Source organism: Lissotriton helveticus, chromosome 8, assembly GCF_964261635.1.
Source record: "Lissotriton helveticus chromosome 8, aLisHel1.1, whole genome shotgun sequence".
Taxonomy (NCBI): Eukaryota; Metazoa; Chordata; class Amphibia; order Caudata; family Salamandridae; genus Lissotriton; species Lissotriton helveticus.
The window spans coordinates 543,373,497-543,445,585 of record NC_136069.1 but is presented as its reverse complement, the minus strand read 5'-3'; positions in this window follow the sequence as shown (position 1 = coordinate 543,445,585).

The following is a 72,089-nucleotide window of genomic DNA, read 5'->3' as shown; positions in this document are numbered from 1 at the left end:
ATAAATAAATAAATAAATAAAAACGCATCCTCCACAAAGGCCCTGGCGCACTTTTTTAAAGTTGTTACCAGTGGTCTCGTGACTTCATTTGAGAAAATCTTTGGAGTCATCCCTGCTTTCTTTCATTCTATTTTCTCCACTCTGCTTCGTGGATTGGCATTTTTACTTGCATTACCAGCAGACGCTCTTGTGCTTTTTTACATTTTTAAATATGGATGTCCCTCCTATGCAACCTCCCACCCTGCAGCTGCTGACACTGTTCCGCAATCGCATGCTAGAATATTATGGCACAATGCCGTTGGCGATATTAAGCACGGCATATGGATTATCTTTTCGATTCTCCTACTTCACCTGTGTCCAGCCTGTATTTCACTGCCTGACCTGTGATTTCGATTGGGCCATTGATTTGTGTCTCTGCGGACCGGTTTCTCCTGACGTCGACTTTAATCAGCTGATGACTCCTATCATTACTCACGAGTTGGTTTGTCCTGGCGAAAGGATTATGGCTGTGGCATTGACGCATGGACTAATTGGTCCCTGGAATTTACTGCCGGCAGCACAGTCTTTCTTGGAACAGAGCTTTCTTGAAAACCCACCGAGCTGTCCTCTGATGGTGATAGAGGATCCGGTGCTGGGAGAGCACGTATGTTCTTTTCCGCTTTTAAATTGGATGGCTGAACTGTTTTCGGATGAAGACGGTGACTTCCTATTGGAGGCTGTTGCAGCTTATTTTGCATACACAGTTATGTCATAGACCTTTTTCATGTTTGATATGCTGAGTACTAGCATTTCATTGACAATTCATTGACTTATTTGTCAAGTTTTTATTATTTACCTTGCCTATTGGCTTAAGACTCGATAAAGTACTTGGCTGTTTTATTTTTCTTTAGCATTAAATTTTCCTAGTTTTTAATGCTTTACCTTGCGGACCGTCCACATATAAACTTGCAATCTGCTCTCATGAGATGGCACTTCTATTATCTTATTCAGTTCGTTTCCGGATCATGGGGAGGTGTCATCTAGGTCCTGGATATCTTTACACCGTGTTAAGTTAGCATGGGCTCATTACCGGTTTAAACGCCATTTTTCCTTTTTTGCAACTTCTGCACACGACACTTAGTTGTTGCTTTAGCTTTCAACCTAGTAGTTCATCGTGGTTTACATGAGAATAATATGTTATTGCTCTACTATCTGCTTTGCTTGTTAAACTGTATCTGTACAGCGAGTGCTAAAATTTCAAGAACAACACGATACAGAATTGTTATGAGGTCTGATCTCCACGACTTCATACTCATAACATAAGTGCAACTTCTGCCAATTCTGGGCATGAGGCGGGTTTTATATTGCTTTGCCGAACACACATACACAACAGTTGATGCGGTTCACATGAAGAGAGAGCTGGTGTATGCTGATGTGATTCCTTCAAATCTAAGACACTAAAGTATGGGCACGCCCTAAACCAACACAAAGAGACCTTCTTAGCAAATAATATAATATGTGTATTAGGGAGGGTGAGATATAAGCAGCCGCGGGCCGTGGAGGGAGTTACGGTGAGGCAGGGAGGCGGGGAGGGGGAGAAGCAGGGTGGAGCCCTCTCTACCCTGCCCCTCCCCCTCCCCGCCTCCCTGCCCCACCGTAACTCCCTCCACGGCCCGCGGCTGCTTATAAGTGTTGCTAACTCTTATTCATTTACAGCATGTTAACATACTGTCACCATTCGCTTTTTATGTACTAGTAACTATGCTGGTAATTTTGCTACTGATAATATGTGTACTTGTATTCTCCACCCTGCTTCTCCCCCTCCCCGCCTCCCTGCCTCACCGTAACTCCCTCCACGGCCCGCGGCTGCTTATAAGTGTTGCTAACTCTTATTCATTTACAGCATGTTAACATACTATCACCATTCGCTTTTTATGTACTAGTAACTATGCTGGTAATTTTGCTACTGATAATATGTGTACTTGTATTATCTAAGATACTACGCCTGAGAAGACGGCATTAGTAAATAAACATTTCAAATACACATGTGTTCTTCTTAACTCCATGTTCTGGTTTCTAAGAAATATATAACGACCGACTGTTCATGAGTTCCACGTATCCTGAGGTACTATAAGTTCATATTCTGGATTGTCTAAACATTGAGAGTTTGTTATATCCAATGTGACACTGTACCTAGCTTGCTAAGGGGTTTTTGATTACTAACGTGAGTTTTGGGACACCCTAATTCGCCGAGGTTCCAATCCTCTGTCCACAGTTCTGTGTGAGAACAGAAACCCTGCGACAGGGGCACCCCCGACCCTTGCTGGAGCTTCATCACACTTGCGATACAACTCCAGCAATGCGCCACCTTTACGGCACAGATACATCACGCATCTGTGCTGTTTTTGCCCCATGATGCGCCGCATTGTAAATGCAGCACACCATAGGTGACCGAACAGCGGCACAGAATGACTAACACATCCCTGGTGATGCGCCAGTCATCATAAATCTATCCCTATGCTTCTTATCTTGTTAGAGATGAACCGCCATATGTATCATCAAAGTTTTTTGCATTTCCTAAATAGCGAACTTTAAGGAATAAATAGCGATTCTTTACCATTCCTAGTTTGCGATTAGCTATTTGCTAATTACAAATTACCCATTCATTTCCTTCATTTCCATAGGGCGGTTGGACTCACTTTTAGCTCGAACGGCTGAATGGATTTCCACGAAACTTGGCAAAATTGTAGGGACTGGTAGCCCGATGTGCCTTTGCTATGTCTCAAGATATATGCTCCAGTGGTTTTTACGAAAATTAACTTTGAAAAATATATATTGGGCTACGTTGGCCTATATATATGTTGGAGCCCAAATGTAGCCCAATGTAGCCCAATGTAGCCCAATGAAGCCCAATGTAGCCCAATGTAGCCCAAAGATGGCCGCCAGACACAAAAAAACAAATGTAGCCCAAATATCAGCCAGATGTAGCCCAACTATAGCCCAGTGACAGAATGACCAATCAGCTTCGCAAACCTCCGTTACGCGAAGCGGAGCGCTGTTACAGATATATATCTTTTTTTGAACGTTAATTTCTCAAAATCCACTGGAGCACATATATTGAGACCTAGCAAAGGCACATCGGGCTACCAGTCCCTAATATTTTGCCAAGTTTCGTGCAAATCCATTCAGCCGTTCGATTATTATTATTATTTTTTTTTTTTGCCCCGCGGGGCCCTTTTAAAACCTCCACATCAAACCTAGGGGGTCAGCGAGGATCTACTATGCCCCCTTATGGTTATTTCCCCCTTTGTTTTGGCCTCCTCTTGTCTCTCGATCCTACCGAGAGACAAGATGGCGGCCGCTACGGACTTTTTGGAATGTTGACAGACGCCAGAGAACCAATCAGCTTCGCTTCACAAAGCTCCGTTGCGCGAAAAGTACACGTCCTGGGACGCTGCCCGGTCCGCTGTTACAGATATATATCTTTTTTTAAACGTTAATTTCTCAAAATCCACTGGAGCACATATATTGAGACCTACAAAAGGCACATCGGGCTACCAGTCCCTACAATTTTGCCAAGTTTCGTGCAAATCCATTCAGCCGTTCGGGCTAAAAGTGAGGCCAACCGCCCTATGGAAAACTCAATGTTAAAAACACGTTTTGGGACCCCCCTTTTTTCTCAGCCCCCCCTTGACGAACCCCCCCCAAATTTTCAAGGGCTGCTCAGAAACAAAATGTGCCATTTTCCAGAAAATTTCAGCCAATTCCGTCCACAAACGCCAAAGTTATTAGACATAGAATTTTCAAAAATCCCATAGAGAAAAAATCCTAACTATATATACCTACTGGCGACCGCCAGTAGGTAATATATATATATGAAAGCTCCGAGTTACCCACAGGTTAAGGATGCACTCATCCAGCAGCCCTTGCTTCAAACGGGTAAAGATATCTCCGCACCCCAGTCTGCAGCTTCTCATCTCTCGATTAAAAGCCTGACTCGTTTCTGAGCCTACGCTCATCTTCAGAGGCTCGACTTGAGTTAGACGCTTTGACACTCCCACTATTTAAGCGCCCTCAGATGAGCGAACTCGTGTGAGCTGGAACGCAGAGCTGGAACGCAGTGCGTTCCAGCTCACACGAGTTCGCTCATCTGAGGGCGGTTAAATAGTGGGAGTGTCAAAGCGTCTAACTCAAGTCGAGCCTCTGAAGATGAGCGTAGGCTCAGAAACGCGTCAGGCTTTTAATCTAAACATGAGAAGCTGCAGACTGGGGTGCGGAGATGTCTTTACCCGTTTGAAGCAAGGGCTGCTGGATGAGTGCATCCTTAACCTGTGGGAAACTCTGAGCTTTCATTTGCACGCGGCAGCCCAGCCACGAAGGGTGCACCCCTCCCGTGGAAGATCCATGGGGGTCACGGGTCGGAAGTCGCCGAACCTGTTGTGAAGCAGCAGCCGAGGGATCTATGGACATCTGCATCCTGGGGCCCATCCAGGGCTATGAAATGGCAGAACACGCACCCATACAGGGAAGAGACACGAACTACAAGTCCCACAAGGCAGTGCGTTCCAACTCACACGAGTTCGCTCATCTGAGGGCGGTTAAATAGTGGGAGTGTCAAAGCGTCCAACTCAAGTCGAGCCTCTGAAGTCGAGCGTAGGCTCAGAAACGCGTCAGGCTTTTAATCTAAACATGAGAAGCTGCAGACTGGGGTGCGGAGATGTCTTTACCCGTTTGAAGCAAGGGCTGCTGGATGAGTGCATCCTTGACCTGTGGGTGACTCGGAGCTTTCATTTGCACGCGGCAGCCCAGCCGCGAAGGGTGCACCCCCCGCGGAAGATCCATGGGGGTCACGGGTCGGAAGTTGCCGAACCTGTTGTGAAGCAGCAGCCAAGGGATCTATGGACATCTGCATCCCGGGGCCAGTCCAGGGCTATGAAATGGCAGAACACGCACCCATACAGGGAAGAGACACGAACTACAGTTCCCACAAGGCAGTGCATTCCAACTCACACGAGTTCGCTCATCTGAGGGCGGTTAAATAGTGGGAGTGTCAAAGCGTCTAACTCAAGTCGAGCCTCTGAAGACGAGCGTAGGCTCAGAAACGCGTCAGGCTTTTATTCGAGACATGAGAAGCTGCAGACTGGGGTGCGGAGATGTCTTTACCCGTTTGATGCAAGGGCTGCTGGATGAGTGCATCCTTAACCTGTGGGTAACTCGGAGCTTTCATTTGCACGCGGCAGCCCAGCCGCGAAGGGTGCACCCCCTCGCGGAAGATCCATTGGGGTCACGGGTCGGAAGTCGCCGAACCTGTTGTGAAGCAGCAGCCAAGGGATCTATGGACATCTGCATCCCGGGGCCCATCCAGGGCTATGAAATGGCAGAACACGCACCCATACAGGGAAGAGACACAAACTACAAGTCCCACAAGGCAGTGCGTTCCAACTCACATGAGTTCGCTCATCTGAGGGCGCTTAAATAGTGGGAGTGTCAAAGCGTCTAACTCAAGTCGAGCCTCTGAAGATGAGAGTAGGCTCAGAAACGAGTCAGGCTTTTAATCGAGACATGAGAAGCTGCAGACTGGGGTGCGGAGATGTCTTTACCCGTTTGAAGCAAGGGCTGCTGGATGAGTGCATCCTTGGCCTGTGGGTGACTCGGAGCTTTCATATATGTATACAATGTAGGATTACAGTTTACATCCAATATCCAAAAGAAAGAAATCGAATTTCTCGACACGAAGGTCTACATTAACAACAACAAACTAGAGACCACAGTATTCAGGAAAAAAACATCCACGAACAGTGTGCTCTATGGAACAAGTTTCCATCCCACTTCACTAAAACGAAGCATTCCCTACGGGGAATTTCTCCGAATGAAACGGAACTGCTCGGAAGAAACCGAATTGGAACATAAATTCACAGAAACCAGAGACCGCTTCATTCAACGTGGATACAAACAGGCAGACATAACCAAGGGCGAGCAAAAAGCGAGAGCAAAAACAAGAGCTGAGACCTTGATACCGAAAGGTAAACCCAAAGAGACCAATGGGGAAGAAAAAACGCGACTAATTTTAACATATTCACGAGAAAGTTATAAGATTCGCCAAATTTTAATCAAATTCTGGAACGTACTGAAAAAGGACAATGAGATAGGATCGCTAATAGGTGACAGACCTCTAATCACCTATCGAAAAGCGCCCTCTCTACAAGACACCCTAGTAAAGAGCCACTTCAGAAAAGAAATCAAAACTTTGAGCTGGCTAGAAAAACGACAACTGGGTTTCAGTAAATGCACAACATGCAAAGCATGTACAATCGGCCAGAACATTAAAACCTTGAAAGACCCAAAAGGAAGAAGATTTGATATAAAGGACAAGATAACTTGTGAATCATCATTCGTGGTATACCAAATTGTCTGCTTCTGTGGAAAAAAATATATTGGTTCCACTATCTGCCCACTAAAAAAACGAATACTGGAACATACCAGAGCCATCCAGAACAATGATATGAGCTACGCAACGGCTAAACATCTGAAAACGCACCCTGGCAAAACATGGAAAAATATGAAATATTCAGGAATTGCCATGGTGGGTGAAAATGAAAGAGGAGGCGATCGAAGAACAAGACTGAGACGCCTGGAATCGAAACTGATTATCAGGTTCAAAACTAGACAGCCGTGGGATCTCAATATGGACGAAGAACTGAGCGTACATCTATAATAATTTTTTGGGGAAATCTTATAAGTACTGATTTAAAAATAATTCGTGTTGGATTGAACATTGATTCTGGATATAATCAATTTTTTGATTCTAATTCTTACTAGTTGGACATAAGCAAATTGAAATGACTGAATATAAATGTTTTCTTTATCTTTGCGCCAACCCAACTGTTGATCAAAGTGTATAATGGCATTATCGAATGGAGGCACTCAGCCTCATACACGCCATGAGCAAATGGAGGACTTGGGCAGTTAGCCAATATATTCCCACATGGACACTTAGTCCCTGACTCTCCCGTGGTCTCATATTGTCTAATATTATGTGACAACACTAATAAGACTATAACCATTAATAGTAATTTAATGTTCAAGAAATGCCATTACAATGCCGCGATCCGGTTGGGTAATAGCGCACTGCAAGTTATAAACAATGCAAAAAAACTACTGCACCCACAATGCATCCTAATTGCCAAGTGGAGTGAGTCAGTACAAATGGTAGAAATCAATGAGGGACACGTGTTTGTTAACCGTGATCAAGGACAGTGTATCTGTCTGAAACGCGTAGGTGGGGAACCTACATGAAATAAACAAACTAGTCATATAACTGAGGTGGTGTTTTGAAGAAAACTTTGCTGGAATCCTAGATTTGCGAGGGTGTCCCGAACCTCGCCGCCGGCACCAGCTTGTGGCCGCTCCTCTCATCTTGGGACGCTTGCTGAAATAATATATATATATATATATATATATATATATATATATAAACCATAGGTTTCAGGCCTTATATAGTTAGGAATTAGCATTTTAAAAACCTTGCAAATTCACTGAAAAAACCATAGGTTTCAGGCATTATATAGTTAGAAATTAGCTTTTAAAAATCCTTTGAAATTTACTCAAAAAACTATAAGTTTTAGGGGTGTTATAGTTAGCTGGACATTTCACTCATACAAAACCATTGAAATTGCTCCTATATAGTTAGTTGTACTAACTATATTTCGCGCACCCGCAATCCACTGCTGATGATGTCACATATTACACCATTCATGACATGGTCAGTGACATCACTGATGACATCTAAAGTGACATCAATGATGAGCCCTAATTTTTCCCCCTTTTTTTGCTCCTGTTGAGCAGTTTGGCATTCCCTAGTTTTGTTTTTGTTCTGAAAAAAATACCCCAAAAATTTAAAAACTTTCGAAAAAATAAAAATACAAAAATAAAAAATAAAAAAGAAGAAAAAAAAACAGTTCTTTTTAGAACTACCTCCAATTTTCCAAAAAGAGCTATATTCTTTACATATTCTAAAGGAGTGAGTGAAGTGGAGTACAGTGAGAGAGGAAAGGAATGTACAGGAATTTATATAGCGCAAATCACCGAGCGGTTTCTAAGCGCTTGCTTAGGGAACCCGTCCTGGTATTCCCCTGTGAGATAACCCTGGCAGGGTATCCGCAAGGTGAAAGCCAGGCATCCTGCCGCGAGGGGCCGTTGTGGAGATTAAGCAAGCTATTGCCCAGAGTCGCAGAGTGTGAACCCGTGAATCGAGTAGGCACCGGAGCGAGAATTGTCGAGTCCATGGACATTTTAGGATTCAAGACCCCGCCGAGCCGGGAATTGAACCCTGGTCCCTGGCTGACTTCTGCTTCCAGGTCTGCCTCCTCTAACCAGTGAGCCACACTTCTCCACTGAATGAGTGAGGGAGCAAAGGAAGGGACGAGAGGGGAAGGGAAGTATAGTAGGGGGACTGAAAAAAGGTGAGTGTGGGAGGTAAGTGAGGGGAAGGGGAGTGAACATGGGGAATGAGGATAAGTGAGGAAAGCGGAGCAAGGGAACGGGGTGAGGAAGGGTAAGAGAAGAGCAGTTAGGTTGAGGAAAGAGTGGTGATAAGAGGAGGTAGTGAAGCTAAGAGAGAGGGAGTGAGGGAAGGGGAATGAGGATATGACAGGACAGAGGTAGTGAGAGAAAGAGTGAGTGAAGTGGAGTAAGGTGAGTAAGGTAAGGGGAATGAGTGAGTGAGCGAAGGAAGGAAATAGAGGGGAAGAGGACTGAAGCATAGGTACTGAGAGAAGGTGAGTGGGGGATGAAAGTAAAGGGAAAAGGAGAGAAAGATGGGTAATGAGGGGTAGTGAGGGAACCAGACTAAGAGAACGGGTGTGAAAGAACGGCAGAGAGCATGAGTAAAGAGGAATGAAATAGGGTGGATAAAAGTGAGTGAGGGTAAGACAAAGGGAGTGAGAAAGTGAGGGGATAGAGGTACTGAAGGAAAGAGTGACAGAAAGGGACTGAGTGAGGGAGCAAAGAAAGATAAGTGAGGGAGTGTGGCTGAGTAAGAGGACAGAGGGAGTGAGAGAAGCATTTACTGAAGTGGAGTAAGGAGATAACAGAAGGGAAAAGAGTGAAGGAGCGAAGGAAGGGAAGAGAGAGGGTGGGAAGTAAAACAGGAGATCTGAAAGAAAGTGAGTGTGGGAGTGTGGCTGAGTTATCGGGAGTGAGTGTGACAGAAGAGGAGTGAGAGACTAAGAGGACGGAGAGAATTAGGCTAACAGAGAGAGAATGAGGGAAGGGGAGTGTAGAAGTAAGAGGACAGAGGAAGTAAGAGAAGGAGTTAGTGAAGTGGAGTAAGGAGAGTAATTGAAGGGAAAAGAGTGAAGGAGCGAAGAAAGGGAAGAGAGAGGAAGGAAAGTAAAGGAGAAGGTCTGAAAGAAGGTGAGTGTGGGAGGGGAGTGAGGAAAAGGGGAGTAAACATGGGGATTGAGAATAGGTAAGGGAAGCGCAGTAAGGGAACGACGGTGTGGGTGGGTGAGAGAAGAGTAGTGAGGTTAAGGAAAAGAGTGTTGAGAAAGTAAATTTTGGACGTCAAACTTACCTTATAAGTAATGTAAACTTAATTACATATTTCTATTAAATTTAATATCTGTGAAAGAGAAAAAAAAGTAAGTTATAATATTTATAATATATATTTCACAATACAAGAGACAAAGCAGGAGATTAAAAGTCATAAAAGGGTAGTAAGAGATAAAGTAGGAGTGAAGGACTCAGAAAGGAAAACAAAGGAATGGTGAAGTTCAGAGAGAGTTAAAAAGAAATAGAGGGAGAGCAAATTACTAAGGGGATAATGACATGGATACATTCAGTGACAGAGAAGAAGAGAAGGAGAGAGAAATGAAGTGAAGGTGAGTAAGATACTAAAGGAATGTGCATTAGGAAAACTAAAGAAAGAAAGGGGAGTAAAGAAAGGGGAGTGAGTGACAGGCAAGCAGGAGTGAGTGACGGTGGATTCATGACAATGAGGGATGGAAAGTGAGTGAGGGTGAATGTAGGGTCGTAAGACAGTGAGGGGACAATGGGAGTGAGGGTAACAGAGAGAGAGTGAGGGAAGACAAGTGATAATATGAGAGAACAGAGGGAGTGAGAGAAAGAATGAGTAAAGGGGAGTAAGGTGAGTGAGGGAAGGGGAATGACTGAGGGAGCAAAGGAAGGAAAGAAGGGAAAGAGAAGTGAAGCAAAGGTACTGGGAAAAGGTGAGTGCGTGAGGAGAGGAAGAGGAAGAGGAGTTAAGGATGATGAATGAGGATAACTGAGGGAACCGAAGTAAGGGAACAAGGGTGAGGGAGGGTGAGTGAAGGGCAGTGAGGTTGACGAAAGAGGGAAGATAGTGGAAGGATAAAGGCAAGTGAGCATGAGACAAGGGGAGTGAAGGAGTGAGGACATAGAGGTAGTGAAGGAAAGAGTGACAGAAAGGGACTGAGTGAGAGAGCAAAGAAAGGTAAGTGAGGGAGTGTGGGTGAGTTATTGGGAGTGAGCGTGATGGAAGAGGAGTGAGAGAGTGAGAGGATCGAGAGAGTGAGGCTAAGAGAGAGGGAGTGAGGGAAGGGGAGTGAGGATGTGAGAGGACAGAGGGAGTGAGAGAAGGAGTGAGTGAAGTGGAGTAAGGTGAGTGAGGGAAGGGGAATTATTGAGGGAGCAAAGAAAGGAAGGAAGGGGAGTGAAGTAGAGTGACTGACAGCTGGAAAGTGGTGGGTGGGAGAGAGGGAAGGGGCAGTGAAGGAATGGGGAATGAGGATAAGTGAGGGAAGTGGAATAAGGGAAAGGAGGTGAGGGAGAGTGAGAGAAGGCCAGTGAGGGTGAGTTAAGAGGAGTGATAGAGGGTGGAAAAAGGTGAGTGAGCATAAGACAAGGGGAGAATAATATATATTTGATAATACAAAATACAAAATAATTTGTACAACATGTTATATGGTTTATTTTTTCTGTTCAGAATATTTTGAATTTCACTTAAAACAGTGACTTCAATACTACTCATCATATGACAGCGGGCAAAAAAAAACACAATCAAAATGATTGTGTTTAAAAAACCCATACAACGTTTCAATAAATAATGTAAAATTTAGAAAAAACATATCTATACTCACTTTTGATCCACGTACTTTTCCACGAGGCCAAATAGTATATGGAAAGTCCTTTTCTTTGGAAATAACTCAATAGTATTCTTAATCTCCCATTTACCCGAGTTTCTGAAAGAAAAGCTCCAACATCTTTAACATTATGAAACAATAGTTTTATTTCCACCTCTGGCTTACTTATAATTAATATTTCGTATAATAGTCACATCACTCACTACGTGATACACTTATACTACCTCTATGACAACTACATGTTTTTTATTATCTTGATTACTCTCACTCGCAAAGTAATTTTGAACAGCAAACTACGTTTTTTTAACTGCTCCAATCTTCATAGGCCAATTACCTTCCCTAAAATTTCGGTTGTAAGAACACTAGGTAAGAATTTTGTAAGTCAGAAGGCAAAGGTTGTTTGAAAGTCAATTGAGTATCATTACAATTGCTCCAGCCTTTTTGACATTTTAAATAAGCTGTGTAATGTCCTGATGTTGTTGAAGGACCATCATGGTAAATAATTGCTGCAGTTGCAAAGGTTCTTCCTGAAATTGATAATTGAGAAGCCACAAAATTTTTTATTAAAGTTGTCAATTTAGTTCTATCAGGTCTACATCGTTGGAACATTATAATTGCATACTGTCCATATCTTTGTATAAATAATGTTGATAGCATTGCAGATTTACATTGAGTGCAGACCATGTTTTGATTTGCTTCTCTAACTAGATTATTAAAAGACACTGATTTGCAGTCTGGTAAAGTCAGATATATAAATCTTTCAGTGTCTATTGTAGTACTACTTGAAAAGGAACAATTGTCGCAGTCATGTTGCCATTTATAAGAAAGGCCAAAAAGATTTTCTACATCTACACCTTCATCTTGCAATACAACAAGCATATACATTAGAAGTTCCTGACAATCTTACTGAATATTCTGTGAAAATTGATTTAGACCAGAAAATATGTCTAAAACATTTCGAATTTCAGAAACACTTTGTATTTTTGTTCTATCACTGCTACATTTCTCAAACACAGAATTCAACAAACAACAAAATCTTTGATCCCGATTTTCAGCAATCTGTTCTTGTACAGTTTGGAGAAAAAAAAAACATTAACCACTACATTAGCATAGCAGTTGACACCAGAACTGTTTTCAAACTGAAATCCAACAACATCTTTAACTGAATCATTTTCCTTTCTGCTTACAATTACTGGTTCATCTACTTTTTTTCTTTTTGCTACAACTTCACTACAATTTTTCTTATTTCTTCTTTTTCGGCCTACCACATGCTTTTCAAATAGAGGATATTGAGGTAAATTTGGAGCATACTCTCTTCTTAACCTATTATATTCTTTTACACAATTTAGATCTGCATTAATCTTTGTCTCATAAAAATCAATCAAGTACAATCCAGATAAAGTTCTGACTCGAGATAAAGCAACATATGCCATACCCTCCTTGAACACAGAACTTCCAATATTCACCAAAGCACTATCTACACTTAAACCTTGAGATTTATGAATAGTCACTTCATATGCCAAAGAAACAGGAAACTGTTTTCTGCGGACATATAAATCTTCTTCAATACCATCAAATTTAATTTTTATAAATTCAATTCCATCTTTATTTCGGTAATTCACAAAATCAACAACATGACCCATTGCTCCATTTACTAAACCTCTTTCCACATGTAAATTACGTCGTAAAATTATACGAGAATTTAAAGATGCATAGAGAGTCTTTTCCAAACCGGCAGTTTTAGATATTGTCTTCTCTAAAGAATCCAATTTTGATTTCAACTTTTCTGACAAAATAATAGTTGCTCCTTCATGTTCTATTTTATCAATAGCTTCCAGTTTCACAATCTCTTGATTTTCTAACTTTAACATTTTGTTGTTGAAGATTGAACATTCTTTCAGAGTTGGCATCAAGCATATGACAGATTTGTTTTCAGGAATTTCCTTAAAAATATTCTCTGGGAGAATGTTTTCGTTTGGAAACAAATTTGAAATTAATCGTGCATGTAAAGCTGCTTTCCCATGCTTACTTACTTTTCCAATTCTTACATCTTGTAGAATATTTTTATAATCTTCATCCTTTGCCTGTCGCATATTTTGTTTTTATATTTGTAACAAGGGCACCCAATGGATACCTTCGGACCATGGGCGGACTAATCATTATAGAAAACAAAGGTCCTTAGGCTAATTCAATTGTGCACACAATGAAGTTATAGACTTGAATCAGTACTATATCTGTTTTTCCTGTACCCAGCCGGGTCAGGGAGGTTTTTATTCAAATTGATCAAAAAGGATTAAGTGACCACACAGATGGTCAATTTCAGCGTTTGATAGGGTACAAGCCTGCACCTATCCAGAAGTAATCAAAGGTTTAGAGAAAGATAGAAATAGGACAAAAAACATACATTATCAGGCAAGAAAACGTAGGAGCCAAATGTCCCTTGCAAGTGGTTAGCTAATGCGCAAGTTTAGACAAACAGTCTTGTATTGCTCGTTTGTGCAATAGTTATAGTAGCGCTCACATCACTGATTAAAAAACAGCTGTTAGTACCTGATTGTGCCGGTGCCACTGCCCACAGCGTATTCCTACTTTGTGCCCCATCCTGTTTCGGTTTTGATTTTGCTGCCATCTTGTTGTTGTGCCTCCACCCCGCTCCCACCTCCCAGCTGCTCCTCCCTCGCTCCGCCCCCTCCACTATCCACTTATGTCAGATGCATTTGCGCGCAGCGTTCACGCGCAGCGGACGCGCCCTATGCGCGCCGAAGGTGCGCCAAAGGTAAGCCTGTCTACACCCGTCCGCACCTGGACCGCGCCCAGCGCTAGACCCCCTGGTCCCCGCACACTCCTCCCCACCCGCATAACGTACGACTCCACCACCCTCTCAGCACTCAACTCCGGCCGTCTCCCGGACTGCTACCAAGCCGCCCCAGGACACACCCATGGCCCCTTCACCTGCCACTCCTGCAAGTTCGACTGCATCAAGTCCCACACCAAATCCACAATTTCCAATCAGAGCACCAACACTAACCACCTGAAGTGCATCCTACTCAACACCCGTTCGGTCCACAGACACACCATTGAACTTTGGAACCTACTCGACACCACTTCACCGGACGTCGCCTTCCTTACCGAAACCTGGATGAACGCCTCATCAGCGTCCGACATCGCAATTGCCATCCCGAACGACTACAAGATCATCTGAAAGGACCGCATCAACCAAATAGGAGGAGGAATCGCCATCGTCCATAAGAACACCATCCGCATCACAACCAGTTCTGATGACAACCTCACAACCGCCGAACACCTTCACTTCCAGATCCACACCGACCCTAAGACCACACTCAGGGGCACCCTCATCTATAGACCTCCCGGACTTCGCTCACTATTCTGCGAAGACATCACTGACTTCATCAGCCCCCACGCCCTCCCCTCCGAGGACTACATCCTACTAGGAGACCTCAACTTCCACCTGGAAAAGAACAACGACAGCAACACCACCACCCTTTTGGACAACCTCGCCAACCTCGGACTCAAACAACTTGTTGACACCCCCACCCACTTTGCCGGGCACACGCTCGACCCAATCTTCACCTCCAGCAAGCACATCTCCTTTAATCACACAACAGCTCTCCACTGGACGGACCACAGCTGCGTTCACTTCAACTACAAAAAGACTACGACCCACAACCACCCACAACAAATCCCCCGTAGAAACTGGAATAAAATTACCACCGACCAGCTCTTCATATCGCTCCACCAAAACCCTCCTGCAAAATCATCGGACCCAAACCAAGCAGCCACCAACCTCACACAATGGATCACCCACAGCGCAGATTAATTAGCACCCTTGAAAAACCATCAAATCAAACAAGGCAGCAAAAAAGCCCCCTGGTTTAATGATGACCTTAAGAAATCCAAGAAGATCTGTCGCACCCTCGAGAAAGCCTTGCGAAAAAACCCAACCACTGACAACATGACCACCTTCTAGAATGCCACCCGCAAACACCACCAACTGATCCGATCCACCAAGAAATCAGCATTCAAGGATCGACTCGACAACAACGCCCACAACAGCAAAGAACTATTCAACATCGTCAAAGAATTTACCAACCCCACCGCCGGCACCAATGACATCATTCCATCCCAACACCTCTGCGACTCTCTAGCATCATTCTTCCACAACAAAATCGCTGACATACATAACAGCTTTGAAGACCAGCCCACCCCACCTACCTCCGAACTAAGACCCCCCTCCAACAACCTTAACGCCTGGAACCCAATCACCACTGAAGACACCATCCGCCTGATGAACTCCATCCACTCAGGATCGCCAACCGACCCATGTCCCCACCACATTTTCAACAAAGCAGACTCCATTATCGCACCCCATCTCCGAGACGTCATCAACTGCTCCCTCAACTCGGCCACGTTCCCGGAAAGCTGGAAACACGCCGAACTCAGCGCCCTCCTGAAGAAACCTACAGCAGACCCCACTGAACTTAAGAACTACCGCCCCATTTCGCTCCTCCCATTCCCTGCCAAAGTCATTGAGAAAGCCGTCAACAGTCAACTCGCCGCCTTCCTCGAATCCAACAAATCCCTCGACCCTTCACAATCCGGCTTCCGAGCCAAACACAGCACCGAAACTGCCCTCATCGCAGCAACAGATGACATTCGAACTCTACTGGACAACGGAGAAACTGCTGCCCTCATCCTACTCGACCTCTCCGCAGCCTTCGACACAGTCTGCCATAACACCCTTATACAACGCCTTAGCAACGTCGGAATGCAAGGAAAGGCATTGGACTGGATCCTCGCCGGAAGAACCCAGAGAGTACGCCTCCCCCCTTTTAGATCAGAGGCCACCAAAGTCATCTGCGGCGTACCCCAAGGATCTTCACTCAGTCCCACCCTCTTCAACGTTTACATGAGTCCCCTCGCATCCATTGCGTGCCAACACAACCTCAACATCATCTCCTACGCAGACGACACTCAGCTGATCCTATCCCTCACCAATGACCCAAACACCGCCAAAACCAACTTACACAAAGGGATGAAAGAAGTAGTTGAGTGGATGAAGAACAGCCGTCTAAAACTAAACTCGGACAAAACGGAAGTCCTCATCTTAGGATCTTCCCCCTCCGCCTGGGACGACTCATGGTGGCCACCGGCCCTGGGAACCGCACCCATACTAACGGACCACGCACGTAACCTGGGCTTCATCTTGGACTCCTCCCTCTCGATGACCAGACAAGTCAACGCCGTCTCATCCTCATGCTTCAACATCCTACGTATGCTCAAGAAAATATTCCGTTGGATCCCCACTGAAACAAGAAAGACGGTCACCCATGCACTGGTCACAAGCCGACTAGAGTACGGAAACACCCTTTACGCCGGAACCACAGCCAAACTACAGAAAAAACTCCAACGCATCCAAAACGCCTCAGCCAGACTCATCCTAGACATCCCCCGCCAAGCTCACATTTCCGGTCACCTGAAAGACCTCCACTGGCTCCCCATCAACAAGAGAATAACGTTCCGCCTCCTCACCCACGCACACAAAGCCCTCTACGACCTAGGACCCGAATACCTCAACACGCGCCTATCCTTCTACACCCCCACCCGCCAACTTCGATCATCCAATCAAGCCCTCGCCGCAATTCCACGCATCCAAAGATCCACCATGGGAGGAAGATCCTTCTCCTACTTAGCGGCCAAGACCTGGAATTACCTCCCGTCGCACCTCCGCCTCACAAAGAACCACCTCTCCTTCAGAAAACAACTAAAAACTTGGATATTTGATAAGTAAAGCTCCCCCCTCCCTCAAGCGCCTTGAGACCCTCTGGGTGAGTAGTGCGCTATACAAATTTAAACTTGACTTGACTTGACATTCCCCATGACGACGGTACCAATACTCGTTAGTACCACACTGACATGCCATGAGATTAATTAGCTGAAATTCCAAAACCCTGTCTTGCAGTTTCACTTTAAGTCCCTTGCCGAAACATTTTGTAGATGTACTCCACTTTCAGTATATGGTTCACTGCATAAGAAAGTCCAGACAAGTCACTCTCAAACAGTAGATGGAACAAATATGGAATGCATTGACGAAACCTTGGATCTTCTGCATATAATCTTAAAGTTCGGTATTCAGATGCAGGAATTTGAACAGGTCGGTTGTCATATCGTCCACCTTAACCTGTTAGAAATAACTGTGGAAAACAACGAGCTTCCAAACATTCTTCCCATACACTAATGGGACTTCCTTTTGCTTCTTTCATTTGAAACAAGTCAATAGCATTCCCCATTACTTCTTTGGAATGCAATGGATGAACACTATAATATTCATAAATTTCTTCACTTCTAGAGACATCAACTTTTTTAATTTGCCCAGCTGAGAAATCACTGTCCTCTTCTTCTACATATACATTTTTGTAGTAGTGATTATTTTTTACCAAATACAACGTTGGCTTTTTGACTTTCCTAACATCCACTAATTCTTGCCAGATTTTCTTACTCTTTGTCGGAACACCATTAACTAGAATAACCAGAGGTTCCTCTTCTACTTTTTCCACACCAATTGTATCAATATTTTTCTTAAAATCTAGAGGCAAATAAACAACTCTTCCCTTTAATCCTCTCTGTAGATCTGAAGGAGGCAATTTCCCAGTCTTAGGCTCCATGCGAACAATAGCCTGAAAAGGATGCACACATTGAATCAGAATAGACTCATAGGTATCTAAATCCATCAATTCAGAAGGAATGTCTACCAACTCCAGATTATTATGAACAGCTCTAGCAGGCATTCTGTTTTCATTTAATTTATTATAACAATATTTACAAATACGTTGATCAGAACCCAAATCAAAACAATTTTCTACCAACAAATAAGTTGCAAAATCCTTTCACTCATTATTATTTTCCATTTAGCTTTTTACATATAAATCAACTAATCTAGTCTGATTCTTATAATGAGTTCATCGACAACACACACAAGTAAAATTAGGCCTTTCACTTGAATTGACCTTAAACTTTGTAAATTCATGGTCAAATTTTTCTGTACTTGAAACCTCTACATTCTCTTCCACATTACCTTCTATTACTGTATCAGTTTATGCACTCTCCTCTTTTTCACCAAAGTAACAAAACTCAATTTCTTCACAAATGTTCTTCACATCTAATTCAGTTCCATGCAAAAGAGCACTGTTTAACTGTTTTAGCTTAAGTGCTGGACTTTTTGCATAATATAACCTTCTCACTAATTTCCTCACTTCATTATGATGCACTGCTAACATCCTAAACTGGTGAAAAACACTCTGACATACTTTTCTTGAAAGACAAGCCAGTGAATGCCCATGCAAACCTGTTTTTTCTCTCACTCTACAAGGATCTAACTCTTGCAAAATTTTCATTTTTTGTTTTAGACTTTTCTTAGTATATGTCCGTAAGAAACTGAGAAACAAATCAATTGAATCCTGTCGCACACTACAAATACTACTACAATTCCAAGTATACACTGGAGCCTTAGGACATCTCCCTAAAACTTCATCAGCTAACACCTCTTCTGTATTTCTAGGCACAATCTTTTCTTTTTCAACCGGACAACCGTCCTTCACCTCATATGCTCGACCGGTGGTGTCAACTGCATGCACCAAATCATTATCCTGAAAGTAACTTTCTTCATTAAAAAAATGGCTCACAACTTGAACTATGCTTCTATTCTCCAGAAAAAACATCACAAAAATTAGTCCGATTAATTACGCTTTTCCACTTACATTTTGACTTGAACACATAGACTACCTTATCTAGTGTACGAATTATATTGATTACTAAATAATATAATTTATTGTCACTTTAAATGCTTCATCCACAATCTTCACTATGCTTTTTTTTCTTGTAAAAAGCAGTTTTTTTTTATACATCTTTACATTTTTTAATACATTTGAAACTATTCTGTTATAAAACATTCGTCTACGAATTTCAATAAATTGATTTCTCCTTCTATTGCTATAGACAATATCATCTCCTTCTACAGGTCTAACATTTTTTGAGGGGCACAGTTTTTTCTTTCTACTTAGAGATGGCTTATTCTTCTTTGAAACAACATCTTTTTTTTGACATTTCAATAACTTCCTTAAAAAGTCCTTAGTTTGCTTACCAGGAGCATTATTTTTTTTCACTGAAGATTGTGTTTTGGATGAGTCTTGTATTTCTGTTTTCTTGGACCTTAAATCTTGTTTATATTTCTTTTGACGTCGTTCCTTTGACGGCATATTCTTTTATCTTTCTATAGATGATTACAATCTGTGGTAAAGAAAAAATAACATATTATAGACCACTACAAACATACTCCATAGCAATTACAATAAGTAAACGATACAAACACTAGTTTACAACATAAGTTACTTTATACCACAGCAACTGTGTCACAGTAACAGTACAGTACAGTTTCATTATTAATCTTACTCTCTGCCTGCACCATCTCAGTCTGTGCCTGTGTCTTATGTCACTCTGTACCTGTGTCTCGTCTCACTCTGAGTCTGTGTCTCATCTCACTCTGTGCCTGCCCCATCTCTCTCTCTTTCTGTGTGTAATTTGTCTGTTTGTGTGTGTCTCATCTCACTCTGGTAAATGTTTCATGGTAAAAATTATGGCTTTCACATTTTTGACAAGGATCACACTGACTCTCTATATAAAATAAGGAATTATATTTTCACATTTTTCAATAATGTCACCTGTGTCTGCTCACAGTTTGCATCTCTAAGCTAAAAGGGCACTCTGTGCCTGTGTCGCACCTCACTCTGTTCCGTGTGTAATCTCACTCTGTGCCTGCCCCATCTCTCTCTCTTTTTTTATGTATCATTTGTCTGTTTGTGTGTGTCTCATCTCACTCTGGTAAATGTTTCATGGTAAAAAGTATGGCTTTAAGATTTTTGACAAGGATCACACTGAGTGTCTGCATGAAATAAGGAATTATATTTTCACATTTTTCAATAATGTCAACTGTGTCTGCTCACAGTTTCCATCTCTCTAACTCTCATCATATTATTCACCCAGATCCATTTAAAGTCAAGCTTGACTCACAGTGTGATCTTAGGCACATGACCAGGATGGCACATGTAATCTACCATGTCTGTCTCTGCATGCAATATGTGTGTATCTACACCCACTATTTCACTGTCTCTACTGGCAAAAAACAGACCACATATATATAAGCAAGACATAACATTCCTTTTTCATTTCAACGGCACACCCTGGATCTTGATTGCACAGCTTAGAGCCTATTTGGGAACTAAGAGGCCTGACAGACATGCTGCCTAAGATTCCCTACTAGTAAACATGCTAAAGCCTAACTGACTTTAAGAATACATGTATTTCCATATTTTTAAACACATGAACTAAGTAAATTATTCAGCCAGATCCATTTAAAATCAAGCTTGACTCACAGTGTGATCTTAGGCACATGACCAGGATGTTACATGTAATCTACCATGTCTGTCTCTGCATGCAATATGTGGGTCTCTGCTCATACTATTTCACTGTGTCTACTGGCAAAAAACAGACCACATATATATAAGCAAGACATAACATTCCTTTTTCATTTCAACGGCACACCCTGGATCTTGATTGCACAGCTTAGAGCCTATTTGTGAAGTAAGATGCCTGACAGACATGCTGCCTAAGATTCCCTACTAGTACATATGCTAAAGCCTAACTGACTTTAAGAAAACATGTATTTCCATATTTTTAAATACATCAACTAAGCAAATTATTCACCCATATCCATTTAAAATCGAGCTTGACTCACAGTGTGATCTTAGGCACATGACCAGGATGTTACATGTAATCTACCATGTCTGTCTCTGCATGCAATATGTGGGTCTCTGCTCATACTATTTCACTGTGTCTACTGGCAAAAAACAGACCACATATATATAAGCAAGACATAACATTCCTTTTTCATTTCAACGGCACACCCTGGATCTTGATTGCACAGCTTAGAGCCTATTTGTGAAGTAAGATGCCTGACAGACATGCTGCCTAAGATTCCCTACTAGTACATATGCTAAAGCCTAACTGACTTTAAGAAAACATGTATTTCCATATTTTTAAATACATCAACTAAGCAAATTATTCACCCATATCCATTTAAAATCGAGCTTGACTCACAGTGTGATCTTAGGCACATGACCAGGATGTTACATGTAATCTACCATGTCTGTCTCTGCATGCAATATGTGTGTCTCTGCTCATACTATTTCACTGTCTCTACTGGGAAAAAACAGACCACATATATATAAGCAAGACATAACATTCCTTTTTCATTTCAACGGCACACCCTGGATCTTGATTGCACAGCTTAGAGCCTATTTGTGAAGTAAGAGACCTAACAGACATGCTGCCTAAGATTCCCTACTAGTACATATGCTAAAGCCTAACTGGCTTTAAGAAAACATGTATTTCCATATTTTTAAACACATCAACTAAGCAAATTATTTACCCAGATCCATTAAAAATCGAGCTTGACTCACAGTGTGATCTTAGGCACATGACCAGGATGTTACATGTAATCTACCATGTCTGTCTCTGCATGCAGTATGTGTGTCTCTGCTCATACTATATAACTGTCTCTACTGTCAAATTACAGACCACATATATATAAGCAAGACATAACATTTCTTTTTCATTTCAATGGCACTCCCTGGATCTTAATTGCACAGCTTAGAGCCTATTTGTGAAGTAAGAGGCCTAACAGACATGCTGCCTAAGATTCCCTACTAGTACATATGCTAAAGCTTAACTGACTTTAAGAAAACATGTATTTCCATATTTTTAAACACATCAACTAAGCAAATTATTCACCCAGATCCATTTAAAATCAAGCTTGACTCACAGAGTGATCTTAGGCACATGACCTGGATGTTACATGTAATCCAGCATGTCTATCTCTGCATGCAATATGTGTGTCTCTGCTCATACTATTTCACTGTCTCTACTGGGAAAAAACAGACCACATATATATAAGCAAGACATAAAATTCCTTTTTCATTTCAACGGCACACCCTGGCTTTTGATTGCACAGCTTAGAGCCTCTTTGTGAAGTAAGAGGCCTAACAGACATGCTGCCTAAGATTCCCTACTAGTACATATGCTACACCCTAACGGACTTTAAGAAAACATGTATTTCCATATTTTTAAATACATCAACTAAACAAATTATTCACCCATATCCATTAAAAATCGAGCTTGACTCACAGTGTGATCTTAGGCACATGACCAGGATGTTACATGTAATCTACCATGTTTATCTCTGCATGCAATATGTGTGTCTCTGCTCATACTATTTCACTGTATCTACTGGCAAAAAACAGAATACATATATATAAGCAAGACATAACATTACTTTTTCATTTCAACGGCACACCCTGGATCTTGATTGCACAGCTTTGAGCCTATTTGTGAAGTAAGAGGCCTAACAGACATGTTGCCTAAGATTCCCTACTAGTACATATGCTAAAGTCTAACTGACTTTAGGAAAAAATGTATTTCCATATTTTTAAACACATCAACTAAACAAATTATTCACCCAGATCCATTTAAAATCGAGCTTGACTCACAGTGTGATCTTAGGCACATGACCAGGATGTTACATGTAATCCAGCATGTCTATCTCTGCATGCAATATGTGTGTCTCTGCTCATACTATTTCACTGTCTCTACTGGGAAAAAAAGACCACATATATATAAGCAAGACATAAAATTCCTTTTTCATTTCAACGGCACACCCTGGATCTTGATTGCACAGCTTAGAGCCTCTTTGTGAAGTAAGAGGCCTAACATACATGCTGCATAAGATTCCCTACTAGTACATATGCTACAGCCTAACTGACTATAAGAAAACATGTATTTCCATATTTTTAAACACATCAACTAAGCAAAATATTCACCCAGATCCATTTAAAATTGAGCTTGACTCACAGTGTGATCTTAGGCACATGAGACACATGTCATGACACACACACAAAGAGAGAAATGACACACAGAAAAAGAGAGATTATCCACGTGCAAAGTGAGGTGAGACACAGGCACAGAGTACCTTTTAAGCTAAGAGAGGCAAAATGTCAGCAGACACAGGTGACATTATTGAAAAATGTGAAAACATAGTTCCTTATTTCACACAGACACTCAGTGTAATCCATGACCAAAATTTAAAAGCCAGACATTTTACCAGAAAACATTTTCCATAGTAAATCATTTTTAACACAGAGCACAACCCATTTAAATGACCACTACAAAACAAAGCAGAAACCTAACTCATTTCCAAAATACATTTCCAATATGCACCATTCAATTTTTTAAACAGCATTACAAAAAAACATGACACACAATGCAAGAATAAAGAAGCACAATATGCTTCTTAATCTTCCCCATAGTGACATCAATCCTCCTGAGGCGGAAAGCCGGGAGTAGGCCAATCTTTGCACTTATTTTAAAAAATTGTTTTATCTCTCACTTGTTGCACTACCTGCTCCTCTTGTGGCCACACTCTCTTCCTGTCAGCGGACCGAGCGCTGTTACGGGACTCTGGGGAAAGGGAAACTCCCCGCCGCCATCACCGGCGAGATCACTGACCACGCCCCTTTTTAGGCCCCGCCCCCCCCCCGCCCTCATTACTTAAGCCTCGCTGACTACGAGCGCGGCTGTGACATCAATCCTCCTGAGGCGGAAAGCCGGGAGTAGGCCAATCTTTGCACTTATTTAAAAAAAAATTGTTTTATCTCTCACTTGTTGCACTACCTGCTCCTCTTGGGGCCACACTCTCTTCCTGTCAGCGGACCGAGCGCTGTTACGGGACTCTGGGGAAAGGGAAACTCCCCGCCGCCATCACTGGCGAGATCGCTGGCCACGCCCCTTTTTAGGCCACGCCCCCCACCCTCATTACTTAAGCCTCGCTGACTACGAGCGCGGCTGTGACATCAATCCTCCTGAGGCGGAAAGCCGGGAGTAGGCCAATCTTTGCACTTATTTTTTAAAAAATTGTTTTATCTCTCACTTGTTGCACTACCTGCTCCTCTTGGGGCCACACTCTCTTCCTGTCAGCGGACCGAGCGCTGTTACGGGACTCTGGGAAAGGGAAACTCCCCGCCGCCATCACCGGCGAGATCGCTGGCCACGCCCCTTTTTAGGCCACGCCCCCCGCCCTCATTACTTAAGCCTCGCTGACTACGAGCGCGGCTGTGACATCAATCCTCCTGAGGCGGAAAGCCGGGAGTAGGCCAATCTTTGCACTTATTTTAAAAAAAATTGTTTTATCTCTCACTTGTTGCACTACCTGCTGCTCTTGGGGCCACACTCTCTTCCTGTCAGAGGACCGAGCGCTGTTACGGGACTCTGGGGAAAGGTAAACTCCCCGCCACCATCACCGGTGAGATCGCTGGCCACGCCCCTTTTAGGCCACGCCCCCCGCCCTCATTACTTAAGCCTCGCTGACTACGAGCGCGGCTGTGACATCAATCCTCCTGAGGCGGAAAGCCGGGAGTAGGCCAATCTTTGCACTTATTTTTAAAAAAATTGTTTTATCTCTCACTTGTTGCACTACCTGCTGCTCTTGGGGCCACACTCTCTTCCTGTCAGAGGACCGAGCGCTGTTACGGGACTCTGGGGAAAGGGAAACTCCCCGCCGCCATCACCGGCGAGATCGCTGACCACGCCCCTTTTTAGGCCACGCCCCCCCCATTTGCCATCTTCCGGCACCCATAAATATGTGCCATTTTAGGAAGCGCAGCGGACGAGCGCAGCGGGCGCGCCTAAGGCAAGCCCGTCTGCGCCCGTCCACGCCAGACCGGGCCCAGGGACCAGCCAGGCTGGCCATATCATTACATATTCGGCCTCCTCCTTACGGGACTTACAGTCTCCCAACCTCACACCCTCCCCTTCTACCATCAGACGCATTCTCACGGCCGACATTGCCCAACCAGATCGGCACCTCACCGATTCGGTCGTATCTTCCAGTCAGCCTACTCAGAGCAATACCACCATCAGAGTCCTCTATTTAAAAACATCACGCCGATATGTTCATCCTTCTCTCCAATGAAAAACGCGACGTCCTCCTGCTTACTGAAACTTGGCTGACGGTGGACTCACTCCCTGATATTCTGGCAGCCCTCCCCCCAGACTACTACATCCTCCGCGCCGATCGGCCAGGAAATCGCCCGGGGGGCGGGGTAGCGACCATAATTTCCAAACACCTGAACTCCACTTCCACCTCATCCATCTCCCTCTTGGGAGTCGACAACCTCATATTCAGCTTAAACATGGACAGCGGGGCCTTAACTTTCCTTCTTCTCTATCGCCCCCCCCAACCGATGCCAACTTTCGCGGCCACTCTGTCTGATCAGTTGATTAACCTCCTCACTTCCCATCCTAGTTTCGCCCTATTTGGGGACTTAAATTACTGGTTCAATGACATCAAGGCCGGACCCCATGCCTCGGAATTCTTTGAGGCCCTCACCAGTCTCAATCTGTCCCAACAAATTACTTTGCCCACACACATCAAGGGCCACATCTTAGACCAAATATGGACCCAAAACCTCACCCTCTCCCCCCCCTCTGTTTCACCCTGTACTTGGTCAGACCACCATTTAATAGACACCACTCTCACGATCAGTGGCAAACCCCCCATCTCACTGATGGCCGGAGGTCTATCCCGCAAATGGAATGCCTATGACGCTGAAGGATTTCTTGCGAACCTATCAGACACCCGCCCTGCCCGTACCCTAGGCACCAACGTGGACAAACTTGAAAACGACATCTCCCTCTGGCTGCAGTCAGCCAGTGACAGATTCGCCCCCCTTATCAAATTTCCCCCGACCAGACACCAAAACTCCCATAGATGGTTCTCGGATGACCTCAAAAAATTGAAATTGAAGGTACGTCAATCTGAAAGGGCATGGAGACGTAATTACTCCGAACTAGCTAGATCACAATACATCTCAGCTCGCAGAGACTATAAAATGGCCATAGTCTCTGCCAAATCTACTCACTTCTCGGACAGAATCTCCTCCTCGACAACAAAGCCAAAGAAATTTTCAAAATTATGAATGAATTGACATCTGACGATAGAACCCTCCCAAGCAACCTGTGACGCCCTCAATCTTTTTTTCATCGAAAAAATCAATAAAATTAAGGCATCGATCTCCACTGTCCCTCAGATCACCCCCCTGGAATTTTCCTCCAATAACTCCTCTGTCTTCACTGAATTCCCCCCCATCAACGTCATCTCCCTAGTACAGCTCGCATCCCGGTTAAAATCAGGTTCCCCGAATGGTGGCTGCCCGCCCTCAGTCCTGCGTAGAGTATGTCACTCTTTACCTGAATGCATACTACCTCTTTTGAACAGCTCACTCAGCACAGGCACTGTCCCGAGATCCTTCAAAGAAGCCATCCTTGTCCTGCTACTAAAAAAAACTGGCGCGGATCCAGCAGAATTCTCCAATTATCCCCCCATATCGCTTCTGCCTTACTTTTCAAAACTCCTCGAGACACATGTCACCAGATGCCTCTCCAATTTCATTGAGTCCTCCTGCTATCTGGAGCCTAATCAGGCCGGCTTCAGGCCTTCATTCAACACTGAAGCCGTTATCCTAGCTGTCCTCGACACACTGAGGAAAAATGCTGACTCAGGAATCCCCCAGGCTCTCATTCTCCTGGACCTCTCGGCCGCGTTCGACACGGTTGACCATAACATCTTGCTCAACCGTGTCGAACAGGCTGGCATCCAGGATTCTGCCCTCAGCTGGATCCGGTCTTTTCTGTCTGACAGATCCCAAGCCGTCCGCCTGGGCCCCTACATAGCACCCAAAACCCCCACAACCTGCAGAGTCCCCCAGGGCTCCTCCCTGTCACCCTTTCTGTTCAATTTGTACCTCCGGCCCCTACTCCATTCACTCCGTAACTGGGACATTACAGTCTTTAACTACGCCGACGATTTGCAGATTATTTTTCCACTCAATTCTCCTAATGCAATAGACAATTTTCATTCTGCCATGCTTCATGTCCAAGATTGGATGAACTCCAACCAATTGAAGCTAAACCCCGGGAAAACCGAGCTTCTCCTCCCGGGCTCCAGCCTCTCTTCCTGGGGAACCCAGTTCTGGCCTTCCAAACTGGGCCCCCCGCCGACCCCTTCCACCTCTGTAAAAAGTCTTGGCGTAATTATTGACGCCGAACTCTCCCTCCGACCTCACATTAGCTCTGTGATCTCATCCTGCTCCTTCCAGCTCAGAAAGATCCGGAAGGTCAGCCATCTACTTCCCACACCTGCTCTGACCCAGGTTATCATTTCCCTTGTGCTCTCCCGTCTGGATTTTTCCAACTGCATCTATCACGGACTTCCAAAAACCCTCCTTCACCGCCTTCAAGTGGTCCAAAATCAGGCAGCCCGGATCATTTTTAAATCTCCAAAATGGCAATCTGCCAAACCCATGATGTACAAACTTCACTGGTTACCAATCGGACAAAGGGTAGCTTTCAAGTTGGGCTGCCTCACGTACAAAGCCCTCAACTGCCCTAGCCCTGCCTTCCTGAGTTCCCTCATCACTCCCTACTGTCCAAATTGCAATCTTCGCTCCACCCATCAAAAATCACTTACCGCACTCAAAACTAGAACTAACAAATTTGGTGGACGAAGATTTGCCTTTTTGGCTCCAAAATTTTGGAACTCCCTTCCCTTGAACATCAAATCAAGCAGCTGCCTCCTTCATTTTAGGAAGTTGCTTAAAACTTTTCTCTTTCCCTCACTCTGCTAACCCTGCACTTTACCTCAGTCCCGGAATTCGATGTCCCATAGCGCCAGGAAACTCATGGTGTCAGTGCGCTCTACAAATCTCATTTAATAATAATAATAATAATAATAATAATAATAATAATAATAATAATAATACAGCAGTCTATCTTTATTAAAAGAATCGTTACTCACCTTTAAAAATGCTTTGGAAGATTTAGAACAGTGTCAGTCACACACACCAGATTTTCTTAAGCAGAATCTCTGAATTATGCTTCTGTCACTGCAGCCTCAGAATAATGGTACAGATTCCCTCTCATTTCAGACCCATATTCTTGTAAATAACCAATCAAAATTCTTCCTACACAAATTCAAAACCAAACTGCACATTTTAATTGGTTGTACATTTCAACACTTTGAAACTCACATAATATTCACCCATCCCCCCAGTGCTCATTCACCCTGTTACCATGGTAACTCCCACCTAACTCAGCACAGAGTTAAAAAGTTCATCATACTATGTTGCAAAAGAATCCAGCAAGGGTGTTTGACCTCTCAATGTAGTAGCTAATCATGTGCAATGTTTCTTTCAATGACTTTTTCTCAACCATTAAAATGACTTCTTTCAAAAATAAAAGCATGCACCCTAATTTTCAGTGGTGAATTTTAAGAAACCACCAATCATTTCTTGTTTTTCAAGTGCACTGAATCTCAAGCACTTTTTTTCATAACTCCTACTTTCAAACTGCCATTTCATTTCCATAACTCATCTGAATACAAGCACATCTACCTTCAAGATGCCAAAAGTCTGGATTGTGGGTCATAGCTATGTTCACTGGAGTGAAAAATGTGAACATTGTGTGGATTGGACAGAGAGGATTGAGAAGTCACCAATTGATACCATTGGTAAATTCATTTATGCATCTACCACACCCTGACCTCATAATTGTGCACTGTGGTGGAAATGACCTGGGCACTTTGACTGGGGTAGGTCTGGAAATGCTTTTAAAGGACACCTTTGGGCAATTGATGTCACTTTTTCCAAAAACTGCCTTGGTATATTCTAATATATGCCAAAGGCAAAAATGGAACGGGTCCAACCAATTTTGTCCACAGATTGAGAAAGCAAGGAAACATGTGAATAAATATGTTTCTTCTTTCCTCAGAGACTTTGGTATGGGTTCCATATACCAAAACAACCTGCGTTACAACATGCAAGGCATCTATAGGAGAAATGGTGTACATTTCTCAGATGAGGGGAATAGAGTCTTCCTCTGTAACATGAGACTGTGCATTGGTACCTACTTGTAGGTACAAAAAACACCCACATAACACAACAGCTCTTTTCAGAGCTACCCTACCTCTAAGCACTCTAAATTATTTTTTTACTATAATTTTTACACTGTTTTTCCCTGTGGTGACCTCAGGGTGCGCGTACCGGGAAGCGTACATGGGAACACACCCAGCGCTTACCCCGTGAAAATAAAAAAATATATATATTTTTTGCCCTTCAGGGTCCTTCTAGGCCCCCCTCGGAAAACCTAGGGGGTCAGGGGGTGTCTACCCTGCCCCCTTTTAATCATTTCCCCCTTTTTATTTTCACCTCTTGCGTCTCGATTCTACCGAGACGCAAGATGGCGGACTCTCCGGACTGTTTAGAATGTTGACAGACACCCGAGAGCCAATCAGCTTTCTGCTTGCGCACTCCAATAGCGCGCCGGGTGCGCTCCCCGGTACGCGTACCGGTGAGTGCTCGGAGCGCGCTAATAGATATATATGTGTTTTTGAAGTTAATTTTCCAAAAAACCACTGGAGCAATTTTCACCAAATATAGTAAAGGCACATCTGCGTACCAGTCCCTACAAGTTTGCAAAGTTTGGTGTAATTCCGTTCAGCGGTTTGGGCTGTAGCCTTGTCAATTCGTCCTATGGAAATTAACATGGGGAAAACACGTTTTGGGACCCCTCTTTTTTCTCGGCCCCCACTTCACGAATCTCCCCGAAACTTTCAGGGAAAGAGCGGAGCGGAGCTGGCCTAAATTTTGGAAAATTACACGCAAATTATTCAACCAGCGCCAAAGTTATTCCCAATAGAATGTTGCGGATTTCCTATGGTAGCTAGGTCCTAACTATAACTACCTACTGGCGACCGCCAGTAGGTAATACATACATATATAAACATATATAATCTGCATATCTATATAAATACAAATATAAATGCATGCATACATATACATATATGCATACATATGCATGTTATTTACATGAAAGTTTGAAAAACACTAATATAAGCAAAGCTAAAAAGCCACATCATTACAAACAGAATGGCTTTAACTTAAACAAGGGCGATATCTATTGCATTTTCAATGCTTGTTTACTTTGGTTCCATCAAGAAGGCATTCAGATGTGTCACACATTTGCCATAAATGCAGAATGTTAGCACTCTAGTTGCTCATTAGATCACTGTAGTAAAGCTACTGCTCACCAGGGAAGTCTGCTGCTGGTATATAAAGTGCATGTTTCAGTCTGCATGCCAGAATTTTTTTAATGAAATAGAAGAGGATTTGAGAAGTCACTCAAAATGTGCCCTACTTTTTCTTTCTGAAGCACTAATCATACTTTCTATGGCAAAATGAACCCCCTCATTTTGTTCCTTTTTAAATTAAATGTTTTCAGACTTACCACTTCATTCCAATCAAGATGGCTTCTGGTGTGCCATACGTTTGTCATAAGTAAGACTGTTAGCGCTCTAGTTGTTCTTTAGAACACTCTGGGACATTCTGTCATTGGGCTATACTTGGGCTACATCTGGGTGATATTTGGGCTACATTTGGTCTCTTTTGTGTCTGGTGGCCATCTTGGGAGATTGCATGTCAGAATTTTTTAATGAAATAGAAGAGGATTTGAGAAGTCACTCAAAATGTGCCCTAATTTTTCTTTCTGCAGCACTAATCATACTTTCTAGGGCAAAATGAACCCCCTCATTTTGTTCCTTTTTAAATGTAATGTTTTCAGACTTACCACTTCATTCAAATCAAGATGGCTTCTGGTGTGCCATACTTTTGTCATAAGTAAGACTGTTAGCGCTCTAGTTGTTCTTTAGAACACTCTGGGACATTCGGTCATTGGGCTATACCTGGGCTACATCTGGGTGATATTTGGGCTACATTTGGGCTCTTTTGTCTCTGGTGGCCATCTTGGGAGACTGCATGTCAGAATTGTTTTATGAAATAGAAGTGGATTTGAGAAGTCACTCAAAATGTGCCCTAATTTTTCTTCCTGCAGCACTAATCACACTTTCTATGGCAAAATATACCCCCTCATTTTGTTCCTTTTTAAATTAAATGTTTTAAGAGTTACCACTTTATTCCAATCACGATGGCTTCAGGTGTGCCATGCTTTTGTAATAAGTAGGACTGTTAGCGCTCTAGTTGTTCTTTAGAAAAATCTGGGACGCTGCAGTAGAATACAAAGGAATCAACTGACAGTCTCTGTCCTTGTTGGAAGTACATGTTTTACTGAGAATGTCAGACTTCATTCTCACATGACTGAGAGAGATAATGTGAATTTACAGAAAATATGCTTTCAGCTTAGCTTATAGATCCCCTTCCAAACCACTGTTGGAAAAGCATGAGATAATAGTTTTCTTTCTAACATGATTCATGACATCCCAGCAGAAGGCTTTTTCACATGGTAAAATCACCTTAGAACACACCACAATTCTTCAAATTAGTATGGTACTATCAACAAATGATTTTATTACGTAACTAAAGTCTTAAAACCTTCGATTAACTGCAATGCTTTTTAATGAGGTGCTATCATGTATATTGGTCCCAAGATGGCTGCCAACAGTTTCTGGTTTGGAGTGTTGACAGACAGTTGACAGCCAATCAGCCTGCATCTCATGCTCGGAAAGGTAAGCTTACAGTAATCTTACAGTAAGCTGCTATAGATATATGTATTTTTTCTCTTTTGATTTTCTCAGGAACTACTGGAGGGATTTTCAGCAAATATAGAAAAGGCACTTCTGCATACCAGTCCCTACCATTTTGCCAAGTTTGGTGTAATTCCGTTCAGCCGTTCGGGCTGTAGCTGTGTCTAATCGTCCTATGGAAATGAACATGGGGAAAACACGTTTTGGGACCCCCCTTTTTTCTCGGCCCCTGCTTGATGAATCCCCCCAAAATTTTCAGGGAAGGAGCAGAACTGAGCTGGCCAAAATTTCCTCAATCGACGCCAAAGTTATTCCCAATAGAATGTTGTGGATTTCCTATGGTAACTAGGTCCTAACTATATATACCTACTGGCGACCGCCAGGAGGTAATATATATATATATATATATATATTCACGCTCCAAGGTTGTCCACCATGTGAGTAGCACGCGAGCAGCAGCTTTATTTATGTGTAGGTGAGGACGGGGATCCGCTTGTAGACGCTGATCCGTAATGGATCTGCCCGACGCGTTTTGAAGCTCCATCTGCTTCTCTTCAGGGGCTTTAACGGAAGCGGTGTGCGCACCCGCTACACTTCTCCAATTATATAACTCGCCCATCGATGGGAGGCTCCAGTGAGACTTCTGGGAAGTGTAGTACGGAAAGCACACAATCAAGTCCTGTATGGAATCCACAAGTGGGCCCGTCCTCGATTCCATGTACGGCTGCTACTTCACTGCCGTGACCCCCACGTTAACGGGGTGGTGCATACTCTGCGGCTGGACTGCCGCATATAGATTCATGCTCCAAGGTTGTCCACCATGTGAGTAGCACGCGAGCAGCAGCTTTATTTATGTGTAGGTGAGGACGGGGATCCGCTTGTAGACGCCGCTCCGTAATGGATCTGCCCGACGCGTTTCGAAGCTCCATCTGCTTCTCTTCAGGGGCTTTAACGGAAGCGGTGTGCGCACCCGCTACACTTCTCCAATTATATAACTCGCCCGTCGATGGGAGGCTCCAGTGAGACTTCTGGGAAGTGTAGTACGGAAAGCACACAATCAAGTCCTGTATGGACTCCACAAGTGGGCCCGTCCTCGATTCCATGTACGGCTGCTACTTCACTGCCGTGACCCCCACGTTAACGGGGTGGTGCATACTCTGCGGCTGGACTGCCGCATATAGATTCACGCTCCAAGGTTGTCCACCATGTGAGTAGCACGCGAGCAGCAGCTTTATTTATGTGTAGGTGAGGACGGGGATCCGCTTGTAGACGCCGCTCCGTAATGGATTTGCCCGACGCGTTTCGAAGCTCCATCTGCTTCTCTTCAGGGGCTTTAACGGAAGCGGTGTGCGCACCCGCTACACTTCTCCAATTATATAACTCGCCCGTCGATGGGAGGCTCCAGTGAGACTTCTGGGAAGTGTAGTACGGAAAGCACACAATCAAGTCCTGTATGGACTCCACAAGTGGGCCCGTCCTCGATTCCATGTACGGCTGCTACTTCACTGCCTTGACCCCACGTTAACGGGGTGGTGCATACTCTGCGGCTGGACTGCCGCATATAGATTCACGCTCCAAGGTTGTCCACCATGTGAGTAGCACGCGAGCAGCAGCTTTATTTATGTGTAGGTGAGGACGGGGATCCGCTTGTAGACGCCGCTCCGTAATGGATCTGCCCGACGCGTTTCGAAGCTCCATCTGCTTCTCTTCAGGGGCTATAACGGAAGCGGTGTGCGCACCCGCTACACTTCTCCAATTATATAACTCGCCCGTCGATGGGAGGCTCCAGTGAGACTTCTGGGAAGTGTAGTACGGAAAGCACACAATCAAGTCCTGTATGGACTCCACAAGTGGGCCCGTCCTCGATTCCATGTACGGCTGCTACTTCACTGCCGTGACCCCCACGTTAACGGGGTGGTGCATACTCTGCGGCTGGACTGCCGCATATAGATTCACGCTCCAAGGTTGTCCACCATGTGAGTAGCACGCGAGCAGCAGCTTTATTTATGTGTAGGTGAGGACGGGGATCCGCTTGTAGACGCCGCTCCGTAATGGATCTGCCCGACGCGTTTCGAAGCTCCATCTGCTTCTCTTCAGGGGCTATAACGGAAGCGGTGTGCGCACCCGCTACACTTCTCCAATTATATAACTCGCCCGTCGATGGGAGGCTCCAGTGAGACTTCTGGGAAGTGTAGTACGGAAAGCACACAATCAAGTCCTGTATGGACTCCACAAGTGGGCCCGTCCTCGATTCCATGTACGGCTGCTACTTCACTGCCGTGACCCCCACGTTAACGGGGTGGTGCATACTCTGCGGCTGGACTGCCGCATATAGATTCACGCTCCAAGGTTGTCCACCATGTGAGTAGCACGCGAGCAGCAGCTTTATTTATGTGTAGGTGAGGACGGGGATCCGCTTGTAGACGCCGCTCCGTAATGGATTTGCCCGACGCGTTTCGAAGCTCCATCTGCTTCTCTTCAGGGGCTTTAACGGAAGCGGTGTGCGCACCCGCTACACTTCTCCAATTATATAACTCGCCCGTCGATGGGAGGCTCCAGTGAGACTTCTGGGAAGTGTAGTACGGAAAGCACACAATCAAGTCCTGTATGGACTCCACAAGTGGGCCCGTCCTCGATTCCATGTACGGCTGCTACTTCACTGCCTTGACCCCACGTTAACGGGGTGGTGCATACTCTGCGGCTGGACTGCCGCATATAGATTCACGCTCCAAGGTTGTCCACCATGTGAGTAGCACGCGAGCAGCAGCTTTATTTATGTGTAGGTGAGGACGGGGATCCGCTTGTAGACGCCGCTCCGTAATGGATCTGCCCGACGCGTTTCGAAGCTCCATCTGCTTCTCTTCAGGGGCTATAACGGAAGCGGTGTGCGCACCCGCTACACTTCTCCAATTATATAACTCGCCCGTCGATGGGAGGCTCCAGTGAGACTTCTGGGAAGTGTAGTACGGAAAGCACACAATCAAGTCCTGTATGGACTCCACAAGTGGGCCCGTCCTCGATTCCATGTACGGCTGCTACTTCACTGCCGTGACCCCCACGTTAACGGGGTGGTGCATACTCTGCGGCTGGACTGCCGCATATAGATTCACGCTCCAAGGTTGTCCACCATGTGAGTAGCACGCGAGCAGCAGCTTTATTTATGTGTAGGTGAGGACGGGGATCCGCTTGTAGACGCCGCTCCGTAATGGATCTGCCCGACGCGTTTCGAAGCTCCATCTGCTTCTCTTCAGGGGCTATAACGGAAGCGGTGTGCGCACCCGCTACACTTCTCCAATTATATAACTCGCCCGTCGATGGGAGGCTCCAGTGAGACTTCTGGGAAGTGTAGTACGGAAAGCACACAATCAAGTCCTGTATGGACTCCACAAGTGGGCCCGTCCTCGATTCCATGTACGGCTGCTACTTCACTGCCGTGACCCCCACGTTAACGGGGTGGTGCATACTCTGCGGCTGGACTGCCGCATATAGATTCACGCTCCAAGGTTGTCCACCATGTGAGTAGCACGCGAGCAGCAGCAGAAGAAACCCGACCGCTTCTAGTCGCGGTCACAAGCGGGCACAGACCACCTCTCCTCCAAAGTATATTTTGAATGAATTCAAAACGCCATCACACGATTAAAGTGTCAGCAGTGCAGATTTATTGCTTTCCATAGCAGAGCAAGTGCTTTCCTTGACGCGTTTCGCTCCGCAGGCGGAGCTTGATCACATGACGCGTCAGGAGTAGGCAGAGCAATATGTACTGATTAAAAGCCCAAGCGCCTAAAGAAACAGGACGCATGGGTAAAAACAATACAATCAAGCATAAAGATAGTTGTTTACATAGTTTGTTTGCAAATGAGGCAAAGGAAAGAATTGTAGCATAGTGCTTTTAAACATTCATTTAAAATCGTTATTATATGATGCTAGATGGTTTCCAAGCTTGAATAAGTAAGGGCATAGAAATAATGGATAAAATATCCAATAATTCATATCAAAATAGATGTCACTACCTCTTTTTCAATAACTGAAATGAATTTCGAATAATAAAGTGCTAGTGCAACAATATGTTCATTGCTACAGATAAGTACAGATTCAATAGAGTCAAGTGCTAGTGCATAGGGGTAGCTGTTGTATTGCCCAAATCATATTCAATATAACACATATTTGTTCATATGCCTCATATCATCTACATAATGCTTGATTTAATAAAGTGCAAGTGCTTAAAATGTGAAAAAAAAATTCACAATGAAACTAAGTTATTAAAAACAACTGCGGCTGATAGCCCTACTTGAACTTGAAATATGTCATTTACTATATTCCTCAAGAACACATCCTACTTATAAATACAAATGTATCATTACATTTTAGTTTTCAGCAACGAGTAATTTAGACAATAACCACCATGAAAAACATGGAGAAAAAGAAAGCAAGAATTTAAATGGCATCACTATTACAAATAATGGTGTAGTTCATCAATAACATTTAAACCGTTAGGAGATCTCGAATCTAGCAGCAAAATAAAGTATGCTTCCTTCTGTCTGAGCAGTCTTTCTCGGTCACCACCTCGTCCGGGATTAGGGAGTGAGCACAATAGAGTATATTTTAAATCCTTTAGTTTATTGTCATGTACTGCCTTGAAATGGCGAGCCACCGGATAGTTTGTGTCTGAATTCACTATTGCGGGTATATGCTGTAAAATGCGCTGGTTGGCTGGCAACTTAGTACTCCCAATGTATGATAGAGCACATGTGCATGTTAGTTGGTAAATGACAAAGTCACTGCGACAGGTTGAGTGTTCATTTATTTTTATAGGTCTATCGCTGAACGCTGATGTGTAATGCATGCCATTAACAGCAAATGTGCAAGCCCGGCAGGACGTGCATCTAAAGAAACCTGTTTTGGCTAACCAAGGATTTTTAACAATAAGCTCAGGCTGGGTTTTGTCCAATGCATCTTTCATGGACGGTGCCCTCCTAAATGTGATAGCCGGTGACTTGGGTAAGATTGGGCCTAGAATTACATCAGTCAGAACAATTGGCCACTCTGCATTGATGATTTGTCTTAATTTGCGCTCCTGAGAGCAGTAAGTAGTGATAAGGCGGACAGACCCCCTAGAAGCTAATTCAGAAGTTTCAATAGTTTTAGGAGTCAAAAGTTTGTCTCTCGAATGCCTAGATGCTTTTAAGAGTGCGCGATCTAAAAGATCTTTTTTATAACCGCGCTGCAAAAACCTTTGCATGGAATCAGCCAAGCATTGGTTAGTTGTTTTTGAGTCACTGCAAATTCTTTTGATGCAAATAAATTCGCCAAACGGAATGCTATTGATGGTATGTGGAGGGTGAGCACTGCGGGCATGAAGAATAGAATTGCCCACAGTGCTTTTCCTGTGTAGTTTGGTATGGATCTGACCCTGGTCAATGTAGACATGTACGTCTAAAAACTCAGCTGAGTTTGATGATATGGTGGCAGTGAATCTCAAATTGCGGTTGTTGTTGTTGATCTCATTGACAAAAAGTGCTGCCTGTTCATGTGTGCCCTTCCAGATGATGCAGATATCATCTATAAAACGCCAATAGTAGGCTAGATGTTGAAGCCAATGGCGATGGACCCCATGGAGAACGTGCTCCTCCCACCAGCCAACATGTAAACATGAGTAACTGGGGGAGAAGCACGAGCCCATAGCAACCCCACGCTCTTGATGGAAAATGTCCTTACTAAACTGGAAATAATTGTTAGTTAAACAAATACGTATCATTTCCAGTAACATGGAATTGTGGTCTCTAAGCGTTGCATCTCTCATGTTCCAAACCGTGCAGATGATGGATGCTAGTGTAAAGGGATTCAATGTCCATAACCAGGAAACAAAAATCAGAACACCATGTGACTTGCTTAATTTTAACTAAAAAATCCGTGGTGTCTTTCAGGTAAGAGGGAAGTGAGGTCATGTGGGGTTGAAGAAAAAAATCAACATACTTAGAAAGATTTTCATTGATGCTGCCTTGTGCTGAAATGATAGGACGTCCGGGAACTGGGGTGGTGCATTTGTGAATCTTGGGTAGAAGGTAAAAGAAAGGGGTAATTGGGTGTGTTATAATAAGAAATTTAGCCTCTTCCTTTGTGAGAAGCCCTTGTCTTTGCCATTGACTAATGCTTTTTTTGGTGGTTTCATGTGTTTTTAACATGACAAATTTAGTAGTCTTAGTATAACATAGGGGATCTTCTAACTGACGAGCTGCTTCCTGAAGATAATCAGATCTCGCCCATAAAACAGTATTCCCTCCCTTGTCCGCATTCTTCACTATCACATTTGGATTGCCCTGTATATTTTTAATGAGCATTAAATATTGCTGATTGTTATAATCATTTTGTTTCTTACTACCCAACACAGTTCTGTTCAAAGTTTTTAGTTCAGTGATCACTCTGTCACTGAACACATCCAGTGCATCCTTAGGCATCAAAGGTAAAAACGTAGACTTTCCCCGAAAAGGACTTGGTGATGTTTTATTAACTGAAATTGCTTGACTGACTGTGGGAGCTTGTTGAGAACTGTAGTCATATGCCAATGAAATAAGAGCTTGAAGACCCCCTAGATTTTTCAATTGTAATGGTTGTGCTTCAGGTACTTCAACCGGCCTTTCAGTGTCTTTATTAGCTAATTGCGGATGGATTTGATAATATTTCATTAGCTTGATTTTTCTAATAAATTTAAAGACATCGATTCGTGCCTGGGTATATGAAAAGTCATTGGAAGGACAGTATGAAAGACCCAAAGATAAAAGTTGTTCTTCTGCCTTCGAGAGTACCAAGTCAGTCAAATTAATTACAGTATTTTCTTGTGTTGATGTTATTTGTTCCAATTCCTGCGCAAGTTGCCCCTTGCTGCGCCGCGTTTTGGCCTTGCGTTTCCTGATGCGCCATTTTTGGCTGCCGCTGAGCCTGCTGCTTGAGGAAGGTTCCGGGAGCGCAGAGAATACCTCCGGTCCTCGCTGACAAAATTCAGCTCATCAACTAGTGTAAAGTTGGTTAAGTCAATTGGAACTGGAGTAGTAGTAGTTAAACTTTCATCAGACCCACTGTAGGAAGCTACTGAAAAATTGTCTTTATTCACGGGGGCAGTGTTCATGTTAGTTGTCTGTTCAGCTCCTGCTCCTGGTTTTTGTTGGACTGATATCGCTTTACGTTTGTACGAGTCGTACTTCCTTGCAAAAGTAAACATACGACCCGTGGCATAGTCCTGCTGGTCTTGTGCGAACTTCTGTATTTTACGCTCCTGAATGGTTTGTTCAAGTTTAGTCAGTCTCGGGTCAATTTCTTTCCGGGTTTTATTAATCAAATCAGTTTCCCCTGTAGCTTCCAATAGCCCATTAACACGGTCTATCTCAATCAGTAGGGCTTCTCTGTCTGATTGGGCATACTTGATCAAGATATGTAGCATATTTCGAGAGAATTGAAGGTTGTTTTCCGCCCATTCTTGTAACATTTTTGGGTCGGGATTTTCGTAAGTTGGAACAATTAGTACCCTCAAGCCTCTTGAAACACGATTTACATCCCAGTACTTCTCGAGGGACTTCTTTTCCCACCATTTTGACAGTTCGTTACGGAGTAATTTCTCCAAAGTTTTTAACAAATCCCTAGCATTGCTGATAGTAGGAGTAGCACGATTCTCGGGAGGTGCTGTCACATTAACAGCTATATATATCTCCAGGTTCCACTCTCCACGCCACCTTTCTCACAGCGCTCACCAGAAATGAGAGAGACGGACTCTTGTTTTGTGCAGCAGCCGCTGATATTTTTTATTTGTCAAATATCCTGTGTCAAAAAACCAAACGCGTTTCGGCGTTCCCTGATGCCTTGTTCGCTGGTATTCTGTGTGCAAAGACCCTCCTCTTTTTAAAAAAAATGTAAACCTTCGTGATTGGTCATGGTTTCACAGTAGATATAAACGACATACTTAAAGCTTTTGTTGATACGGCAAAGATAAATAGACAGAAAACAGATCCCATCTATTAATATGCTGCCTGTTCATTTTCTAAGTGCATTGTTATTTAGTGTTTAAACCTGTAAGCAGACAAAACAAAAAACTTTTTTTGTGTTTACATCAGTGTAGAGGTAGAGATACATTGTCTGCTTTTCCGCTACTATACCAAATGTGTCGAATTGTCTGCGCTTAAACTGTCATACATTGCTGCATTTTCTGTGCTTAGTCGTTTAACTACTCATGTATCCATGATATCCACCAGTATAAGTGCTAAGTGCAACAATTTAAAAAACTTTTCTTGCCGAAGTTCAATGATCACATCTCCAAGCCGGGAGTGTTATCACAAGTTTGTATGTGAGCTTCGATAGTATAATTTTTAACAACAGAGGGGGAGTCAAGGGGAAAGAAGGCAGACGACCCATTGTCTAATGGTTAAAAAATATAACTGTATATATATATGTGTATATATACACTGGAAAAAAAACTAGGTCATAACTATAACTACCTACTGCCGACCGCCAGTAGATAATACATTTACAGCACTCAGCACAAAGTAGTATTGAATTATTCTATTTTTACTGCCAGACTGACCTTACAATGTATTACACAGTCACTGATCTGCTCTCTCATGAAAAATCTGTAATCTGTAATAGTTGAGAAGTCTGGTCTCAGGTGTAGATCAAGAGCTGCACTAACACTGAACAAGCCTGGCGGTAAAATGGCAGCTCTCCACACATTTCATAAGAACCTCTGTGGGCATGCCAATGCTCATTCTATTGTAGACAACCCAGAATTCATGCATCCTGAGAATTTTCCTCCTTCAAAGGTAAACTACAAATGTAATAGGTAAGGGGAGATGTATATGACCTAGAACAGGACACCTTTAAGTCAACAATACACCCCACCCTCCAGAATTTGGCTTTAAGATGTGTCTGTGACTCCTCAATCCTTGCCATTAGATAAACTGGTGAGAGATGACATTCTGCCCTGAACCCACCCAACCTAGGCTTTAAGGTCTTTCACCCAGGCACCCAAACCTAGAACAATGGGTTATTCAGTAGAGCTGGAAACGTAGTTCTAATATTAGTGCAAGCTCCATATAAAATATAACTTAGAGTATCTCTATAAAACTACAAGTAACACATTCACAACTATTAGAAAAATTAGCTTTCATTATTCACATATAACTGTGGACTAGACATGATTTATGAGAGTTTGTCTGAAAGGAAGTGTTGTTTAATTCCTCTCCACAACAAAAATATAGCTAATTTTGTAGTCAAATGATCCAATAAAATGTATTTGCATTGCATGATTCTGCATCTTTTAGTCAGCAATGAACTCTTTGTTTAAATATTTTGTTGACTCCAATCCTACAAAATTTAGAAAACCATACTGAAAAGATTAGGCCCGATCTCTCAATCAATTTCGTGTTGAGGTGCCACAGAATTTTATGCACTATGATCTTAGCCTGATATCTAATTTGATAGGATGCATAAATAAATGGAATGGAACAAGTTATGTGACAGGTTCGCCCAGTAAGTGAGATGATGCACTGTCGCAGGGTTTCTGTTCTCACACAGAACTGTGCACAGAGGAGTGGAACCTCGGCAAATTAGGGTGTCCCAAAACTTACCTTAGCAACCAACTCACCCCTTACCGAGCTAGCTACAGTGTCTCATTGGACATATCAAGCTCCCAATGTTTAGACAAACCAGAACATGAACTTACAGTACCTCAGGGTACGTGGGACTCATGAACACTCTTTCGTTATATTATCATTACAAACCAGAACATGGAGTAAAGAAGACACATGTGCATTTGAAATGTTTATTTACTAATGCCGTCTTCTCAGGCGCAGTATCTTAGATAATACAAGTATACTTATTATCAGTAGCAAAATTATCAGCATAGTTACTAAGACATAAAAAGCGAATGGTGACAGCATGTTAACATGCTGTAATGAATAAGAGTTAACAACACTTATATCTCACCCTCCCTAACACATATATTATATTATTAGCTAAGAAGGTCTCTTTGGGTTGTTTTAGGGCGGGCCCATACCTTAGTGTCCTAGCATGAAGGAATCACATCAGCATACACCAGCTCTCTCTGCATGTGCACCGCATCAAGTGTCCCATATGTGTGTCGTGCAAAGCAATATGTTATGTTATGTTATGTTATGGGGGGGTTTTGTATAGCGCTCAGATACTCCAAAGGAGTGTCCCGGCGCTTTCAAACCAACAGGTCAGCAGCTAAGACATAACACAACAGAGAAAAAAGAATCAGTAAGAAAAGTAGAAACACCAGACTAAAGACCAAACAACCAAGTTTTAAGTCCCTTCCTAAAGGCAAGCAGATTGGCGGTGCTGCGGAGTGACAGGGGGAGAGTGTTCCAGAGCTGGGGAGCAAGACGTTTGAAGGAGCGTCCACCAGTCCGAGCCTTCTTCACCACTGGAACCACCGCAAGAGAGAGAGTTTCTGATCTCAGAACCCTGGTGGGTTTATAGAAGGCTAGCCTTTTCTGAATATAGGTCGCTCCAGTAGAATAGAGCGCCTTGTGGGCCAAAGTGAGAGCCTTGAAGGCAATGCGCTTTCTGACAGGGAGCCAGTGCAAGGTGGATAAAAGATCAGAGGCACTGGCCCGGCGGGGGAGACCATAAATGGCGCGGGCGGCCGAATTCTGGACAACCTGAAGACGCTGCATCAGGTAGTCAGGCAAACCCAGGTAAAGAACATTGGAATAGTCCAGCCTCGATCCTATGAGGGCATGGACGGTAATCTTACGATGGTCAAGAGAGAGCAGAGGGAGAAACCTCTGCAACATCCTGAGCAAGCCAAAGCAGACGCCCACAAGGCCTAGAACTTGGGCTTTCATGGTCAGGCCATTATCAATTTTAACCCCCAGGTTTTTCGCCACGGTGGAGGAAGATGCCGGTGGGAACATGTCATGCGGCCACTATTCCTGCCAGCTCGGGTCGGATTGGCAGCCGAAAAAGAGCACCTCAGATTTTCCAGGGTTACACTTAAGACTATGACCCTGAAACCATTCAAATACAGCTCCTAGGCAGCCACAGATACTGTCTCCATCAAACTCAGCCCCCTTTGCACACGTGAAAAGGAGCTGGGTATCGTCGGCGTATGATATTATCTGGGCCCCAAAAGACTCAGCCAGCATCGCCAAAGGGGTCAGAAAGATATTAAAAAGTGTCGGGCTCAACACGGAGCCCTGCGGTACTCCAACCCCCAGCGGCGGCACTTCGGCTGAGTGGGGGGGGGCCCAGACCACCTGCCGGCGACCAGTCAGGTAAGATTGAAACCACCTCAACACCGTCCCACGCAGACCTATCTCATACAGTCTGCGGAGAAGACCTTCATGAGGGACGGTGTCGAAAGCCGCCGACAGGTCAAGCATGACCAACATGGTCCTGCCCCCTGAGTCCAGCACCTCCTTGATAGCCTCGCTGACTTCAAGAAGCGCCGTTTCAGTGCTAAAGTTGGTACGGAAGCCAGACTGAGAGGCATGAAGCAGGCTGTGTGACTCAAGGAAGGCAGAAAGGACCCCATGGACATGTTTCTCGACGATTTTAGCAAAAGCAGGTAGGAGAGAGATCGGGCGATAGTTCGCATGAAGGTCAGGGTCGAGTCCCGGTTTTTTGAGAAGCGGAACAACCCTCGCCTCTTTCCAAATACCGGGAACAACGCCACTGGTCAAAGAACAATTCAGCACAGGATTCACAAGTGGATTGACCACCTCCGCCATCCTTGCCAAGAACCTGGCAGGACACGGGTCAGCAGGTGAACCGGATTTAAGCTGAGAAAGCAAATCATGCGACGCAATAATAGATAGAGGTGGAAATTCCGATAGAGTGTACTCAGAATCTTCCACCAAATTCCCATGGATCTCCTGGCACATCCTAGCCCCGATGACAGGGTTTGGGAAAGAGTCCTGGATCAATCCCGCCTGAAGCCAGAGTTGGCAAAGGCTGCACTTGTGTTATGACTATGAAGGCGTGGAGATCAGACCTCATAACAATTCCATATCGTGTTGTTCCTGAAACTTCAGCACTCTTCGTGCAGACATAGTTTATTAAGCAAAGCTGATATCAGAGCAATAACATATTATTCTCACAAACACCACAGCAAACTACTAGGTTGAAAGCTAAGTCAACAATTAAGTGTCGTGTGCAGAAGTTGCAAGAAAGAAAAATGGCGTTTAAACCTCAAATGTACCTATGCTAACTTAACACGATATAAGGATATACAGGAGCTATATGACACCCCCCCATGATCCGAGAACGGACTAAATATGATAACAGAAGTGCCATCTCATGAGAGCAGAACTCAACAGTAAACGAGCATGAATTGAAATTAAAGATCAAAAAGGTAATGCTAAAAAATAGCCCAAAAATATAACGTGGCTCAAGCCAATAGGCAAGACAAAATTAAAAATTCATGACAAATAAGTCAACGACATGCTATAAATCAGCAAGTCAATATGAAGCAGTGTCTATGACAAAACTGTATATGAAAAGTAAGTAGCAACAGCCTCCAATAGGAAGTCACTGTCCTCATCCGAAAACAGTTCAGCCATCCAATTTAAAAGATGAAAGGAACATACGTGTTCTTCCAGCACCGGATCCTCTATAACCATCAGAGGACAGCTCGGTGGGTTTTCAAGAAAACTCAGTTCCAAGAAATTCCGTGCTGCCGACAACACATCCCAGGGACCAATTAGTCCATGCGCCACTGCTAAGGCCATAATCCTCTCGTCAGAACAAACCAACTCGTGAGCAATGATAGGACTCATCAGTTGATTAAAATCGACGTCAGGAGAAACCGGTCCGCAGAGACACAAATCAATGGCCCACTGGAAATCACAGGTCAGGCAGTGAAATACAGGCTGGACACAGGTGAAATAGGAGAATTGAAAAGATAATCCAAATGCCGTGCTCAAAGTCGCCAACGGCAGTGTGCCATAATAATCAAGCATGCGGTTGCGAAACCGCGTCAGCAGCAGTTGCGCGTGGTCTTGCACAGGATGGGCATCCATATTTAAAAAGACCGAAAACCACCAGAGCGCCAGCCGCTAATGCAAGTAAAAACGGGAACCCTCCAAACAAGGATGAAAAGATTGAATGGAAGAAAGCAGGGATGACTCCAAAAATCTTCTCAAAGGAAGTCACGAGACCACTGCTAACAACTTTAAAAAAATGTGCTAGGCCCTTTGTGGAGGATGCGTTAAAGATAGTACGAACCATTGCTCCGAAATGCAAAGGCAAATCAGTATTCAAAAGAGCCTGAACTTCTGTACGGGTGTTAGCAACGTGAAGCACGAAAGTTTCACGGGCCGAGCTCAAGGCCACCTCTTTCTGGGACAAAAGAGCTCTTATTCTTGCCATGCCGCTGAATTCTGCTCCCAAGGTTGGTATTCTTGGCCAGATGGAAGACTCTCTATGTTCATGTGTGGGAGGGTAAAGCACATTTCTGCAGCAAATAACCCGCTCACTGACTGTAACTATGAAAGGGATACCTTTAATTAACCCACAACAGTCTTCATTATTGAGCATTAAATAACTTCCATTCTCTAACAATTTAAACGTGGGGATGATAGCAGGAACAGGCGTGCCTTGTAAAACGCAAGCCATATTCGGCCTGTCCTTGTTGCATGAACCGTGTAACTGTATGTGTCGACACATTAATGAATGATCTGGCGTCTCAGTACACTCCTCCCCATTCAGATAAACCTCCTGGTCATCCTTAAAACATCTGTACGTGTATGGGAGTGACCAGACTTCATGAAGGAAACCGCTACCCAAAGGTTCATAACGACCTATTGGCACATATTTCATACAATTTGAAAACTTATATAAAGCAAAAGGCAGCGTTATTAAACCGTGGATAAGCCACGTTGCAGCAGTGGCTTCTGCCACGGAAAAAGGTAAAGATTCTAACCTTTCAATATGTAACATAGAAAAGGAAGCATCACGCATTGAAAGCAAGCGTTGTTTCTCAGTCAAATTAAAAGGTGCAAATAAAGAAGAAACGTTCATGTAACCCCAGGGGACTTTACCCATTTTCAGAGTTTGAAGGGTCCAAGCAAACTGCATGATTGATCGTAATTGATTCTGACCATGGTATAACACTGATATTTCATCATGCACAATATCGACAACTGACGACACAATATTATCCAATGTGTAAATTCTAGAGGAAAGCACGTTAATGCTATTGTCAACAACTGCAAGCACCTTCTCAAGATTTGCCTGATCAATAGCCCTAAGGCGTGTAGCAGCCTCAATCTGTGATAGCTTCCAATTTTCATTGTAAACCCCATATAACCACCTTTTCGACCTGCCACTAGCTGGGCCTTTAATGAAATCATTCAAATCCACTTCTGCATTCAGTTTGGAAAGGTGATTCTTAACCGCAGGTAAAGTTGAATGCTTCAGCCAATTTTGACACAACTTGCCTACAGAATAAGAGGTGACAGTGTGACCCAAGTCAAACCGGGGATCAGATCTAACAGTCTTAAAACCGTCAGTTAAATTCAAAAATCTACTTTGACAAGACTCTGCACTACGGTGCCAAAGCAGCCAGCCCTTAGGATTCATACTGGAAATGTTAAAGGAGGAATTGAGAAGCAGAGTCTGTAATTCTCTAATTGACAATTGAGTAAAATTACTCCAACCATCATATTCCTCCAACTCCGGGAAAGACGGAGTGTTTAACCTTTTAGATGTAGCCAATCCAAAGCATGTGGTCTGGGAAATTGTTTCATTTAAAAACAACATATGATTCGGGATGAGACATGCACGGTGCAAAGCCTCAATGCCTTGTACCTGCCAGGCCCTTGAACCCCAAACCGATTTAAGGTCTATTGTTTCCTTCCATAGCTCATAGCCTCCAGTAACTAATTGATCTAGGAAGGCCTTCGAATACAACAATTTTGTATCGGTAAGTCTAACCTTGGACAGTGGCTGTTTGTGAAATTTAAAATAAAAGGACTCGGGATTGGACTGGTTAAAGTCAGTGAAATAAGTATACTTTTTAAGAAACGTTTCTGAACTCCCTTGTTCAGGTGCTGGGCAATGTTCCCACTGAGTAAAATTAACAGCATCCCTTCGGGATGATGTTTTGTGTAAAAAGTGATTGCCATAATGTTGGTAACAGAACAATTCACCATAATTAGCAGATTCTAAATATAAATCCTCAGCATCAAAGGCAGCATAGTATTTTAAATCAGAAAACAAACTTTCCACAGCATTAACATACCAGTCATCAGAACGAATGTTTTGTTTCACCACATCCCCCATATTCACTCTAAGTACATTAGGAACATTAACGACTTCCGTGGGGCCATGAATCTGAAACCGAACTGCATCCCACACGATTCCATCAAGGACAGGCCATGCTGTGATGTTAACCAAAGTCAAGTCTCTTTTTAATCTGTGTGTAGAATGTGAAGAGGAAAGTGGGGCCAACGTTCCATTTAAATGAGTAATGCATGTTCTTTCCTCGACATAATGTCCATTGATGATTCGAAAAAAATAAAACACAAAACCAATTGACATAAAAAGGTAAATCGAAACAAGGACCAGCCAAATGTAAGTCCAAGGGGGTATCAAAAAATGTTTTTTAAACAGGCTTGCATAAACTGCAACACGAGAGGGTTCCTTTGAGGCAAGAGAAACAGAGTCAAAAGAAAATCTGGATTCTGTGGCTAAACGTGCTTGCAGGTCAGGTATGGACAAATCAGTGGGGTAGGCATAGTCTGTCTCATCAATGTTAGTTCCAGGTAAATTATTTAATAAAGGACTGGAAAGAGCAGGTAATTCGATGGCCACTTCAGGGTCATTATTAGAAGCAGTGGGCATAACTGAATTTCTCACAATGGAAGGACAGGAAACAGCCGGTGTCATGCTAAGAAGAATCGGCCACTCTGTGTATCTTGACATTGTCAATTGAAATAAACCTGTTTTCCTTACGACCAGGAAGTGGTGGTAAAATGACTGTTCTTGTGCCCTTCACTCCAACGACGGGAACCGGAGCTCGATAGGAAGGACCAAATTCTTTCTTGTTATCGATCTTCTCCCGAACCAGTTCTCCAACTTGGGGTAGCCAGCCAACTACCGGGATCTGCAACGCATTATCCGACGTGGAGGGCAAATGTTCCTTTGCAAGACTGTCTCTGGTCTTTTGTAGATTCTGTAAAACATTGCAATGTTCATCTGCATCAAAGGAAGTGGCGCGAACCACATAGTCTAGACCGTCAAGGTCAGGGACGTACATCTTGATGCCAAAGAGCATTTCGTATGGGGTCCGCCCACCCAGAGACCTTCTAGGGAGATTATTAAGAGCACGCTGCACGCCATAGAGGTGAGCCAGCCAGTTTCTGCCAGTGCCTATAACTCGGGCTGTCAAAGATTGCTTTAAATCACGGTTCATTCGTTCAACTACACTATTACCCTCAGGTCTGTAGGGTGACGAAAACTTGACTTGGACCCCCATCGAAGTCATGGCATCCTTATACGCCTTAGAGGCGAAAGCCGGACCCTGATCCGAATGGAAGGTACCACAGGCAAAAATCCCTATAAAGACACGCAAATCTCTAATGACAGTCCGTGAATCAGCGCTGCGATGTGGCCAAACCCACACAAAGCGTGTGCATGAGTCAACTGCTACTAAGATGTACTTATACGCAGTATCAGATGAAAAAGGACCGCAGTGATCCAAATAAACACAACCTAGCGGTTTATTAGAAATGTACAACTGAGTCTGTGGCGGACGCGTAGCAGTCGAAGGTTTAATCTGCTGGCATATGTCACAAAGAAGGACATAATCACGCGTCTGTTTGTACAGTCCCCGCCACCAGAAACGTTGTTGTAATTGAGTTACAGTGGCCGAGACGCCCGCATGCGCAGACGCCACACCTTCATGTGCCGCTGTAATCAAGTCTGCTCTGCGATCCGAGTTGGGAATCAGCCGTTCCCCAACATCAGGAATTGTCACAAAAGGAACCTTTTCGGGACTTAAGTGGTATTTGTACTTCGAAGGGAATCCTGCAGGATGTTTACTTCCCTTCTCAGAGGCAGCAATTGCTGCCAAGATGTCGCTATCAATCTTGGTTTTTGACCTAGTAACCGCCGCAACTAAGTATGTAGATACTGCTGATTTCGCTGCTTCATCAGCAAGCGAGTTGCCAACAGCGTGAACTCCTACGCGCTGATGACCAAGAGTATGAATCACATAAACGAGAGGCAACATAGCCTTAAGCTCTGCCACTCGAACCCAGATCATTTTGTGTTTTATTGTGCTACCCTTGGAATCATGAAAATCATTTTGAATCCAAAAGAACAAGTTTTCATTGTAAGACTGGACACAGTAGTAGGAATCACTTACAATCAGAGTAGTAACACTTGGATCCGCGTACTCTAACGCCAGTAAGAGTGCACGAAGCTCTGCCAATTGTGCGGTGCAGTCACCCAGGGGCAACGTGTGCACTTCCCTGGAAATGAACTCATCATCCAACATAGCACCGACCACAATGGCGCATGCGGAAACGTAGGCATGTTTAGAGCCATGCGCAACCTGCGCCGACCCATCAGTGTAAATGATGCAATGGAAGTCCTCCAAAGGTCGCATAGACAGAGGTGCAGGATGAACGAATTCATACTGCAAGAACTCTTGCGACCGTAAGGAAGCGTCAAAAATGAACGTGACATCCGTGGACGTCAATGACGCAGCCCACTGAATCCACCGAGGGTGCAAAGCTTTTGAATTTGGTACACTGGCTTTCGTGACTGCCTCCAAATGAGGACAGGGTGTTACCACTAACATGCGTTTCCCCTGCGACAGCGCTCGTTCTTTAAGAATCGCCATCTGTACAGCAGTTAAAACTTTCTCCACAGTCGGAAACCGCAATTCAGCCGAAGTGTACAAGTGTGACTTGTAAGCAATAGGTACTGTGTCACCTTCATTAAAAGTCAGGTACGTGAAACCCACCGCCCCTGGAATTATTCTTATCACCAGGTTGGTGTGGTTATCACGAGTCAGTAAGTATTTAGAAGCGAGCAGATCGGCCTGCAATGATTGCAAAATGGCCGAATGCTCAGGCAGCCAGCATGATTTTGAAAAAGTTGGTTGTATCAAAGCATACAAAGGCTTGATACGCTGGGCATATTCCGGAACATATGTTCTGCCGAAATTCAAGAAGCCCAGTAATTTTTTCAGTGTAGTAGGAGCGCGCAACTGTGCGCATTTCTCCAGGAAGTGAGGAGCCAATCCTCGACCTTCATTGTTCAGCTCATAGCCGAGGAACAACACTGTGTGTTCTGCAATGTGCGATTTTGCAAAATTAAACTTGTAACCCATATCTGCAAAATTACAAATTATTGAATTCACCCGACACAGATGCATCCAAATTTGGTCGTCTGTGAGATAAATGTCATCCACATAAGAACATGCATCTGGATCGATACTCTCCAATAGAGTGACTATTCGTGAGGTGAAGACGCCAGGACTATTTTTGTAGCCCATTGGGAGTCGCCGGAAGCTTTTTTGCACACCCGCGGACGTAAAACTTGTCCATTGGGAGCTGAAGCTATCCAGTCTGTGTGCATAAAAACCGTTAGATATGTCAAGCGTTGTCTTGAAACGCTTACGCACTAGACTATCCACTAGCGCAGAGCCGTGAGTATTCTGTACTGCACAGTTACGGCAATGCGAGTTCAAATGCCGGTAATCCAATACCAAACGATATGATCCGTCAGGTTTGGTCACAGTAAAAAGGGGATTATTCATTGGTGACACACACGTTTCAATAACTCCCTGATATTCTAATTGTTCAAGGATTTCTGCGACGGCTGCTTTAGCTTCGCGCCGTATGGGATATTGAGGCTGAGGCTGCGGCTCAGACCGCAAAGGAATTTCGTGGCAAGGCGACAATTTATCCCAACCACATTGGTTGCGGTACAGAGCCGGTGCAAGAGCCCGAGCCCACTCTTCTGCAAAATGCTGCGCATGCTCAGTCGGGACAGTGTGCGCGAAACTGGGAAGGATTACCTCCTCCCCTCGCGGCGCTGCGAGCACAAAAGGTGGGGGCCAGTCAGCCTCAGAAAGCAAAATGTCGTACGTAGACGAAAGGTTCTCCCAAAATACCCCTCTGACAGTACGCTGTATGTCACCTTCAATTAACAGGACAATTTCAAAAAGTCTTTCAGGGGGAGCCAGTCTTGTATCGGCTGTTTCAATTACACCGAACACTTCAGTCGCTGTCACCCTCAGTAGTGGACGCAGCGCCTCTCTGACTATGGTTATCTCCGCCGCGCTGTCCAGCAAGGTCAGATTCCACGTCAGATTCCGAAGCCGCGTTCTCACTATCTGTGGCATATCGATGCGCTGTCAAGGCTGCGACTTTCTTTTTCGCAAACTGCGGTCGTTTAGGCGTAGAATCCTCCTGCTTCACTGCGCCGTCAGCTTGGCGGGACTGACCACGTCCCTGTTGGCCACCACGTCCACGTCCACCCCCTCCTCCACCGGTCTTCGGGGCCGATGTTTCCTGTAAGGAACGAGGAGAGCGTTGATCAGAACCCTGAAAACGATCAGGTGATTTAATCATCGCGCGATCGCGCAAATCATAAACTTTCTCTGTCGGCGCAGGAGCCTGTAGCGCAGGAAAAGAATCCTGAGTCTGCTTATTCTGCCTCCCCTGTGTCTGTTTCTTAGGCCAATTTTGTTTTTTGGAATTGGGCTGGACATCTGTCACTGCAGATTGTCCCTGAGGTTGTTTTTTCTCCATTACTGGAAAATATTTCAGACCTCTACTTGTGCGGCCAATTGTCTTATAAGCGGCCACTACAATCTTTGCTAAATGGCGGGGTTTGTCGGCATCGGGCAGAGCAGCCAAAGCATTCGACACCTGAAAGTTAACTGCATCTCATTTAACATTGGAGAGAATGAGATCACATACAATCTCAAAAGAACCACACAGGCGCATACCCAATTCAACCGCTGCCTCTGGACCGTGATCATTCTGAACACGTCTAATGATATCAGGCAGGGCAGTCATAGACGGGGTGCCGAAGCACCTTGTATAAACTGCCGCAAATGTTTTTCCCCAGCTTTCACAGTCAACAAGTTCAGGAGTTAAATCCTTCGGTAGAGTAATCGTTAACATTCTATGCTTATCAGCAGGAGTAGAATTCGGAAAAACCGCCTCCAGTTGATCAAACTTCTCTGCTAGCCAGAATGGGAAGTCATCGTTGTCAACTGGACGAGCACCAAAAACCGAATTAACCATCACTGGATTGAGACGCATTCCGCCTCGATCCATGGGAACGGCCGCACCCCCCTGGGGACCACCAGGCAGGTGGCGACCGATGTATTGCACTAATGCACGAATCACGGAAATGGAAACAACATGCAGCCTACGAATTTCCTGCAGGGTACAAGCGCCGTGATTCGGGTGCGGGGTAAAGCCACCCAACGCAGTCCAATTTGTACCTGGAATTGAGAGTGGACCTAACCTCGCTGCGGACAAAGAGTGTGGGAGGGCGCCATCAAACCAAACTCGATGCTGCCAATGATCAATAGGTATTTCCAATGCCCTGTACGGTGTATACTCAGCCGGGACATCCGAGGCGGTGTAGGAGTGGAACAAACCAGAATTAGCGTCCACAGCCGGAAACGTAACCCAGGAGTAAAACAACTCGTAAGGGAACGCCGGATCTGCACATACCACGAAAATCACAGCCATCCCATCTACCGGGACCTGGTACGTCTGAAGATGGTTGCGCACCGCTACGCGACTATGTTGCGCAATGGCCACCGCCATGTCAACACTGGAAACAAGAAAACACAAAGAATACTTTGTAGCACAACTGGGTAGTAATTCAAAGAAACCGTTTAAGAATGAATCAAGCTTGAATAAGACCTATTTCAAAAAATAGGCAGGTTTCACCGACACCCCGCTTTCCGGAAACGGAGGTGAAGGGGTTAAGGTTTGAACGATATACTACTCGAGTGTCATGATATAAGACCACCGAAACCGTTGGGCGCCATGTCGCAGGGTTTCTGTTCTCACACAGAACTGTGCACAGAGGAGTGGAACCTCGGCAAATTAGGGTGTCCCAAAACTTACCTTAGCAACCAACTCACCCCTTACCGAGCTAGCTACAGTGTCTCATTGGACATATCAAGCTCCCAATGTTTAGACAAACCAGAACATGAACTTACAGTACCTCAGGGTACGTGGGACTCATGAACACTCTTTCGTTATATTATCATTACAAACCAGAACATGGAGTAAAGAAGACACATGTGCATTTGAAATGTTTATTTACTAATGCCGTCTTCTCAGGCGCAGTATCTTAGATAATACAAGTATACTTATTATCAGTAGCAAAATTATCAGCATAGTTACTAAGACATAAAAAGCGAATGGTGACAGCATGTTAACATGCTGTAATGAATAAGAGTTAACAACACTTATATCTCACCCTCCCTAACACATATATTATATTATTAGCTAAGAAGGTCTCTTTGGGTTGTTTTAGGGCGGGCCCATACCTTAGTGTCCTAGCATGAAGGAATCACATCAGCATACACCAGCTCTCTCTGCATGTGCACCGCATCAAGTGTCCCATATGTGTGTCGTGCAAAGCAATATCAATCCCGCCTGAAGCCAGAGTTGGCAAAGGCTGCACTTGTGTTATGACTATGAAGGCGTGGAGATCAGACCTCATAACAATTCCATATCGTGTTGTTCCTGAAACTTCAGCACTCTTCGTGCAGACATAGTTTATTAAGCAAAGCTGATATCAGAGCAATAACATATTATTCTCACAAACACCACAGCAAACTACTAGGTTGAAAGCTAAGTCAACAATTAAGTGTCGTGTGCAGAAGTTGCAAGAAAGAAAAATGGCGTTTAAACCTCAAATGTACCTATGCTAACTTAACACGATATAAGGATATACAGGAGCTATATTACAGCACCATTAATGTGCATTTCTTTAAATAGTTGTCTCTGTTTTGTTTATAAAGCGCATTCTCTCTTAAAAGCAGTGCTGTTCTTCAATTATTATCAGTAAAACCTATTTAATGTTGCACATTGACATTTAGATGTAATGCCTTGCTGTACTTAAATAATTTAAAAAATCAAGTCAGTCGCATTATCAATTTGCCTCTCAACATTCCTGTCATCTACGTGCTCTAACACCCCTCCCACTGCATTACATCTTTCCACATTGTGCTTCTTTCTTTTGTGAAGTGCCAAAGGAAAAATTAGGTATGCACATAGAAACAATCTTCTTCAGCTTTATCAGAAAATGCCATCTTGAGTCATCTATTCTTACCAACATAATAATTTGCTTCTGTATATAGATGACTGGAGAACAAGTGAGCTGCCATTCATGTGCCCCCCACATGTCACTGTTAAAGAGAATATACATTTTTATTTTTCAATCATTTTAGTTTGTAGCGGTAAATTGCTTGTGAGAGTCTGATGAGAAAGTTAGTCAAGCAGCATTAATTGTGATCATTAAAAAATAAGTTAAGTGGAGCTGGTTGAGCAATTTACAAGAACAGACTTGTTCATGTGGAACTCTACTGACTATCCCTTAAAGAAGCTTGGAAAGAGATGCATCCCAATCACATTCTTCACATACGACCCTCAATAATCATTCTTCATTTTACTTATATATAGAGAGAGTATTTCTGCTGAATTATTACAGTAGTATGGGGAAAATTCATGTCATTAAAAGGAAGCAGGAATTGGAAAGCCAATAGGTCTAGCTTAGGGAAAGTTAGTTATTATTTGAATAAATGTTTTGCAAACACGTACAATAGGCATTACAAATTGTAAGAGTAGTAAAAAGCAATGCAAAGTAAAATACACTTTTTTGAAAAACTGGCAAGCATATGTTTGCCAGATAAAAGTAACGCACCTGGTGCGGAATAGGGTTGAGGCAAGTTATCACATAAAAGAGTGCACTAGACAGTCTAAAGGGGGAAAGAAGGGGCAGCAGTCAAAATATTCTCAAATCGACCACCTGTCTGACAATGTAAATACATTACTGTGCTCCTCTAAAACCTTTCAGATCATTAAACGATAGAACCAAAAACAATTGTCCATGCAACCAAAATAGTTTCCCAATATTTACTCCACAAAAAGAAGCCATGGAGCCAAAGCATTGGTCGAATTAGGCGATGCATGGTGAGTCTGTGTCAATTGGTCTTCACACATTTGAGCAACATTGTTTATTTGTATTTTTTTCAAGTGTTTTAATCCAGTTTGCTTTTGTGTAATAAAGAATTTCCATTGGTGACTTAGGGCCTGGTTCTACAATGGCACTTGCAATACAATGAGCGGGATATCCGTAATTTTTGTGATAGAGTGACTTGCCTACAGAACTCTAAATCAGTCCTTTAACTAATTCATTAACATACACACCTTTTAGACACAGGCCCATAAACTAAGGATGGGACATTTAAAGAGATACTTAAGAGAATTAAATAAAAAATAACGCTTAAAGAGTTTGGACAGGCTAACTAATTGTCCTGTTTAGCACAGACTGTCTTACGTTTATGACATAAATAAAAAAATAAAAATTAGATTTCCATTGCAACAAGTCATGGTAAGCAGTGTTACAGATGTGGTGCAACTTTTAATTCTAGTCAGTTTGACAAAAGCCTCTGCAGATTTTTTGTCTAACACTGGCAGATAGATCAAGTCCAGAAGGCAAATGAATGTCTAGAAAGTCAATGCACCTCAAATGACTTTGAGCTTGATTTAGAGTTTGGTAGATTAGTATTTACTCCGTTATGGCAAGCAAGTAAAATCTTTTGAGATGTCCACCAGCCCAGCAGACATTTCTTGCATTTTAAAGGAATGGCAATCACAAACAGCTCTAAATGTGCAAAACAGAGAAATGAAAGTAAATATGACTGTTTTAAGTGGTGTAAAGGGCTTAGAGAGAGCACTCAACCTATATGGATCACAGTTAATAATTAAAAGCAATTTGGAAAGTAAAGGTGAAGATGGGAAAGACTGGTCATGGCTTCCTTTTCCTTTATATCGTCATCACTGAAGAGAGTGCAGTTGTACACAGTGACCCCCTAAAAATATTCTCAATAATGCAGAAATATAGAAACACACAAATTCATATGACATCATCCGTCTTCAGAAAAGAAATGGAAATTAACAGCATTTTTGTTGCCCAAGTACTGGGAGTTTTTTAGTCTAGCCATAAAAAAAAACTAGCAGGTCAGGCCCATAGAAACGGGGTCCCTAGTTGGCAGTGGTTTGAACACTGTCCAAGTAAGGACCATCACTCTAGTCAAGGTAAGGGAGTCTCACGGCTAAGATGACCCGTTCTCACCCTCTTGGTAGCTTGGAATGAGCTATGAGGCTTATCTCAGAGGCAATATGTAAAGTATTTGTACACACACACATGCACACACACACACAAACTCACTAAAAACAATACAAAAGGAGTCCATACCAGTTTAGAAAAATAGCCAATATTTCTCTGAATACAAAATACCGAAATAACAAAAATACAAAAGTCCAAATATCTCTTTTAAAAGATTAAACAAGTTTAGTCCAAAGAAATCAATGGATACATTTATTGTAGCATAAAGTACGTTTGATGCATCAAAAATCAAATACAGTGCGAGGCCCAGACGATGTGAGGCACAGGAAAAGCAAACCGATGCATCAGTTCCTTCCTACACAGGGTAGGTGATGTGTTGTGTCCTTACCAGCGGGGGAGGTGATGCGTTGGTTCCTTACTGCTGGTCAACAGAGATGATGCATTGGTTTCTTATTGGCAAAGGGGAGATGAGTCAATTCCTTACTGGCGAGGGAGGTGATCCTTTGGTTCATGGACACACAACATTGGTTCCTTACTGCAGTGCGGTGTCTATGAAGAATTGGCTCCAAGGGATGATGCGTCAAAAATCTAGATGCACTGTGTCAATGCGACAGTGATGATGCAGGCGCTGCATAGATTCCCCGGCCCTGAAGCAAGTCCTGCGTTGAAGTCAGAGCAGATGCCATGGACGTCAGTGATACTGTGCTAGGGAATCATGCTCATGTGATTTCTCTGACTAGTTGGGGTAGCACGCTGGGGCCTGTGCTGAAAGCCACCATTGGTATGTCAAGCGGGAACCACATTTCGGTGCCGGTAGTGGCGATGCGTTGATCTTTTTGTAGTGGTGCACCGAGAAAATATGAGCGGGGAGTTGATGTGTAGATTTTCACCTTTAGAGCACCAGGTTAAATTTCCAAGGGCCAATGAACTGGATTTGGCACCACTTGGCAAGCCAGGACTCTCAGTAGAAGAGCCCAAGCACAGGCAGATTAAGTCTTTGATGGCACTGAGACTTCTTAACTGGAGGCAAGCACACACGAGCCCATGGAGAAACTTGGAAGCAGGTTACAGAAAGCAAAGGTCAGTACTTTCACTCCCAGTACAAAAGCAGCAAAAAGCAGGCCAGCAAAACAAAGCCAGAGGCAGAGTGGCAGTGCCTCCTAAAGCATCCAGTTGTCCTTCCTTGCAGAATGTCCTCAGTCCAGAAGTGTTCTGGTTTTGGGGTGTCAGAGGTCCAATATTTATACCCCTTTCCGCCTTAGAAGTAGACAAACTTCAAAGGAAAGTCTTTGTAGGGCACAAAAAGCTGCCTTTCCCAGACTTGTCTCCAGACATACTACAGGGAGGTGGAGACGGCTTTGTGTGATGATAGGCACAACCCTATTCAGGTGTCAGTGACAACTCCTTCCACCACTCAAGCTCAGAAAGGCCCATCAGCCTGGTGATGGCCCATCAGAAAATGCAAGGCACACCTCAGCTCCCTTTGTGTGACTGTCTGGAGTGAATGCACAAGAGCCCAACTGTCAATCAGCCAAGACAGACAGAGAGACTGACTGTCTGGAGTGAATGCACAAGAGCCAAACTGTCAATCAGCCTAGACAGACAGACAGACAGGCAGAGGCACAGAATGATTCAGCAAGAAAATGCCCTTTCTAAAAGTGGTCATTTTCGAACTTGCAGTTTAAAAATCACCCCCAAATTTTGAGTTCAGAAACCACAAACTCCAAATATCTACCTGCTCCCTATGGGAAAGTACCCTTAAAAGATATTTGAAGGTAATCCCCATTTTACCCTATGGGAGATATAGTCTGTGCAATAATGAAAAACAAAACTAGCAGTATTTCACTATCAATACATGTAAAACTGACCAGTATCTGTCCGTACCTTTTAAATACACTGCTCCTTGCCCACTGGGCTGCCTTGCACCTACATTAGGCATGACTTACATGTAGTAAAACGGAAAGTTTGGGCCTTGGAACTGGGTGCACTTGCCAGATCAAAATGCTAGTTTAAAACTTCACTCACAGACGCTGCTGTGGCAAGTCTGAGACATGTTGCAGGGCTACTCATGTGGATGGCACAATCAGTGCTACAGGCCCTCTAGTAGCATTTAATTTACCGACCCTGGGCACACCTGTGCACTTTACTAGGGACTTACTAGTAAATCAAGTTTGGCAATCATGGATAATCAATCACCAATACAGTTTACCCAGGAAGCACATGCACTTTAGCACTGGTTAGAAGTGGTAAAGTGCCTAGAGTCCTAAAACCAGCAACAACGAAATGCATCACAGAAACAAACACAGGAGGGCAGAAGCCAAAAGACAGGAAATCAAGCTAAAAGATGCCATGACTAACACGTGTCCCCCTTAGCTGAAAGTGGGGAGAACCAACCAACTTTATGGGAGTTCTCTTCACTAAGACAAAAAAACCTAGACAGACTATCAGCACTGGTGTGTTCTGTTCCTGGGCGGTGTTCCATCGTAAAGTCAATTCCCTGTAGGGAGATGAACCACCACAACAGTTTTGGGTTCTCACCCCTCATCTGCATTAACCACCTGATGGGCCTGTGGTCTTTCTGACCCCGGAGGTGAGTACCACACAAGTATAGTCTTAGCTTCTTCAGTACCCAAACTACAGCAAAAGCTTCCCTTTCAAGTGTTTTCCACCTCTGTACCAATGGAAGTAACCTCCTATTAATGAAGGCTACGGGTTGATTTAGACCCCTTCATTCAGCTGTGAAAGCATGGCTCCCATACCAAGCTCTGAGGCTTCAGTCTGCACTACAAATTCTTTGGAGAAGTCGGGAGCCAGGAGCATGGGCACAGTGCACATGGCCTCCTTCAGGTTGTCAAAAGCAGTCCAACAAGCTTCAGTCCAGATAACATGACATGGCTGCTTCCTTTAAGTCAGCTCTGTCAAGGGGGCAACAATTGTACCATACCCCTTGATGAATCTGCGGTGGTACCCGGTGTCGCTTAAGTAGGCTTACACCGCTGTTGGGGGGTGCCCAAGCCATAATGTGGTCAATTTTGGGTTGCAGGGATGCCACCTGCCCACTTCTTACCTCGTGTGCCAAGTACACCACAGACCCCTGCCTTATCTGGCTCTTATTGGCCTCTCATAGGGTGCCTACACAGAAGCTCAAAAGGGCTGAAGCCCACCCCTTTCTGTGGTACCTCCTTGCAGTCAAATAGACGGCATGGTAAGAGGATGTCCCACTTATGCCTCATGGGTTCTGAAAGGCCCCCAATCCTGCCTTTTAGGGTGCGATTGAAGCTTCCAACCAACCCTTTTCTCTCGGGGTGGTAAGGGGTAGTGTATTTGTAGTTCACGCCACACTCCTTCCACATGGCCTTCATGTACAGAGGAATGAAGTTGGTCCACCGGTCAGACATCACCTCCTTGGGGAAACCCATGCAGGTAAAGATCCCAAACAGTGCCCGGGCCACAATGGGTGCCATCACCGTCCTCAGAGGCATGGCTGCTAGACACAGTGTGGCACGGTTCACCAAAACCAGGGTGAACCCAGATGCGCCACAATGTCAAAGCTCACCCTCTGAAAAGGGGTACTCAAGATAGGGAAAGGTTCAAGGGAAGCCTTACACCCCCCCACACTTTTGCCACTTGTTTGGCGAATCTTGCAGGACTGACAGAATGCATCTGAGGGTTTTCTCATTTGAGTCCAGTTAAAGCGGGTGATAAGCCTGTCAAAGTTCTTGCCCTGTCCCAAATGACAGGTTTAGTTTCAGCCTGGTCAAAAGGTGTGGGTGTTGGAGCCACTAGAGCCCAGCACTCTACAAAACAAGTGGTCTGGCCCATTTGAGGTGAAGGGCCCAACGGCACCTGCAATTTGAGGAGTTGGCCTAATGTCTAGGGCGCTCGACCTCGTACCTGGGAATTGGGTTCGAGTCTCGGTAATGACGCCAAACATCCTGTGGTTCTTGTCAAATCACTTAATCTCCCCGTGCCTAACAAAAATGAATGTGTGTTCTCATGTAACGTAACTGCTGCTATGTAAAGCGCTCTGATACCCAATTCGGGTTCGGGTCAAGTTCGCGCTATATAAAACCCTGCAAAAAAAACAAAAAGAAGGAGCGCAAGAGTGACATCACCTACCTGGTGGACTTCCAGACTTCTACGACCCCCTTGAGAGTCCTGCACATGAACCGTCTCAAAGCCTACTTTGAGACGTATGAGTTAACCATGCTCTTAGCTACAGATGATGGGGTGAAAGAGGAGAGTAACCTTTCCCCAAACTCCTGTCTCCCCAGGAGCAGTACGGGTAAGTGGAAAGTATGATCCTCTCCCATACACTGACCCTAGAGCAACAGAGTAACTTTAGCCAGTTGCTGGGACAGTTTGCACATCATGAGCAAAACCCATTAGGAAGGACTTGAAGCACTGGGCTACCACCTGCATACAGGCTGCCCCAGGCTCAGCGGCCTTACGCTCGCTACATAGGAGGCCATTCTCCCAATAGATAAGGTGAGACCCAAACTCTTTGCCAGCTGCCTGGTCCTCTGCCTACTGCTGAAGACCCACAAGAGTAGGGCACTCTTTCTGTGCAAAATTCCTCCCTGGTGGGATCCCCTTCCTTCTGCCAATGAGTCAGCTCAGGCAGGTTGTCTAGTTCGGCCCCTTCTTCCCCTTTAGGTTCTAGGGTGTAGCCCTCAGGTTCAGCCTCCTCCTGGGCTATGGGGATTTCTGGAGCAGGTTACCCACATCCCTTGCCCTCCTCTTCTTGGCAGACACCTGGGCCACTGTTTCAGGCTCCTGGTTCTTCTGATCACCCCGGACTGCCATAGACTTTGCGGTTGGAGAACCTGACCTTATGGGCCAGGCTGCGCGGGGCACGCCTAAGATCTCTGGGTTCACCCGCCTTGAAAGACAGAGACACGAGACACTCTGTTAGGCGTAGAATAACAAGTTTATTAGCTGCAGCTAAGCACAGTGGTCTAAGAAGTACCAATCGGGTAGGTTCTCAAGAGACTGCTACTTCATTCCGTAGCGTACAGTCTATTATACAGAACAAGTTTACAATGACAACTCCCAATACACACAAAACTGACAAATAGGAACAGTTCGAAAAACAAGCTATCGGATGTCTAAAACACACCTTCCTTTCAGACCCCGTGTGCTCACCTCCCCTCAAGTTAATCAACACTAGTGCCCGTGATTTAGTTTGCAGGTGGTAAAACATGTGTAGAATGCTTCAAAGGAAGGGCTATGTAACAAGAGAACACACAAAGAGAATGGTGAAGGCCAGTTAAACAAGATAAAGTAGAGAAGAATGGTGGGACCCAAACAGTGGAATAAGACATGGATTAATCAGTCTAGACATGGCTTTATGAACTCGGCCAGACCCTGACATCGGTTTCGTAAACATGGACAAGGGTTATTCTTTAAAGGGAAAGACACGTAGCAGCTGAAAAGGCAAAAACACCATATTTACTGTGTTAGCCGTGCTGCCTGAGTGAGGCAACACAAAATGGTGGCTAAGCACAAAATGGCGGCTGAATACGAAGCGAAGCCGAAAACCACGTAACCTCAGACCCTCCTTTTGCCATACCCAGGCAAAGCACAAAGAGACCCACGTTAGTCTGAGTCAATATCAATGGTCATGAGGTCATTAAGTTGTTGCTGCAACATCATCCTAATATTCTCTGTTTTCTGTGCTACTGGCTTAGAAACACAGATGGTGGCACAAAGTCCACAAATAGCTGGGCCACACTGTAAACAGAGACAACAAGAAAAGATGATTGCTAGAATCATTCCAAGGAAAGTCAACACTTTCCATCCCCAAGTGGACAGTAGTCCCCAAAACCATCCCATCACAGTCCAATCTCCAGTGTCCTGACGAATGGACTCAGAGATGACATGTAGCTTAGAGATGGCTTGGTATACTGTAGGGGCGTTATCAGGAACATAAACGCAGCAACTGGACCCAATCAGTTTACAGACTCCTCCTCTATCTGCAAGAACAATGTCTAGAACCATCCGGTTCTGTAAAGTCATGAGACGATCCGCCTGAAGTTCAGCCGTCAAATTGTTCAATGCTCCAGAAGTTACATTTATGGTAGCATCGACCACACGAACTAGGTGTCTGATGTTTCTGCTATTGACCATTGGACCCCAAAAGGGAAGAAACCCTTTCAGAAAATCGACTCCCTCTTGCCCAGAGGTGTCTTCAGAATCTACAACTCCTCTGCCAAATCTCTTTCTATGGTGATCAGCAGGAGCAGTATATGTAGGGGGGGAGGAGAAAAGCTATATAACATGTTCCCGAGAAATATGTGGGAAGCCATGTATAAGCTCTGTCGTGACAGATAAAATATGTACCTTGAGATGGCACTAACGGTGAAGAAATCAGGGGTGTATAAACATACGTATGGGAGCAATTACCCTTCTCTTGCTTAATTTTAGTATTCTGGCCATTTATTTGCAGACACAAATGACCTCTTTGGGGTAGAACCCAAATCAGTGTAAATTTCTTCTGTTTAACCTTGTCAGTGAGGCTGATAGTATAACGAGTCACATTCCATCCATCATATGCTGTCTTCTCATCTTTGGGAATTTTGCTAATATCAGCAATCTTTGCCATAGTTACTATTCCCTTTATCAAAGGACTGTGACTGAAATCCACTCCACCATTATAAGACCCACCAGGAGGATGTCGAAGTTGATTCTGGTACGCATTGGAGAACATAGCCAGATAAGCCCAAGCAGAACCTTCATATGAAAATGGAAGGACTAAATACGGCATCCCTCTCTCTGTATTATGTGGTATAAGACCACAAACCCAACAATCAGTAGTATTTACTATTAATTGATGCTGATGTAAAAATTGAATGAACGAATTGTTAAAATATTCCATTCTTCTCATTTGCTCGTGGTCTGGGAGTGAGTAAAATATATGCGGAGAAGCAGTAGTAGAGGAAAACAGAGGAACAGAAGTAGGGACAGGTGCTAGCTGTATAAAATGTATAAGCCATCCTATGCATGCTAATAAACTGCATAAACATACTAAAATATATAATGCTACACCACAATGACTGAATAATAATTTCTTATAATGATCTCTTTTCATGATTTTAATATCACTCCCTTTTCCTGCACTATCCATTACTCTAAAGGCGTTGCTCACGATAATCTTCCTTAATCACTTGGCTGTGATTGTTAGCCATCCTATGACACTGCAAGTCCTGTTGACCTAGTCACTATTCAGGTCACAGCTCAAGACTCCTACCGTGACCCTGCAACTTATGGATAAAGGAAAAAGGAACGTTGTCTTTTGAAATACAAACAGAATTATAAAACACAAAATTAATTGTCCTTAGGCAACCTCCTTCTCAGGTTGTATTGTCTCTTTCCAAGAGTCGTTTGGTCTTTGAATAAAGTTTCTGGATCTGTTGTATTTAGTCTTAAATGTAAAGGTACAGCTTACTGTAAGACGTCGTCGTCTTCCTTCTCTGAGCTAGTCCAATCCAGGCGTGCACTGCTGAACGGAACAAATCTGGGTACCTTTTCACACTCGGTATCACCAACACCTTCACGGACCCACTGGTCATAAGGTAGAGGCAATTGTACCCTTTTGCAGTGCACGCCGTGGATTCAATTCTTCTTTCCGACGACTTTTACAGCTGTACGAGTTGTTAGTAAGACTTGTCTCGGCGGCCCCCAGCGAGGTTCCAAATTCTTCTTCCTCTGGAAGTTTTTGATGCAGACCCAGTCTTCGGGTTGAATGGAGTGTCCTGGATCCAAGGAGGCCTCCGGCAGAGCGTTTTGGACCTGTTGACGAATAACATGCAATTTAGTGGTGAGGTCATGCCAACCATGTCAACCAACAGAGGATACGGAATGTCTGAGTACTTTTTGGGTCTGGGGACTCCCCAAATATTTGCTGGGCGTCCAAAAACAATCTCGTATGGGCTAAGCCCCAAACGAGAATGAACAGTCGTTCTAGTTGAAAGAAGTGCCAAAGGTAAGGCATCAGGCCAAGAAAAGCCTGTGCTGGCCTGGATCTTTGCTAACTTAAGTTTGAGATTGCCATTATAGCACTCTACCAAACCCGCTGACTGAGGTTGGTTTGCCGCATGGAATTTCTGTCTGATACCCAAGCCCACGCACACTTTCTGCATAATTTGGCTACAAATTCACTCCCATTGTCACTCCAGACAATGCACGGCAAACCAAACCTTGGGAAAAATTCCTTCAAAAGGATTTTAGCAGTGGACAAGGCAGTGTTGTCCTTTAGGGGGTAGGCCTCTATCCATCTGGAAAAGGCACAAACCACCACTAGGACATACTTGAGATTGTTAAAACGTACCATATGGATATAGTCTATTTGCAATACCTCAAATGGATACGTAGGGGGAGCAAAGTGACCTGCAGGAGTTGGAGCTCCCTTTGCTGGATTGTGCATCAAACAAACAATGCAATGTTTCACCACATTTTCTGCACATTTAGGAATACCTTCATTTTGCCATACTGGAGCTAAGAGTTTACATATACCCCTTGCATTAATATGGGCTGGTCCATGAGCCATAGTAACTACAGGTAGTACATACGCATCTGGTAACAACCATCGCTGATGCTCTGATAATTCCGTCCAACATCCCATCGTATCCAACATTCCTGTACTCTCTTTCCACGTACTCAATTCTTTCTCAGTGGCCTCCATCTGAATCGCTTTCACGCTTTCTACTGTGTCTTCACACATGCCACCTTCTGCGACCCATCTTGCAGGGCCTGCAACATACATGCGACTTTCAACATTCTTCGCCGTTTCCCTCGCTATTTCGTCTGCAAACGCATTTCCTTGACCCACGTCATCAACAATCTTTTTATGTGCACTGCACTTTACAATTGCTATTTGAGTGGGCAGAGCAAGTGATTCGAGAAGGTCAGTCACCAACTGACCATGCTGTATTTTAGTACTGTGGGAGGTAAAGAATCCTCTTTCCCTCCACAAACGACCAAAACTATGGGCAACGCCAAACGCATATTGGCTGTCTGTATAAACATTCACTCTTTTCCCTTTCGCCAACACACATGCTCTCATCAATGCAATCAATTCTGCAGCTTGTGCTGAGTTCTGTGAAATACGTGCAGTTTCTACCACTGTGTGCAAAGTTGTAACAGCATAAGCAGCTGTCGTCTCACCATTAGGAAGCTTGAAACAAGACCCATCTACCCACAGTATCCCATCCGGATCCTCTATGGTTGGGGGTAAGACCCTGTGGCAAGCGTGGGGGAGTGTAGTAGGAGGAGGGCCACGGGTGAAGGGGGGTGCGGGGGGGCAGGGGGTAAGAAATCAAAAAAAGAAGTCGTGGATGATTTTATATATTTACTTGCACACAGTCGGAAGTTTAAGAATGTCGTTTATTCTGAAGTGTGGTATTTTTGGCAATGTGGGGTTTAAAAATGGTCTATTTTCAGATTTGGAGATCAGATATGTGGCGATTTTTCTTTTTTTTTGATTCTCTAGTATGGTGTGAAAATTTTTTCCTTTAACGTAATGGTTTAAATAATAGGAAAAAAATGAGAGCAATAGTATTATGGGTTAAAACGCATCAGCCGGATGTGATTCTGTTACAGGAAACCCACATACCCAAGTCGAAAAATGAGGAATTCTCTATGTTTAAAAGTTGGGCATCTTGTAGAGTATTATCTGAATGTTCAGAGTCACAGAAGGGAGACGCGCTATTTTTGAGTAAAAAACTAAAAGCTCAGGTGGGTCAGGTGGAGCATGATGGGTTGGGCCGATAGTGTTGGGCCACCTGTGTTATTCCTAACAGAAATAACCCTGTGACGTTTGTTAGTTTTTATGCTCCAACGGAGGATAGACCAGCAATATATGAGTAGCTTTTTCCTTCCTTGTTAATGGTAAAGGGGGAAATTATTATAGGTGGGGATTTTAATATTATGATGAATAAAGTGCTGGATTCATCCAGCAAGTCGATGGTTCAATATAAGCCCAAATCCCTTAGATCGATAAGGAATAATATGGCGATTTTTAATTTATGGGACCCTTGGCGCAATCAAAACCCAGATAAAAGGGAATATACCTGTTGGTCTGGCAGGTACAAATCCTCCTCCCGGATTGATTTTTTTTTAATCTCACGTCAAATCATTTTCTCCAAACAGATGATGCTCCATAACGGATTCTCGGATCACGCAATGATTATTATGGAAATCGGATCGGTAGATAGGGTAAGAATCCCGAAGCGCTGGGTCTTTAATAAGAAATATCTGACTGATGAGACTTGGGTGGAGGCTATTAAAACAGAAATATCAGATTTTCTTGCACGGAATGCGGGATTTGCCCCCCTTAACTATGTTTGGGATTCTTTGAAGGCATATATTCGAGGGCTGGTTATTGGGAGAGACGCGGTCGATTCATTGGCCGCTAAGAACAGGAATAAAGCGCTTCAACAGAAAATACAGGATCTGACTATACGCATGCAACATAACTCAGATAGATCGTCTATAATCAACTAATTGCGGCCAAAAGAGAGTTCTCTCAGGAGCTCTATACTCAGAGTAAGGAGATTTTTCGTAAGAGCTCTCAAAAAATCTATGAGGAGAGTAATTTCACTGGCAAACTCGAATTTAATATATTCTTTGAACTCTCCTGAGACTCTCAGAGACACTTCGGTTCCAATTGAAATTGGAGATATTATGGTCGCACATTATAAGTAAATCTATGATACTTAAGCGATGATAGACCATCAAAAGCTATTGAAGTATTTGGAAAAACAATCTCTTCCTACTCTTTCTCCTATAGATCAAGCTAGTATGGTTATCTCCTTCTCGTGAGAGGAAGTAGAGAAAGTAGTTCAACAGCTCCCACTTGGGAAAGCTGCTGGCCCTGATGGGTTTCCCTCAGAATTTTTGTAAGTTTTCTTTAGTGCTTTTTCAGATTTTTTTACACAACTATTAAACTTCATGTTGATGGGCGGATATGTTCCGGATTCATTTCGGGAAGGAACAGTAGTAAGCTTTCTTAAAAAGGATAAACCCCCGACAGACCCAAACTCGTATAGACCCATCACATTACTGAACACAGACTATAAAATCACCACTAAACTATTATCCACTCGCTTTAATTCTTTTTCCGCAGATTTGATTCATGGAGATCAGAATGGTTTCATTGCCGGCAGGCAATTGTTGACCAATACTCATTTTTTAACGGAGGCTCTTGATTTCTTTGAAGCACGAAAGATTCCAGCATTAATTTTATTATTTGATGCTGAAAAAGCTTTTGATTTGGTGGTATGGGAGACACTATTTGTTATTTTACAGCACTTCGGCATTCCAGATGCAATAATAGATCTGATACGGAATCTTTATTCAGGGGCTCGGGCCAATATCATTATCAATACAGAATCAGTGGGACTAGTCTCGGTGAAACGTGGCACTAGACAAGGCTGCCCACTGTCTCCGATTTTATTTGCTTTTTTCATAGAACCATTAGCCACTGCAATTAGGAAAGCTCCACTGTTACTTCCCCCTATTAATTCGATGCCTAAAATTAAACTTTACGCAGACGATATAATTCTGCTAATCAGGCCAGAAATGCAATGTCAAGCTCAGGCCCTACAAATATTCGAAGAGTTTGAGGAGCTGGGGGGATATCGGATAAATAAAAAAAAAAACGAAATTCTAGTGTGCGTGGTATCAACCCCGTAATACATCCTGATTTAAAGTCATGCATCAACAATAAACCGAAAAGATATTTGGGGGTTTGGTTTTCATCCTCAGTTGCTGATCTTTATAGTTTAAATTTTGTACCAATGATGCAGAAAATCAGAGCAATGTTTGATAGATGGAATTCTCTACCATTAACTATTATGGGACGTATTGCTTTAATTAAGATGTCGGTTCTTCCGCTATTCAATTTTCTCTTTTCAACTATCTCTTGTGCTCTGCCTAGCTCATTTTTCTCTAAGGCTGAATCTTTGTTTTCTTCTTTTATATGGGCTAAAAAGACGCCACGCATTGCCTTGCACACTTTATTTGAGGATAAGGAACAAGGAGGGCTTGCTCTTCCCAATTTGAAAGACTATTAATATGCTTATTTGGCTCAATTTATGACCAGATTTAAGGATAATACTCAACAACTTTTTATTAATTTTTTCTTTGATTTGATTTGTAAAGAAGCTCAGATTCCCTCACCGCTTCAAATTTTCAAATCACCAAAAACAGTTAGGTATAAGGTTTTGCACTGGTTCTTTAAAAGACGCACAGCACTCCTAAAGAGGCACTCTCTTGCATTTCTCAATATATTCTCCCCCATTAGCTCCGTTTTCTCATTTTTTGGGGTGGATATTAATTCGGAATTATTAGAAAAATGGCAGAAAATAGGGTTCAGGAAACTGAATGATTTTTTGAAAAATGATACCTGGATTATGATGCCAGTTTTGATAGCCCGGATTCAGGGTAATTTTATAAGACTGGGTTCATATACGCTGATTCATGGTGTTTTGCTTCAATTAGACCCGACACATCTTTCCCCCCCGGATTCACTATTTAATGAACTTTTTCTGTTAATACAAGAAAGAAAGCCAGGGGAGTGGAAACGCCGTTTAACCATGAACAGGGATCCGAATCTGTGTGGCAAAGCAAGCAATAAATGGCTAGACCAGGAAAATATGGTATTAACGCCCGCCGTATGGAAAAAAATCAATGTGTTGAATTTCTCTGCACTAAGAGGGGCCAATTGACGCAGAATGCGGTTTTTTAGTAAATGGCTTCTGTATTTCACTCCGGTTAAAATTAACAAGATGTATCCTGAGTGTTCTTCGAATTGTTATAGATGTTTGCAGCATGACTCTGCTAATTGGTCTCATATGGTTGCTAAATGTTCTAAAATTGTTCCTTTCTGGGAAGATATATTTTCGTTTTTGCAAAACCAGTGCGAAATCTCAATTTCTGTTAATTATAAAATGATTTTGTTTGGATTCGATCCTGAAATGATGTTAGAAGGGCAATTAGTTAAATTCACATATATCGCTATGGCCGTGGCGAGGTCATTAATTCTTCAAAATTGGCGATCGCAATATTGCCCCAACGTACATGAATGGCGTTATAAAATGCAAAAAGTTAGAAACAGCGAACAAGTGTATGCTCAAAGAGTGGGGTCGATTCGGAAGTTTGAGAAAATCTGGGGTTCCTTTTCTTTCGATGGTAATTGAGCCTAAGTGTTTATATGGCTGTTTTTTTGTTTAGCTGTCTCCTATCCGTATTTATCTTTACTGTTCAAATCTATTGTTATGGTGATATGTGTGTTTATTGATTTTTGCTGTTCTGTGTACATTTGGGTAATTTACGCGATGCTTTTGTGTGTCCAAGACTTCAATAAAAAAAAATTCCCCCCCCAAAAAAAAGCATAAGCAGCTGTCGTCTCACCATTAGGAAGCTTGAAACAAGACCCATCTACCCACAGTATCCCATCCGGATCCACAAGTGGTGTATCTTTGAGATCGATCCGACCTTCTGTTTCTTCTTCTGTACGAAGAAAGCAATCATGCTGATCATGTACATTTTTCTCATCCAAAACAGGCAACAATGTTGCTGGATTCAGAACATTACATCTTTTGATATGTATATGACTAGCTAAAAGCGTCAACTCATATACAGACAAATGGGCGCTCGTTAAGTGCTGCGTTTTCGTCCTGTTAAGAAGAGTATCTACTGCATGTGGCACCATAACATTAAGAGTATGATCTAACACCAATCCAGCAGATTGACGAATAGAAATCGCCGCTGCTGCTGTTGCTCTAAGACAACTGGGTAGTGCCATAGCTACCGGATCTAATGTAGCTGAAAAATAGGCCCATGGCCTTTGTTTGTCGCCAAATTGTTGTGTCAGGACTGATAATGCGCAACCTTCCCTTTCATGAACATAGAGGGTAAAAGGTTTACTGTAATTCGGAGTACCCAACACAGGAGCAGAACACAAGGCAGTACGTAAATCAGAAAAACTCTTTTGACATTCATCAGACCAAGGAAGAGGCTGGGGCGTATCTTTAAGTGTGAGCGCCAATAGAGGTTTAGCAAGTAGGGAAAAATTCGGAATCCACTGTCTACAGTAAGAAGTAATGCCTAAGAAAGCACGCACCTCTCTTTGTGTGGGTGGTACAGGCATACGTGCAATTGCATGAATACGTTCTGGGGTCAATCGCCTTCCCTCCTTCGACGAGAGATGACCTAAATAGGTAACCTCTTTGCGGCAATATTGCAACTTAGAAGATGATACTTTATGGTGTAAATTTGACAGATGTTGCAAAAGCGACACAGTTCTACAGACATCTTCCGAATCAGCAGCCACTAACAAATCATCTACGTATTGGATAAGAGTAGCACCCGAGGGCAAAGAAAAGGTGTCAAGCTGTGATTTCAAAGCTTGACTGTATATTGAAGGACTTTCGGTTTAAACCTTGACGTGCACGCTTAAATCGGAAACTTCGGCCTCCGAGAGAGAAGCCAAAGAGATCCCTACTCTCTTCAGCAATAGGAATGCTAAAGAAAGCATTTTTAAGATCAATAACCGAAAACCAAACTGCTGAGGCAGGAATCATAGTAAGCAAAGCAGTGATGTCCGGTACAACAGGAAACCGAGGGACAACAATTTTGTTGACCTCTCGAAGATCAATTACAAAACGTTACACAGGTGGCTGGGAAGGATCAGTATGTTTAAGAATAGGCAAAACAGGGCTATTGCAAACATTTCCTCTGGTCTCTTCGACCACACCCTTCTGAACCAAGTCATGAACAATAGCCAACAAAGCTCTCTCACCATCGTTAGATATTTTGTATTGAGGAACACGTGGCAACTTAACATCAGGCTTAACAGTAATCACATAAGGTGGAATCTGCAACAAACCAACATCATTCGGACCTGTAGCCCAAAGCGTGGCAGGAAGGGAACGCAGTTCAAGTGGCAGCTGTTCTTTAGATACATACATCGGAGAAGTCAATTTATCACCCAAAGTAAGATGCACACCAGAGGGTGAACAATACAGCGTAGCATGCAAGCGTTTCAATAAATCCAAACCCAATAAATTCTCTCCACAACCCATTGTTAAAAGAAGTGGAGTTTCCAAATCGTATGGACCAATAGAAATGGGCAAAGGACAAGAAACCGGATTAGTAACTGGGGCGCCAGAGAATCCTACGGAAACATTCGTTAAGCCAGACAAAGGTGCCCCAGGGAGTTTGAAATGCATTAGAGAACTTCTCATTGCACCAATATCCAAGAGAAATGGTTCTGTAACACCTAATGCTACAACATTAACATAAGGTCCTTCCTGATCCACTGGAACTGATACGACTCCCTTACTTTGTCTATGGCTGTCCTAGCTAGTATGAAAATCAGCATTCTCACTACAGAAACAATAGTCATCATTGTAATATTGTGCGGACTGAGAATTCCATTGATCAAAATAATTCGTAGAATCCTGAGGGGGAGAGGGACGTCATTCCTGAGTCGACGCACCACGTCCCCTACCCCTAGACATAGACCGAGAATCACCACGACCCCGTGGTGCTAACGATTCACCATAACGCTGCAATAAAATCGGACAATCATTCTTAAAATGCGCTTCTTCTTTGCAATAAGCGCATTGATTAGGACCCAACGGAACTCGTGGAGCTGAGGATACCGGTTTCTGCAACAACTTCTGGAACTGTGCGGGCTGTTGAAATTGGGGCTGAGCAGAATGAGGGGGATAAGCCTGCTGCAGAAGAACCTTTGTTTTTAATTCCTTAGTCTTTTTCTCCACTTTTTCCTTATCTTCCTTATCCCTATTCTCATAATATTGAGCAGTAGCTAATATCTGGGCAGTTGAAGAAACGGCCATGAGCTCTCTGATTGTTTCAATTTATGCGATAATTCTGGAAGTAAATTAAAGACA